This window comes from Pelodiscus sinensis, chromosome Z, assembly GCF_052426305.1.
Source record: "Pelodiscus sinensis isolate ZL-2025 chromosome Z, ASM5242630v1, whole genome shotgun sequence".
NCBI lineage: Eukaryota > Metazoa > Chordata > Testudines > Trionychidae > Pelodiscus > Pelodiscus sinensis.
Window position 1 is genome coordinate 21,604,485 of NC_143085.1, and position 72,089 is coordinate 21,676,573.

A 72,089-nucleotide genomic window follows, 5' to 3' on the forward strand; every position below is an offset into this window, starting at 1 on the left:
TTTGCAGCATTTGGGATGCTTAGAGAGGGATGAGGAGGAGCAGGGACATGGCCCTTCAGAGAGGAAGTGGGGCAGGCTCTGGTGGGGAGGGGTGGAGTGGGGATGAAAGTGTGGCAGGGATGGTGTGGGGTGGAAGTGGAGAAAAGCGGGGAAAGGGGTGGAGTTGGTGTGGGGTAGAGTCAGGGAAAAGGTAGGAAGAGGTGTAGGCTTGGGGAAAGGGGAAGAAATGGGGAGAAGTCAGAGTGGGGGCGGACAGAGTCAGAGCAGGGGTAGGAAGGGGCAGGGGCTTGGAGAAGAGTCAGTGTACGCATGCCGCAGAGGTGGTTGGAACCAACATGAGGTAGGGGTTTACTGGGAACCTGGCACGGGAGTAGCAGCAGGGAACGCCCACTCCCCACTATGGAGGTGGTTGCTGGAGCAACCTGACAGCTCACTCAACTCCTCCCCACTAACCTCTCTCTGCTCTCTATGCTGGTGGAAAGCCGAGTGCCCTGTTCCTGTGGTGCTCTGCTACCACAGAAAAGCAGAGCACAGCAGGCTGGGAGAGGATGGCAAGTTTGGGTGGAACTGAGCAGGCTACAGAGTTGCTTCGGCTCCCACTGCCACAATGAGTGTGCGGAGATGACTCCTGCTGCTGCCCTGTGCCAGGCTCCTCAAGTAATTCCAAGTAAAAACCTGAGCTCTGTCCATAAGACAGTTGAGGTGCTGCTGCAGGGCTCCTGAAAGCATGGGGCTTGAGATAACTGCTCCAAAATGTCTAATGCCTAGGACGGCTCTGCCTGTCTATGTAAATGGGAACCAAAAACCCACAGCTTTCAAATGTGTATAATCACGTTTGTGTTCATTTCTTATGTGGATTTAAAGGAGATGGGAATTTTCACAATGAATTCAGTGCTGTATCTCCCACTTGTCCCATGAGAATCATGTTGCCCTGTACAATTACAGTAAGTGCTTGCCTTCTTGCTTAGCACATCATTTATCAGTTGATAAATGTGGATAAGCATTTCACACTTTCAGCTGTTGGATTACAAAGGAGATTCTGGTATAGCAGTATGTCAGTTGTTAAATGTCTCCAGAGGCAATGCCCCTAAACCTATGAACTTTTTTTTCCCAAATAGTATCTTAGCATTTAAAGCTAGATTCCTAGAGTAAAAAAAAGGTCTTGCCTAAATGAAAACCTTTTTGCACATTATGATGTTCTTTGATTTGCTGTTATTGACCCTGATGGCACTGCAGGAACTAGATTGTATTCTGCACATGTTAACTTCTAATTGCTCCATATTCAACAGGTGCTTTGGGAAAGTGAGCTTTGGAGAAAATTGCAATAGGGCACAGACTATATCTGCAACAATGGCTTATTATTGATATTGAAATAAAATATATATTTCCCAACCAAGATTAGGTTGTTACTGAAGTAAGCTTCTTCAAATCAATGTTTTTTCCTGGTCCTTCAAAAAATGCCATCAGTGCAGAATAAACATCCTGTCCCCCTAGTTTGACCTGTCAAAGGTTGCAGAGTAAGCATTTCTTTGACATACTTTTTTGCCATTGAAAAAACACACCCAGAGTATGAGCTGGCGTCCTCCTCTTCCTCCTTGGTGTCAGGGAGTGGTCCCTCTGCCCCAGGGTCAATCACCACCCGAGGGGCAGGGACAGCATGACCCCCCAGGAGCGGTCCAGAGCCAGAAAGTGGGGGCAGGCCTCTGGGTCGGCCCCTGGCAGGCAGGCCGGGAGTAGGACTGTCGCAGGTCCTTTATCTTGCAGCGGACCTGCTCCCTGCTGCGGTGGTGGCCTCTGGCAGCCAGCCTGGCAGCCATGCGGCCGTAGACTGCTGCGTTCCTGTGGCTAGTGCAGAGATTGTGGACATTGGAGGCTTCCCCCCATACCTGGATGAGGTCCAAGATCTCCGCACTAGACCACACGGGTGCCCTCCTCTTGCGTCCCCGGGCAGGCTCCTGGAAGCCGCCAGGCTGGTCCCAGGAAGAGGAGGAGGGCTGGGGGGCATCGGGGGGACTGGATCATGGGGTGTCAGGTGCACGGTCTGCTGGCAGTGTGCTGGCAACCTTGCAACTGGCACAAACCCTGTAGCCAGCCCGTGGCCCTTTAAGGGCTCCTGGGCCGGGAGGGGGGCAGAAGAGTTTTCCTGGTGTTGGCTAGAGTGGCCAGCAGGGCAAGCTGGGAAGGGCTAGCCTCCCACTAGTTTGAATTAAGGGGTTACACACCCCTTAATTCGAACTAGTAAATTCGAACTAGGCTTAGTCCTAGTGGAATGAGGTTTACCTAGTTCAAACTAAGCGCTCCGCTAGTTCGAATTAAGTTCCAACTAACGGAGCGCTAGTGTAGCGCCTATTAAAGTTAATTTGAACTAACGTCTGTTAGTTCAAATTAACTTTGTAGTGTAGACATACCCTCCTACACAGTTGCTTCCCATTCCGTACGTGTGAAACTGATTATTCCTTCCTAAGTGGAGCACTTTGCATTTGTCTCTATTAAACTTCATCCTGTTTACCTCAGACCATTTCTCCAATTTGTCCAGATCATTTTGAATTATGACCCTATCCTCCAGAGCAGTCGCAACCACTCCCAGCTTGGTATCATCTGCAAACTTAATGGCTACGTCTATATTGGCACCCCTTTCCGGAAAAGGGATGCTAATGAGACGAGTTGGAATTGCAAATCCACGGGGGATTTAAATATACCCCATGGCATTTGCATTTACATGGCTGCCGCTTTTTTCTGGCTTGGGTGATAAGCTGGAGAAAAGCACCAGTCTAGACGCGATTCTCCCAAAAACAAGCCCTTTTCCGGAGGATTTCTTATTCCTACGTGAAAGTAGGAATAAGAAATCCTCCGGAAAAGGGCTTATTTTACGGACCCCTGCAGAACCCTACTTGTTATACCTTTCCAGCAGGATTGTGAACCATTAATAACCACTCTGGGTATGTCTACACTACAACGTTAATTCTAACTTAGTTCGAATTAGTTAATTCTAACTAAGCTAATTCGAACTAACGGATCCAGACTAAAAAACTAGTGCAAACTAGCGGGGTAATGTATGCATACCGAACGTGCAAATGAAGCCCGGGATTTGAATTTCCCGGGCTTTATTTGCATAAGCCGGCCGGCGCCATTTTTAAATGCCGGTTTGTTCGAACCCCGTGCCGCGCGGCTACACGTGGTACGGGCTAGATAGTTCGGACTAGCAAGCCATTCTGAACTATCTGTACACCTCGTTCCACGAGGCACGGGGTTCGAACAAGCCGGCATTTAAAAATGGCGCCGGCCGGCTTATACAAATAAAGCCCGGGAAATTCAAATCCCGGGCTTCATTTGCACGTTCGGTATGCATACATTACCCCGCTAGTTCGCACTAGCGGGGTAGTGTAGACATACCCTGAGAGCCCAGACCACGTCTGCCAGATGTGCTCCCAGGCACTGTATGGGGATTCATCTTGCTCCCTGTCAAACACCATTGATTAGCCCAAAGCCTTACAGTCTCCACGGTCAGGGAGTTCCACAGGTTAACACAACACAAGCGCCCTCCCACCCCCCAAAGGGCCAGGACACAGACAGGTGGTCACAATACTTGGAGGAGGTCCCTACTCCAGGGGTGGTCCTGTATGCAAATATACAACATTGGGGAAGGGGGGTAACCGAGTGGGCACAAGCCACACTACTGTGGTGTCACCTGGGCTCAGGGGTGGAGGGCATGGGATGTGGGGACAGTGGCCAGGCTGCCTGACTGACCCATCCTTTCTTCTCTTCCCTGCAGTGGGACCAAGCAGGAGCAGGGGACCCTCAGCCCTGCGGCAGTGGCAGCACCCCCAGCTGCCCAAGCACCAAGCCGGCGGGTCCAGCAATGAGACCAGCTGTTTCGGCAGCACGTGCAGGCCGTCGAACGGGTGGAGGCAGCCATCACGCGCTGGGTGGAGGTGGACCTGCAGTGGCACCAGCAGGCTTGGGGCCCCTTCCAGGCCCAGTGTGCGCGCATGGCAGATGCCATCTCCATCCTCCCTGCGCACATTGGCCATGCCATACATTATGGCATGGCATTGCCCCATGCACCTGCCATCCCTCCATAGCTGTGCCCATGCCCCCTTCTTTTCCTGCCCCTCCTGCCTACCTTCCCGTGCTGGTGCCCTTTTGCCCTCTTCAAAATGGTTCCGGGCTTCTGCTTTTGCGTAAAATCATCCCGCCAATGTAGACGTGCTTTTGCGCAAAAGCGCATCGTTCTTGCGATGAGTCCTGGACCAATATAGACGCTCTCTTGTGCAAATATTCTAACGCAAAAAATATTGCAAAATCATGCCAATGTAGATGTAGCCCTTGTGCTTTGCTCCCAACATTCCTGTTAATGCATCCCAGGATCATGTCTGGTTTTGCACAACCGTGTCACACTGTTGACTCATATTTAGCTTGAGGTCCACAATGACTCCTAGATTTCTTTCTGAAGTGCTCTTTCCTAGACAGTTACTTCCCATTCTGTATGTGTGAAACTGATTGCTCCTTCCTAAGTGGAATACTTTGCATTTGTCCTTATTAAACTTCATTCTATTTACTTCAGAACATTTCTCTAGTTTGTCCAGATCATTTTGAATTTTGGCCTTAATCTCCAAAGCTTTTGCAAACCCTCCTAGCTTGGTATCATCTGCAAACTTAGTAAACATACTCTCTGTGCTATCATATAAATCATTGACAAAGATATTGAACAGAACTGGTCCTAAAATAGACCCCTGCAAAACCTCACTTGTTTTGCAACATATTATGCCCTTCCATTCACTCTCTGAGAATGGTTATCCACCCAGTTATGCATTCACTTATAATACCCCATCTAGCTAGTTAATTTATAAGACGCTCATGCAAGACCTATCAAATGCTTTCCTAAAGCCTACATATACCACCTCCACCACTTCCCTGTTATCCACAAGACTTGTTATCCTATCAAAGAAAGCTGTCAGATTTGTTTGTTCTTTACAAATCCATGCTGACTGTTACCTATCAATTTATTATCTTCCAGATGTTTGTAGATTAATTCCTTAATGACTTCATTACTAGAAGTTAAACTGGCTGGTCTGTAGTTTCCTGTGTGGTTCCTATTTTCATTTTTATTGATGGGCACTATATTTGCCCTTTTGCAGTCTTCTGGAATCTCTCCTGACTTCCATGACTTTTCAAAGATGATTATTAATGTATCAGATGCCTCATCTATCAGTTCCATACTCGAGGATGCAAGCTCTGGAGACTTGAAGACATCTAACTTTTCTAATTAATTTTTTACTCGTTCTTTTTTATTTTAACTTCTAAACTGGCCCAATTTCTATTAGCATTCACTATGTTTGGTATCCCATCACCATCAAACTTCTTGGTGAAACAAAGAAGTTATTAAGCACCTCTCCCATTTCCAATTTTCCTGTTATTGTTTCTCCCTCTTCAGGGAGCAAGGGGACTACCCTATCTTTGGTCTTCCTCTTGCTCTTAATATACTTGTAGAACATCTTCTTGTTATCCTTTATGCCCTTAGCTAGATTTAACTCGTTGGCTTCGTCTACACTGGCCCCTTTTTCGGAAGGGGCATGCTAATTTTGAAAGTGGGAATAGGGAAATCCGCGGGGGATTTAAATATCCCCCGCGGATTTAAATAAACATGTCCGCCGCTTTTTTTCCGGCTTGGGGAAAAGCCGGAAAAAAAGCATCTAGACTGGCCCGATCCTCCGGAATAAAGCCCTATTCCGGAGGATCTCTTATTCCTATACTTTGAAGTAGGAATAAGAGATCCTCCGGAATAGGACTTTATTCTGGAGGATCGGGCCAGTCTAGACGCTTTTTTTACGGCTTTTCCCCAAGCCGGAAAAAAAGCGGCGGACATATTTATTTAAATCCGCGGGGGATATTTAAATCCCCCGCGGATTTCCCTATTCCCACTTTCAAAATTAGCATGCCCCTTCCGAAAAAGGGGCCAGTGTAGACGTAGCCATTTTGTGCTTTTGGCTTTGTAATCTTGCCCCTGCATACCTGCATTGTTTGCTTATATTCATCCTTTGTAATTTGACCTAGTCTCCACCTTTTATGACTCCTTTTTGATTTTCAGATCATGTAAGATATCCTGGTTAAGTCAAGATGGTCTCTTAACATACTTTATATCTTCCCTATGCCGTGGAATAGTTTGCTTTTGGGCCCTTAATAATGTCCCTTTGAAAAACAGAAAACTGTTTTCAGTTGTTTTTCCTCTTAGTCTTGCTTCCCATGGGACCTTACCTATCAGCTCTCTGAATTCACAGCTGGAGGTGGGCACCTAGCATGACATCACCCTTGTTTTTTACCCCTTTTAACCTAACTCAGAGACTCTCAATAAGTCTGTCTCCTATGTCCATCTCCACTTTAGTATAAGTATAGTGCCTTTTTCTTGGCCGAGAGATTTGAGTGGGCATGAGGCTGGCAGCAGGTTCCCAGATATGTTGGGGGAGGGATAGCTTAGTGATTTGAGCACTGACCTGCTTAAACCCAGGGTTGTTAGTTCAATATTTGAGGTGACCATTTAAGGGTCTGGAGCAAATCTGTCAGGGATGGTACTTGGTCCTGCCGTGAGGGCAAGGGACTGGACTCAATAACCTCTCAAGGTCCCTTCTAGCTCTATGAGATAGGTATATCTCCATATTATAATACCTGCTGGATTTAAATGCATCAGGCTTATCTTCAGCTCTTTTAAGGTTCATTTGTCTGCCATTATAATATGGCATGACTCCAAAACCCACCTCCTCAAAACAGTTGCTGCTTTTCCGATATGTAGAGTGGAGCCACCCATAGGGACAGCACTCAAAGAAGAACTTACTCACCTGGTGCAGTGACAATGGTTTTTCAAGATGGGTGTGTATCCGTATGGGTGTTCCACTACCCTTCTTCCTCCACTCTACTTTGGAATTTTTAGACCGGTTTCAAAGTAGAGAAGTAACAGAGGGAACCATGCCATATGTGCAATCAATGGACACAAATGGCACAATGAGATCACTACTGTGCATGTGTGGCATGGCCAGGCACTTCAAGGAAAAGTCTCTGGTTGCCGGTGCAAGGATGTACCAACACTTAGAGTAAAGCACCCACAGGAATACACCTTGAAGTACCATCGTTACTGCAAAAGATTAATAATTTCTTCATTCAATTTGGAGAAGTTTGTGCCATCATTTCCCCAATCCTCAATCAAAGTTACCCTAGCTATGTTCATATCCATTACAGAGCTGCATTTCAAATCCCCACACAGCTGAACAATGATGCAAAATGCAGGAGCAGACTGAAATATGGAATTTCCAAACTGCAGGATATTCTGGTATTTTGATGTTTGCCTCCTAATTATATTATCAGCAAGTTTCATTAGCATTTTTGTGATGTGGTCATTATTAAGATTGGTCTCAAGACTGATTCTCAAGAAAGTTCACTAGTAACTTCTCTCCAATCCTATGGTTTACCTTTCAGTGCAACCCAATGCCTTCTCCCTTTTAGTTGGTTCCTTACTATCCCTACAGTTTTTGTTCTAATCCTCACCTTCTCTGATTTAACTAATATTTTCTCATGTGGTACTGTGCCAAATGCTTTATGAAAGCCCCCCAAAATTTCCTTAAAATCATTAATTTTATCAGAGAAGAAAATCCACTTAATCTGGCTTGATCTACCTTTGGTAAACTATGATGCATTACATACCCTTTTCCATTTACAGCTATGAATTTACTTATTCTTTCCTTCACAATTTGTTGCAAAGATTTGCACACTATTAGGTCTGTAATTACCTGGAACATATTTTCCCTCTTTCTTAATATATGTACAACATTAGCTAGTCTCCAATCAGTGGTACGATCAGAGAACAGATATTTTTAAAGAACACTTGCTACCAAACAAGCAGTCTCATGTCTTAGTTCTTTGTGTTCTTTAAGAAATTGGGTTACCCTGATTTGAACACTTTAAATTCTTAGATTATCTTTTAACCTAATCTCCATCAATACTGTACAACAATCCCATCCAGTTTATTCTCCTATTTGTATTACCAAAAACCTTTTAATTCATCTTTATTTTTAGCAAGCCCATTGGTAGAGAATGAACTGACAGTTACAGGTGGCTAGCCCCATTCCCATATACATCTCCCCTTGTATCTTACCAAGAGCTCCCCTACTGCAATTGTCCCCCCGGTCCCAGGCCAGCATTACCCCTATTTGTATCTGAGTATGGCCACATTGGCCCCCAGGCCTGGAGCCTGAGGTGGGCAGTGTGGCTACATTGACCCCCCCCAAGCCCTGGAATGAACACTTCAGACCCCAGCCTTGGAACACTTGGCTGGTGGCATGGGACACAGTGCCCTCAACTAGTGTGCTGGGTAGCGCACCAGCTCTATCCTCTCCAAGTTCTTGTGCAGGCCATCCAACCCCAGACCAGACCAGGCCTGTCCTGTTGGGTCATGAAGAGTGAAAACTCGACTTGTGGCACTCCTAGGAGAAGATTGTGGGCAGGCAGATATCTGGTTGTTTGGGGAAGCTTAGGCTATGTCTAGATGGCAGGCTTTTTTCAGGAGGTGCTTTCTTCAGAAGAGAGCTTCCAAAAAAACTTTTTCAGAAAGAGAGAGTCCACACACAAGCTCATGGAAAAAGTGATGCGCTTTTTTAAAAGAGAGTGTCCAGATTGATTAGATGCTCTCTCGCATAAAAAGCCACCAGGAACCACTTCTGCCAGGGCTTTAGGTCACCAGTTGCTTCCCAGTGCTGGTGCCGGAGCCTTGCAGACACACGCACTTAAACAGACCCCGCCCCAGGACAGATGTTTCTCTGCTTCTGCTTCGTGCTTACCTACCTCTTTGAGGGACAGCAAAGCTCTCATAGTGCCTGCTGTGGTTGCCCACATTTTGCAGATGCCACAGCTTTTTCCCTGTGAGCCATGGAGATAGACCTGCCCCTGGTCATGCAATGGCCCCACATGGCCATGCTGCAGTTTTTGTAGCACTTTGTGCCAGCTTTCTTCCTGTTCCTGACTGAGCTCGACCCCACACTCATTCTGGGGAATCTTTTCCCTGTGTGTGGGAGCTACACTCTGGCAACTGCACCCCACAGTGGAGAGGGGTTTTTGGAAGCGTGACAGTAATACAGTCCGGTGGCACTGGCTGGTCATGGAGCAGTGGGATGACCAGCAGTGGCTCCAAAACTTCCACATGCAGAAGGCCACCTTTTTGGATCTATGTGCCTGGCTCACCATTGTGCTCCGGAGGCACAACACCCACCTGCAGCCTGCCATCAACCTGCAGAAGCGGGTTGCAATAGCACTCTGGAAGCTCACCACCTCCAACAGCTACTGGTCGGTGGGCACCCAGTTTGGTATGGGGAAGTCCACTGTTGTGGCCCTTGTTCTAGAGGTAAGGCACTCTGGGGCTGCAGTCCCTGCCTGGGGGGGGGGGTGGTGGTCCTGGAAAAGGGGGACTCACGGGAAAAGGGAGTTGGGAGCTGTGGGGGGTGAAGTGGAGGTGGGGGGGAAGCTTCATCTCTGGGCGGTTGTGCCATCCCGCCCTAACACAGCCCTGCTGCTGAAGGGGTGGCCTCATAGGGGGTGGCTCCTGGGGTTTTTGAGGGGGTAGAGAATGGGAGGGGGACAGGAACCTCCTAAGGGGTCAGGCACCCCCTCTCTTATTCTCTGTTTGGTGTGTTTGTTTGTCTTCTTCTGCAGGTGGTGAGGGCCATCAACTCGATCCTGCTGCAGAGGGTCATCTGGCTGGGAACCTTGACCTAATCACAGCTGGATTTGCTGCCCAGGACTTTCCAAATTGTTGCAGAGATATTGATGGGACCCACATACCAATCTGCGCACCGGAGCATCCAGCGGCTCAGTACATTAATAGGAAGGGCTGCTTTTCTATGGTGCTGCAGGCCCTGGTTGACCATCATGAACATTTCATGGACATTTTTGTTGGGCAGTCAGGCAGGACACACAATGCTTGCGTGTTTCATAATTCCAGCCTGTGCAGGAAGCTCAAGGCAGGCACATTCTTCCCCCGCCATGAATTTGCAGCTGGGGACATGCAGATGCCACTGTGCATTATGGGGAATGCAGCCTACCACCTCATGCCATGGCTTATAAAACCCTATACCAGCCACATGGATCCCAGCAGGGACCAATTTAATCCCCACCTGAACCGGGCCCGGATTCAGGTGGAGTGCACCTTCGGCCACCTCAAGGTGTGTTTCAGGTGCCTGCTGACCCACTTCGATATGGGGAGCACAACATCCCTGAAGTAGTTGAGACATGTTGTGTCCTCCACAACATTGTTGAGAGGAAGGGGGAGGCCTTACTCCCAGGGTGGGGGGCAGATACTGGCCGCAAGAGGTGAGCATTCAAGCAACCGAGAACAGCTGCCATCCACCAGGCCAATCAGGTTGGGGTGCACATCTGCGAGACCCTGAGGGAGAGGCTCTCCCAAAGACCCCAGTAACTCTCTCCAAGGCCTCCCCAACAAGGGCCACTGGCTTGCCGCCCTATTCCTTCCCCACCCCACCCCTTTTGCCCCCTCTCTGACCTCTCAATAAAAACACCTGTTTGGTTTTCAACAAAACGAACTCTACTTATCTTTCATTACAAACAGGTGGGTGGGAGAAGGAGGTAGAGGGGGCTCAAAGTGGTGTCGGGGCCACCTATATGTGCCATCTCAAGAGTGGGGACCTTGTTGGGGTTGTGTAGGTCCAGGGACCACAAGAGGGTGAGGGTTGGAACAGGGTCAAGGATGGTGGGAGGGGGCAGAAAGAGCGGGCATGAGCATTACCTGGGGAGGGAGCAGATGTGGGGGGGTAGGAGGGTGGAAGCCAGGAACAGTGACAGCAGGCGGTTGTGCCATCATGCATGACATGATGGCACACATGTTATCACAATGCTGCATCAGCTGGTCCAATGCGCTTTTCCACCACTCAGAGTCTTGCAGACCATCTGTGCCACAGTCTGCTGCATGTCATGCAGGACACTGACATGCTGGAGAATGAGGTCTTTCTGGACCCTTGCATGCTTTCAGGTCCCCTCGGTTCTGGCGGCTGGCTCGGGTGGTGTGGTTTGCACCTCAGTCCTGGCTGAGGAGAATACAAAGAGGGAGAGATGGTGAGTCATCCCTGCAGACACTGTTCCTGAGGCTATGACCTCCTCTGTGAGCAGTGACCAACAGTCCTCAGGGCAGAGGAGGGGGATGTCCTGGGAGCAAGGCCATGTGTGGCCTGCATAGCAGGCCATGCCTCACAAGGACCCCGAGATGCCCTGGGGACCATGCTGCCTGCTTCCCAACACACACCCCTTCCCGGCCTATGGACAAGCAGTCAAGGGAAGCGTCCAGCCACAATGGGATCTCCTCATGGGTGGCAGAGAAGCCAGGAACAGCCTGGCCCTCCCTGATGTCTGCACCCACACCTGTGGCTTGCTGGCAGACCCCAGGAGGGCAGGCCCTCCCACCCCATAGCAGGATGTGTATGGCCTCCCTTGAGCCTGGCAGCTAGATCCCACCTATGCTCAGGGGTTGCCTGCTGTGTCCACATGCAGCACACTAACGCTGTATGTGGTTCCACTTGCATGGACCACAGCACGATGTCCAGCCTGAGCTGCCCAAGCGACTTCTGCACCCTGCTCCCTGTACGCCAGCTCCCCCCACTCGGTGTGTGTGACAAAGTAAGACCACTCACCTGCAGATCCCTTCCCGGTGTCCAACTAGGCCTAGGAGATGTCCTGGGTGGCAAACACTGGCTCCAGGGACTGGGTGATAGTCTCCGCTTCCTGCTCCTCCTCTTCTGGCTGGCTGTGGTCCTGCTCCTCTTGGGCCGTGACCTCCAGCCAGGTGACAATGGGGGACTTGAGGCCAGAGTCCACCACAATGGATGGGGAAGACATTTCCCCACTCCCCAGGATTTGGTGCAGCTCCTGGTAATGGGCCAATGTGGGGGTCCTGCCCCGGAGCACGAGCTGAACTCTCTGGCCCAGATGTATCCCTGACGGAGCTCTTTCACCTTATTCCAGTCTTGTTCTAAAGTCCGGGATGGGTGTCCACACTCCACCAGGGACTCAGCCATGCACCCAAAAATGTCAGTGTTATGCCACTTAGAACTAGGGTTGCCAGGTGTCCGGTATTCTACCGGACAGTCCGTATCTGTGCTCTTTGGTAAAAAAAAAAATCAGAGAATACTGGACATGTGCAATGTCTGGTATTCTCTGATTTTTTCGGCTGCGCACCGGATGGAAGCCTGGCATGGGCGGGGGAAGTGGCTGGAAGGTGGGGCCATGATCGGCACTAGGGGCCTGTGATTACGCAGAAGCCTGGCGGGGGTGGGAGGAGTGGGTGACTGGGACTCCCAATCCTGCACAATCACAGGCTCCCAGTGCCAATGGCGGCCCCGCCTCCCAGCCTGGAAGTCCCAGCTGGGAGGCGGGGCTGCAATCGCCGCTCTGGACACTTCAGAAGCCTAGTATCAGCCACTTCCCTCACCCCTGTAAGGCTTCTGACGTGCCCAAAGCGCTACCAGGTGGGGAGTCCCAGCTGGTAGGTGGGGCTGCGATCACCGCTCTGGGCACTTCAGAAGCCTTGTGATCACCGTTTATCCCGTGTTCCTTTTTTTTGTTGTTGTTCTTTTTTGGGAGACCATCTGGCAGTGTGTCCTCCTCATCCCACAATTTGAGGAGAGACAGGATCTCCATAGCCCAGGAGGGTCCCCCTGGGTGGGTCCTGGGACCCTGTGGGTGGCTCCCTGTGAGGGCCAAGGAGGTTTTGGAGGGCTTGAGGCTCTGCCATGGCTGGCAAGGCCTGTGGCAGGGACAGCCATGTGTTGAAGTGCTGCTCTCAAGCCAGCTTCCTGCCACAAAGCTTGTCCAGGATGCCTGAAGCTTTAAGAAGGGCCAGGAGACAGGAACTATAGAGTCCTGATTATTTTGGATGGAGTATCCACCAGGGCACCTGTGCTATCTCCTGGAGGCCTCTTCTTTTGAAAAAAAAAAAAAAAAACCCCGCCTCCCCATCCGCGCACACCTTTTTCCAAAAGAGCTCTTTCGAAAAAAGTCTTCTTCCTCATAGAAAAGGGATTACCAATGCCAGAAAAAATGCGTGCTCTTTCAATTTACTTGTAGAAGAATACATTTGCAGTGTGGACATAACAAGATTTTGTTGGAAAAATGGCCGTTTTTCTGACAAAAATCTGTAGTGTAGAAATACTCTTAGTCTCCTGTTGCCTACAATAGCCACCACTTAGGAGCAAGTTTCACTTTGCTCTTCATTTTCTGTCCTCTAAAACAGTGGTCCCCAACCTTTCGGGGCTGCCGGGCATCCGGGGGTGGGGCCACTCATGCTCCAGGCAACCGGGGGTGGGACCACCCATACGCTGCGTGCCCAGTGCCAGCGCCACCCATGCGCCACACTCCCGGTGCCGGTCCTGTGCCGCACACCAAGGGGTGAGCTGCCTATACGCCATGCGTCCAGTGCCGGTGCCGCTCCTGTGCCGCACACCCAGGGGTGAGCTGCCCATACGCCATGCGTCCGGTGCCGGTGCCGCTCCTGTGCTGCACACCAAGGGGTGAGCTGCCCATACGCCATGAGTCTGGTGCCGGTGCCGCTCCTGTGCCGCACACCAAGGGGTGAGCTGCCCATACGCCATGCGTCCGGTGCCGCTCCTGTGCCGCACACCCAGGGGCGGGGCCACCCATACGCTACGTGCCCGGGGCAGGAACAGCCCATGCGCTGCATGCCTGGGGCCGGCGCCATTCCTGTGCTGCACGTCCAGGAGCCAGCAGCGCTCATGCATTGCACGCCCAGTGGCGGGGGCGGGGCCAGCCCGATCACTCGGCGGGCACACAGAAATGGCCCGGCGGGCGCCATGGCGCCTGTGGGCACCACGTTGGGGACCACTGCTCTAAAATGTTTGCTGATTAATTCATTTCCCCATTCCCTACAGGTTCTCTGCTTGCTCCTAATAACTTTTTTGGGATGGATTTTCATCCAGATGTGTCTGAGCCTTTCCCTAGAAGATCCCCCCCCCCACACACACACCCCTTGCTTGGTAAAGATAGTTTTGTATAATTGATTTAAAGGAATTCTAAACTTCCTCCCATTGAGGTCCTTGAATTTTACAGTCTAGTTGATTTCTTTACCTAATTCCCTTAAATCCCCCAAGTCTACTCTTTTTTAAAATAAATAACCACAGTTTACAATCTGTCATTGATTATCCTTCCATTATCCTCTATTTAATTTAAGCTGAATCACTTGTAATCACTCAATCCAAGATTATTTCCAACCAGCTCTTCAATGATGTACTAGTTACTTACCAAATCCAAATCTAAAATTGTACCACCTCTTGTCAGCTCAATGAGTACACAATGAAGAAAATTGTTATATATCACCTTGAGGACTAAATGGGCCCTACCATTATTAGTAGCACTTATTTTCCAATCGATATATGGGAAGCTAGTCTGCTATTATGACACAATTCCCAGTAGTATTTATCTATTTTATTATATTAAAAAGCAATCTCTCCACATCCATGTCAGACCCTCAGGGTTTATAGCAGACCTCTAACACTATCCTAAAACAGCTTATTTTACCAGTGATTTTGACCACCATAGATTAATTTGTCCATGCTATAACTTATTTCTTTAGATTTTACCATATCATTAATGTAAAATGCTACCTCAATGTCTTTACCTTTTTATTATTTTTCTCCTAAAGACCACACATCCTTCAATACCAGTGTTTCAGTCCCGAGTGTTATACTGCCATGTTTCTGCAATCCCTAAAATATCTGGTTTAGCCTCTGCACTACTATATCTAGTTCTTCCATTTTATTGTCCAGGTTCCTTGCACTTGTGTATAAGCATTTCAGTTGTTTCTCCTGGACCTCACCCAGTTTTTGAAATAATTAGGTATAGTTCTTTTGCTAACAGTAACACCTGTCAGTCTACTATTTTAATCAATATTTGTACTTTTTTATATTTGCTGTCCAGATTATGGTGCTCCATTATTCTTTACTATAGTTTCATAGAGCAGATTTTTTCCTCCTTTACCAAAGCCAAGCATAGAGATTTCACAAGTCTCTTACAACCTACTCTCCTCTTCTCCTAGTTTAAAGCCTTTCTTATCAGTTGTGCTACATTTGGAACCAGAAGATTAACATCTCAGGTACTCAAGGGAAGTCTATCAGTTGAGAAGTCTTCTTTCTGTGAATGCTTCCCAATGGTTGATCATCTTCAAACCTTCCTCATAGCACCAATCTTGAGACACCTGTTAATCTTTATCTCATCACACCTTCTCCCTTCTTGTATACTGGAAGTGGTCCACTGAAAATCACCTGAATTTCCACTTAGTATCCAGCCTAGCATAGTTATCCTTGATCCACTCCAGTGGAAATCTAACAGAGGCATTTGTCTCAACATGCAACACAATCTGTGGATTTTCCCTGTTTCCATCACATTTTTCAAATTCACATTTGTATTCTCTTCTGTTCTCTGGCTCTGCTCCAGTCTGGTGAACGGTCTGTCAATTCTTTTCTGTATGGAGTTCTTGATTATATTCATAGAGCTGTGTTTTTCCAATGTTACTATGAGTCTGTGTCTTGTTGCACTCGCAGTCTCCTATACATAGTTTTTATTTTTCTTTGGGCTCAAGTCCCTGCCTATCCCTACCATCTCTTCCTGTCTTTTGGGCCACCTCATCTTTTCACTGCTTGGTTCTGCAAATTGTTCCTTATGCAACACTCTCTCATCTCCTTTCCTTAACTGACCATCATGTTCAGAAAAATTATCCTATGCATAATACACTGAACTAATTCATTTCTGTTTCTTCATCCATTCCCATCTTTGTGGAAAGAGAGATTTGAGTATTTTCTTCCAGCTCATTCTTAACTGGAAGCCCAATAAAATGACTAATGCTTGTCATGCGTGGCAGACATATTTTATTCACTCTTCTAATAGTAGAAAGCTCAAGTTAACCTGATCTAATTTTTTTGAGGGGGGGGGGAGGATGAAGAAATTAGTACTATTTAACTATGAATGAGTCAAACAGAAAACAATATTGGAATAATATTGTCAAAGATGTGGGCAGGGAGGAAACATCTGTATGAAAGTGTCTGCTTTTTTTATCTTGTGGTCCAGGCAATCTAGATACAGTGCAAAACATAATTTAGACCTTGATGAATTGTCATTTAGCTGACACTGAGAATCAAAGGCTAAGAAATTCACCCATATTTCTTGGAGCTGAAATTATTTTCCTGCAGGATGTGACTAGAAAGATATTGAGAAATATTGCTTTGCTAGTATATAACTCATGACCTGACATGATTTCTGTTTTGAAAAATTTAGTAAGCAAAAAATCTTTCCACAAATTACTGTTCCTGGTGACTCTTTTTTTTGGCATAGTTTATTAACCAAGGATGGATTGTGGCAGAAATAGGAAGCTAAATGCTTACAAATATTGACAATTGATGTAACTATCTTTAAAAAAAAAAAAAACTTTCCTTGGGAGGACATGTGGGGGGCACTTTTATTTACTCATGCCAATCATTAATTCTCTATTGTAACAAGGAGTATTGAGGGGGGCATTACTGAGAGTACCAATTAAGAGCAAATTGCTTGTAGACTGGGCTGCTACAGGTCAAGACTGCTGTTTCTTCATTGTAAGGCACAGAAAACCAATCAAAAAGAGAAACATCTGTTTCACCATGATGATTAACAAGGAGTCATACAAGCAATTCCTACAAACTCCTCATTTCCCCTGTACCATCACCAGTAGCATTTATTGTATAGATAAGGTGTTTATGAAAACAAATCTCATAAAATAAAAGATGAGCTTTCGTGGGCCAGACCCACTTCCTCAGATCAAATAATGGAAGAAAATAGTCACAACCATATATACGAAAGGATACAATTAAAAAAAATGAACACACATGAAAAGGACAAATCACATTTCAGAACAGAAGGGGAATGTGGAGGGGGGGAGGGGGAGGAAGGTGAATGCCAGTGAGTTAATGATATTTGATCTGAGGAAGTGGGTCTGGCCCACGAAAGCTCATCATCTAATAAACCATCTTGTTAGTCTTTAAAGTGCTACATAGTCCTGTATTTTGTTTCAGCTACACCAGACTAACACGGCTACATCTCTATCACTATAAAATAAAAGGTTCTTCCAAAAGACCATCCACAGTCCTATATCAATTTATAATTTAGATCTTACATAAAATACATACTTATAGTCAATTCTTACCTACTCAGCTAAAACTTACTAAAAAAGGGGAGAGTCTTTGTTAAAAGATCAATATACATATAGTTCAATTCTTGAGTTCAAATATATAATAGAGATGATGATGTTGTAGTTGCAAAAAGTTCTTTTAGAAATTAGTCCATAGTTATAGTCCAAAATATAATTTAGGATTGGGATCTCAATCCTTATGGTTTAGGCCTTGGCTTCCCCTGAATGAAATTTTAAGTAGGTCTGAATCAATATCCATTATAGGGGCATCAGAATATTCTAGGATCTAATTTTTATGCCTTGCAGCTTTCCCCAAGAAGACCCAAACAGATATAAGATGAAATAGGATCAGGACCCAAGAGACTTTTATATAATCCTGGATAAAAAGCCTTTTGATATAACCTTTTGTTTTACAAACATCATGGTAATTAGCATAAGGTAATTTATCCATTAAGCAGTTTATCACAAATTTTAAAGAAACTTTTTCACAGTGACATTATTTCACCCAAGATTCATCTAAATGTTAATATTCTCTTTTGATCACTAAATCAACAGTAACGGTGATAGACAAGGAACTGTCTGTTTACATGATTAGCATCTATATGATGTAACCCCCTTTTTCCTCTCCAGGTTACTTGGGAGCAGGTCACATTCACAGGTGTGCCTGGGCACCTGATTGTTTTAACATAAAAGGAGATCCTGAGTACCCCAGTGGTGATGTTGTTTAGTTGGGGAAAAACCCTATCCATCCTCTTGCTGCTGTCCCTTGCTCATACAGAACATACAATGGCAGTGCCTCCACCTGGCTGGCCCTGTTCACACTTAATGGTATGCCTTGAGAGCCTCCAAGAATAAAATTATTCCAGCAATAATCTGGATCTAACTCCAGAACAACAAATACAAATCATATGCATCGAATAGATTATATTAGAATGAACAAACTTTACTCAACAACTTAAAGAAACAGGGTTTAACAGATTACCAGTGAATAACATTAACAAAGTACACCGAAATAATAGAAACTTATCTATCTGGCATTTGCACCGCCACCATTTATTACACTCTAGAGTATGAACTCCTACCACTCACAGTAACATACACTTGCTTGCGTGGGCACGCTTGAAGATCTTGCAGCGGGAGTGGATGATTATAGTTTCCTTCTGTGTGTTAGATGCAGAGTAGCTTCTAGCCACAGGTACAGCTAAAGGGCAATCAGCAGCAGCCTGCTAGATTCCAGTCCCAAAGGCTCTTAGTCCAAGTCTGTAACTGCAGCCTAACAGCTCCTGGATTGGATCAAACTCCACCACAGCAGCCTGGCTCCTTTCTTCCAAAATACAAAGGGGAGAGTGCCCAGACTGCAGGGCCTCTCTTCAATCCACATGGAGAGACTCAGCTCTCCAAAACAAAAGTCACTTCCTTCCTGGTTTCCTCCAGGGCTCATGGGAATTGTAGTCTCTGGGGCTAGACTGCAGCACACAGGATCTTCCCAGAAAATAAGCAGAGGCACCTTTAGTAAGGGGACTACAAAGACATAAGTAAACACATAAGTAACATTACCTCTAATTTCTAACAATACAGGTTTGCACTGCAAAATTCAATCCTAACATTGAATGGCCTTGATTACCATTTACACACTTTTCTCGCATGCCTCTACAGGCTGACTCTGGGTCATTTGGCCTGGGATTGTTTAACCCTTTCTGGCCGTGCATCCTACTTGACACAAGATTTGTTTTCCACTATGTAAAAGTGGTATGAACAATAGTTTTATGGTCCTATTATAATCAGATAACATCATATCCATCAGACATTGATGAGAAGTAAAAAATGTTGAAACCACTTCCCAGTCCTTCAGATAGTCATGCTATCCTCAGCTAAAACTATACAAACATTTCGTGAGACAGGCTGTCATTAGTAGTTCTATCATATCTTTATGGTGCAAAGGGTTTTTGTCCCTATAGAACCAGCTTATTTTGGTTAAAAGTGCTTATAAAGAAGTTTGAAAAAAACTGGTGGTTTAATAGAGTAGGAATAAATTCTGCTGATGATATTGACACAAGTTATTTACTTATTCATCAGACAACACTTCAGTGAATTTGGCAGTAACTATATGGTAATTATGTGGACTCTCCACTGAAAACAAGAGCAGATGTATGCTAGAAGTTGTGGTGTTGCTGCTTCATTAGCTGCTGATTAATTATGTCAATAACTTTCATGGTTGAGCTTTGTTAAGGGAAAACTGCCAAACAATGAAAAGGTTTCAGAGGTTGCTATGTTAGTCTGTTTTTAACAGAAACAAGAGTCCAGTGCATCCCCTATCCTGCCTTCCAAATGCCAGGACTTGTTCCATCTCTTGAGAAATTGGTGTTCACCCCCCCCCCACTGGCTGCCTAGGTGAGCAGAGGTGGGGGACAGGATGTGAGCTCACCGCCCTGTGCTCCCCAGGGAAATGTCCTATTCCATAGCCACTACAGAACCCATCTCCCCACCCTACCTTCAGGATACCCCTTATCCTGCCTTCCTAATACCTTTACCGCTTGCTCCATCCCTGGGGAAACTGAAGTTGGCCCTCCAGTGGCTGTACGGGTGGACAGAAGTGGGGGAAAGGACTACAACCCACCACTCTGCGCTCTCCAGGCAATTGCCTGGGACCCAGCGCCTATATTAGGAAGGCAGAACAAGGGGCCTGCTGAAGATAAGGCAATAGTGTGGGTTCTGGACTGGCTTAGAGGTTAGGGTAATTGCATGGGGTATGCTGGGTGATGAGTTCAGTTACAGGAAATCAGGGCTGAGGATATAAAAAGAGGAGTTCTAAGTTCAGAGCTCAGCTGCTAAACAGAGCAGAGGCTCTTCCCCAGCAAAAGACAGTCCTGCCACACTACCCTTAGAGGAAGGATTAGGTTAGGCTCCCTGAGAATTGGCCTAGACCACTACTACCAGATCTGGATAGCTGCCAAAGCCATTGACAGATTTACCCAGACCTCCAACACACTTGTGAGGCCCAGCTAACTGGGTTGGACTGCCTGAACCTGTAGCTGCACAGGACCCCAAGCCAATGGACACACTGCTGGCCCCTCCATTGCCTAAATAATGCCAATGAACAGCAGCAGAGCCAGGTAGGTAGGGAACAGGGAAGTGGCGCTGTGGCAGCTGAAGAAATGAAGGTCAGCTGAGCAGCATGCTGTGGCTTGGCCCCTTGCTGACCCATCAACCTGAACAGCATGTTACAGCTTGGAGCCCTGCTGACCCAGTGGCAACAGCACCAGCACTGCTGGGGCTGTGGGCTGGGACGCAGATGGGCCTGCATCCCCCTGCCACTGCTTCCCTTGGGTGGCAGATTCCCCTTGTGGGACAAAACTCCAGCACTTGTCAGCTCTCTGCCAGCAAGGAGACCCAACCCCTGGCTTGGCCTGCATCTTTAAGCCTTTTGGACTATTACTTGTTTAACTGTTTGTTGCCCTGCCTTGAGTGCAGGCCTGGGCTCATATGCTCATACATGCAGCCTATCAGACTACTGTTTAATAGTTTGTTTGTTGCTCTGCCCTGACCCAGCTTATTCAAAACTGTTTGTTTATTTACTGTCCTGCCCCAAATGGGGGCATGGCCTCTAGACTGCTGCCTGGGTTACCAGAGACAGCTTGACTGTTTGCTGCCCTGCCCCGCACAAGGGCAAGGCCTCTAGAACACCAATGACTTAATGGGACAGTTTGGTGTATATGTGCATACGTATTATTACTTCTATATTGCATTTCTCTTAGAATTAATCACTATATCTTTACTTCTGCAACCTTTACATGAATAAAGTTTGTCCCATAAAATCTGTATGACAGAATTCTTATGTTTATATATTGCATGCTATTTACTACTATTCAGTTTTCTCTATGGCTATGTGTGCCTCATGCTGGTATCCAGAAAGGAAAAGTGTCATTGCTGGTGTTAATCCACATGGAAGCTGCTCTTTAACTCAGCAAGCACAGGTTTAGTGCATATTGATTACAGGTTCTCAGAAAGCAATGATTAAACACATTCAGCCAGACCATTCCATTGAAGTCAATTTTGCAGCTAAAGGTCAGTCACTGTGTCGTACAGAAGAGATTATTAAAGCTACAGGTTTCCTTCTGCAATCTATCTCCCCAGCAGGGCAAATTCAAGTGCTGCCTGCTAGCATGGCTCCTTTGGCTGAGGCTTGGAGTGTGCCATGTGAATCTGGAAATTTAGCCTCCTCAGCTTAAAGTGCATGTTTCTCTGACAAAGAGAGGATGTCCTTTGTGCATAGAAAAATGTGAGAATGGCAAGATCCCATCTTTCTATTCATTCCAAACTTGAAAACTTAAAATATGCACGGGTAAAAATCAGACTTCCTAAAATAACAATAGTTATCCCACTTAGTAATTATGAACAGATCTGCTGATTCTTTCTTAAATCAAAAAATAATTCATATTCCATGGTGAGTCTGGGCACTGAAATTGATACTTCATGTCTTAAATATCTTATTATTAATTAGGCTTAAATTAAACATGATTTATTAAGTAATAATTTGTCTGTTCAAATTATACTGGGGGTTGTTCCTAAATACCTGGCCTGTTGTGTGCCCAGTCAGGGAAGCATAAGATCACCAAAGTTTCTTTTTTTACTTGAAAAAGGACAAAACATTTATGAAAATGAATGAAAAGAAGAATCCACCAAGAGTTATTTGCTAATAATTCTAGCTTAATTCAAGATTGTGCAAGTGTGTACATGGGATGCTTGTTCATTTTATTGGCTTTACAATATTTCTAAGGAAACCTTGGAGAAGCAGATTAAATTCAGAGGGAAACAACACATTTATTACAAAGTGAAGCTGAACCAGAGTGCTACATGAGATAATGTTTGTCCTAATTTTTTTGGGATCACATCTAAGGGTGTGTCTAGACTACAGAGTTTTTTTGAAAAAAGGGGCCTTTTTTCGAAAAAACTTCCCCTGCATCTAGACTGCTGCTGCGTTCTTTCGAAAGTAAATTGAAAGAAAGTGACAGTTTTTTTGACTGCGGAAAACTTTGTTTTATGAGGAAGAATGTCTTTTTTCAAAAGTGCTCTTTCAAAAAAAGGCGCTATGTAATGCAAACTGTGCTTTTTTGAAAGACAGCCTCCAGACTGCCTGGGTGCTCTCTTTCGAAAAAGCGGCTTGCTTTTTCTAAAATACTGGTTGTAGTCTAGACACTCTTTTTCGAAAGAGGCTTTTTTGAAAGTATCTTTCGAAAAAGCCTCTTTTGGAAGAGGCTTGCAGTCTAGACGTAGCCTAAGACACCTTTTTAAATGGACACCATTTTAATGCTCCAACTGAAGGCATTTTGGGGTTTAGATAACACCCTATATAATTTTCACACTCCTAGTCTCCTTTCATACAGTCTGTGCAAGGATACTGCTAAAAAGCCTCCCCTTAGAGCTTTTCCAAGCATGACCATCAGCAGAAGTACAAGAAATGCTCAAAGGAAACCTTTTCTTTTGGGATTCCCAGACCTAATATGTTCAGGTGGGTTAGATACTTTTTAATTAAATATCTGAAATGAACTCTAGCATGCCCACTGTTAGCATTCATGGGAACTGCCATGTCAAATAAGAGGTCTGAGTCCATCTAAAGCAAGAGCCTTTGCCTGACTGTTGTCAGAACTGGATGCATCAGAGGAAAATCCTTGTTGTCTGCAATTCAGTGATCTAGAAAGTTAGATGTGTGAATGTCTCTCATCTTCCACTAATATACCCCATATCAGTTTTAGGCACAAAAACAACAACAAAGAAACAAGCTCCTATGAAACAGTGAGGTTTGCTTGTCCTCATCCCTTGAACTTTCTTAAAGTGCTTTGTCCTGCTTTCAGGAAATCATTGGTGTGCCAGCTTAGGCTATGCCAGCCTTGTAGGCTGGCTTGCTTAGAGCTTCACCACACTTTAATTCTTTCATGCAAGCATAAGCTCCTACATTTAGGATTTTAGTTTGGTTGCTTTCCACTGATGACTTCCCATTTCCCCTACCTGTTTATCTCATTTCACGCATACTCTCATTTCATAAAATAAAAATGAACAATATCTGATTACACATGCATCACTAAACTGAAGTGCTTTCACAACAAGCCTCTAACTTGATGAATAAATAAATAAAGCCAAATATGAAAAAGGTAGGATAAATGCCTCTATATGCTCTGTTTATTTGGTCAGAAATCCTGTGTCATTATGTATCTATTAAAATTAGTCCTTTGCACAGTCACTTAGGCTACATCTAGACTGCAAGCCTCTTTCGAAAGATGCTTTTTCGAAAGATACTTTCGAAAAAGCCTCTTTCAAAAAAGAGAGTCTAGACTACAACCAGTATTTTCAAAAAAGCAAGCCACTTTTTCGAAAGAGAGCACCCAGGCAGTCTGGAGGCTCTCATTCAAAAAGCACAGTTTGCATTACATCCTCGTAAAATGAGGTTTTCCGCAGTTGAAAAAACTGCCACGTTCTTTCGATCTGCTTTTGAAAGAATGTGACAGCAGTCTAGATGCAGGGGGAAGTTTTTTCGAAAAAAGGCCACTTTTTTTGAAAAAACCCTGTAGTCTAGACACACCCTTTATGTTGGAGAGCATGTCAAGAAGATCCTTACATTAAAAGAATTGTTTAACCAACATAGGAAGCCTCATTCTTTCATCCTTCTCTTGGACACATATGTCCTTTTATACCCCTCTTCCTTCCCAAATCCCCACAACTTTGTCCTGTTGCATGGTAACACATTTTTAGCATCCTGGGAGCCATAACTGCCCATCATATTCCACTCATATTGTGAGTATATGAAGGAATTTTATAGGATCTGCCATTCTCCTCTCGTCACTTTAATTTCTTCCTTGTGAAGTGCTCTGTCAGACTGGGAGGTGGGGAAAATATACCTGACAGGAGAATGTTTGTTTGTTTGTTTGTTTGTTTTGTTTTGTTTAAAATGGACCCAGGAAAGTAAATGCTACAGTGAAATGTTGTGTGTAATATGGAGTATGGCTTGTTTAGTAATTGACAAATCAAAGGACTGAGAACTTGTAAGCTGGCAAGAATCCACTTTCTTTCTTGCATTCTGAGATAGAGGCTGACATTTGCTGAACAAGAAACTATTTGCTTTAAATTTCAAATGAAAAATAAGTTTAAATAATGTGAAACATGTTAGTGAAACTAGCCTCTAGACAAAATCACCAGAGAATAGTTATCCATAGAGAAGAATAGGGCTGTCACTTTCAAATTATATTCACACCAGAATAGTTTGCCTTTTTAAATACTTGGGCAGCTTATCATGGTTACATGGCACAGAACAATGGTAATAGTGATGCATCTGAGCAGAAAATTACATTTTTTCCATCCCCACTCCCTGAAAATTGATCAGCAGAACTCCATTCGGATCAGGGTTTTTTAAAATAAAAACAAATTGTTTGACATGCAAAGACTTAAAGGAATCCTGTCCAATTGAATTTTATTCAAGAATTAAATATGAGTTAAAAGTAATGTTAAGTATTGTCATGATATATAGAATTGCAGCCTGCCTCAAACAGAAGGTATTTATTAAAGACAGTTAATACAAAATAGACACACACATAGGTTTGCTTTCCAGTTGTGTCTCCTTTGTTCACAGACACAATGTCCCTTCTGTAAATCTATACAACATACACAGAGACATATATTGGCACTGTAATTTTATCACAGAATATGCTCTGAGTAGGAAGTCCAACGTACACACTTTAACATACTTAAAACCAGCTTCCCCATACAAGGGCACCAGAGGAGCTGACAGCCATGCTGGGCCCTGGACCAAGGAAGAGGGAGGGCCTTGCTCCAGCTAGAAGGGAAGAGTATAAGGTGGAAGGGGTGGAGCTAAGAGCAGTCAGCCCTCAGTGTCACTTAGACTGCAGGCTCATCCCCCTCCCCCCCCCCCCGCCCGCCCATGCTGCCTGGAGTGCATGGCACAGTGCCCCCACTTCCCCAGGCAGCCCTAAGGGCCATGCAGGCACCAGGGCAATTGCCTCCTTTACCATTCCTTCCCAACTGTCAGCAGACGTGAGCAAGCCTCACCAAGTTTCACATCAGATGTATCAGATCCATGGACTAGGATTTACCCACTCCAAGTGGCATCAGACCCTGCCACAACATATTCAGAACAGCTCCTCTGCTATAGTTACCTCTAAACCCCCACCTCCCACCCAACAACAGCTCTTTCAAAACTTGTGTGTGGACTATCTGTTCTAGGATAACAATTATTTTACTCCATAATAATTATTCTGCTTTGGAAGTGCATTAATTATTCTGGGGCAAAATATTTTGATTGTAGAAGCATGTGTCCACTCAAAGGGTATGTCTACACTACCCCGCTAGTTCGAACTAGCGGGGTAATGTAGGCATACTGCACTTGCAAATGAAGCCCGGGATTTGAATTTCCCGGGCTTCATTTGCATAAACTGGGCACCGCCATTTTTAAAATCCCGCTGGTTCGAACCCCGTGCAGCTCAGCTACACGGGGCATGAACTAGGTAGTTCGAACTAGGCTTCCTAGCTCGAACTACCGTTACTCCTCGTGAAATGAGGAGTAACGGTAGTCCGAACTAGGAAGCCTAGTTTGAACTACCTAGTTCGTGCCCCGTATAGCTGCGCTGCACGGGGTTCGAACCAGCGGGGTTTTAAAAATGGCGGCTCCCCCTTTATGCAAATGAAGCCCGGGAAATTCAAATCCCGGGCTTCATTTGCAAGTGCGGTATGCCTACATTACCCTCCTAGTTCGAACTAGGAGGGTAGTGTAGACATACCCAAGGAGCTTATATCTCAGAGACAATTCCAGTGTTTATTCAATGTGTACTCAAGCCTGTAGACCCTTTCTAAGGTCATGTCAACCCTACAGAAAGATCAGCCCTTCAGAGGTTGATCTTCTAGCATTTGATTTAGTGGGTCTAATGTAGACCTCTAAATTGAACACTGAAGGCAGCCCCTGCTATCATCCAGTACTCCTTGTTTTGTGAGGAGTAAAAGAAGCTGGTGAGACCATGTGCTCCCATCAGCCTCCTACAATGTAGACTCCACATTAGCTCAGCTCCAGGTAAGCTGAATCCAGCTACACATAAGGTAACTGGATGGTGTACCTTAACCCAACCTGTTTATTAGACCAGACCTAACTGAAAAGTAAAAGAGAAACTAGATCACTTGTCGTATGAATGTGTATGTGCACATGCATGCAAACTGAAATTATAATCTTTAAACCACAGTCCTCAGCATGAATGCTAACTCAGAATCTTACTTCTCAGCTCTGTCTCATTAGTAGGAATAACACTGCTTTTTAGTTCCCAAATGTATCTGCCTCCCACAGAAACCTGCCATTACCCACTGTTTTTACCACTAAATTATGAACATCAGAAATGTACATTACAGAAACCAAATTTTACAGAAGTCTTAGTCACCATTAAAATAACGAGTCTGTCACAGATGCAAGTTTCCTCCCGTTGTTTTTGTATTAATGTACCTCTCTTTGTAGTTTTTGTCAGACACATTAAAAAAGTCAGTGTCTCATATTTGGGATTTGGAAACTCATGTTATATTCTTTGTCTTTAAAGCTATATACTTTTTTAAAAATTTGAAGTCATAGCTCTGTATTAGATTCTATCATTTGATCACATTCAATTCAATTTCCCTCCAACTGATTTTGTGACATATTTGATAAAAATGCACCTTTAGAACTGCTTTTCCCCCTCCCCTGCAAAAAGTATGTTAATTAATAATATAAAAGTACATATCAAAGTGTAAAGTACATTATTTAAAGACAACTCTGCTTCCTACTTAGATCCTCCTCTAGGGAAAAATATAATTCTGAAAAGTCAAGGCAATTTCTTTCTATTCTACAATAGATTTGAAAGAAAGGACAGGAACAGGATTTTTGAGCAGGGCAAGCTGAATGTGGGACATGATTGGACAAGTCATATAGGACTTAAAGGCAGACAGATGCCTTTACAAAACTACCTCAGTGGGTTAGATGACTCCCATGGATCTGAGGGAGGTGTTAATAACCCATTATCATCATTGCATCAGTGATCCCCCAAGGTCAAGGATGATCACATTCATAGGTTTATTTTTCAAATATCCTGTGGTGACTGAGGAATCCAATCCTTGAGTCACATGTTCACTGGCAGATGTTGCAGGTGGCATTGGCAGAGAAGGCTGGGCCAGAATTGCGGTGTAACAATTGACTTTCCTTTCTTTTTCAGAGTTTCTCTGCAGCCAGGGCAAGGTAGTTTTCCTCAAAAGTAGACATTCCCTCTCTGGAAAGTTTTTGCCACTTACCCTTATCCTAGGCTGCTCTCTTCCAGTATGTGGTGTCAATGCCACATCTCTTGATGTTTATCATAAAGGTGTCTTTAAAATGTATCTTTTGGCCTCATGTGTCCTTTCTCCTTTGGTGAATTGGGTGTACAGCAATTGTGGTAAGCCTGCATCCAGCCTGTATACATCATGCTTGCTCCACCTCACCTGGTGCAGAATAATCAGGCCTCAGCACTGAAGATGTTGGTCCTTGTGAGGACACGGACATTAGCGTGATGATCGTCCCACTTTATGTTGAGAATTTTCCAAAAAAAGTGTTGGTGCTGGCATTCCAGGCATTTCAGGTGGCAAAGAGCCCATTTCACCCATTGAAATGAACAAGCCTGGAATGTACTTGGTACCTCTAGGGAAATCAGACCCTTAAAACCTGCACCCCAAGAAATCTAATTGGGCGATTCTCAGTCTTTTCATTATGGCTCCATCATACAACAGAAATTACTTTTGTGACTCCAACTCTAATGTCCCAAATAGATGAGACAGGATGATCTCATGACCCCTTGGTTGAAAACCTGTGTTCAATATTCAGAGGGTTGTGAATTGGTGTGTTTTGAGAACAGGTTCAGAGAACAGGTTAAGAACAATTTAGAAAAGCTAGACAAACACAAATTCATGGGTCCAAATTGAATGTATCTGAGGATACTAAGGGAGTTGGAAGATGTTATTGCAGAGCCTTTGGCCATTATCTTTGAAAACTTGTGGAGATTAGGAGAGGTCCCAGATGTTTGGAAAAAGGCAGATGTAGTGCCAAACTTTAAAAAAGGGAAGAAGGACAATCCAGTGAACTACAGACCAGTCAGCCTTATCTTACTCCCTGGAAAAATCATGGAGGAATCCTCAAAGGTCTAGGGAATTTAAATATATGTCCTAGGAAGAAGCAAAAATTCAGAAGGAGCCCTGTTTTATAATCAATATTTCTAGCATTTATGAATATTTGCATTAATGCAAACAATTCCTATGTTTAACATTTTTTTTATTACTACTTGTATAATTGTAGTGGATAAAACTTCACAGAGATCAGACTTTGACTGTTACATGCTGTGAGACATCCAGTAAGAGACATTTCCTGTCCCAAAGAGCTTACTGTTTATACAGACAAAATAGCAGGTCTGTTACGTTTTGGTAAGGAACACAGCTTTCCACAGTCCCAGTCCAGAACCAGATAGCTCTTTGCATTCTTTTAGAGTTCTGTTTTCAATACTGTACGTTCTGAAACTTCATTCATTTTTAAGTCATACAGGTATCATAGTTTTATCCCTGGTATAGTGGGCATTTAATCAAAGAGGATATGTTTTTTTTCCCTCTCTCTGAGGTTTCTTCAAATTTTTGAAATAGTTTTGACATTGAGACACTGCCATTTTGTAGGTATCTTGATCTCTTAACTACTGAATTTAATGTCCTATCTATCTTTGCAATTAGGATGTTCCAGTTTTATAGGAACAGTCCCACTATTTGGAGCTTTTTCTTAAATATGCTCCTATTATTCTCACTCCCAACCCAATTTTTCCACACTTGCTATCTGGTTACCCTATCTGAAATAAATTTTCTTATCCTTCCCAAGGAATTCGAGCCAGTCAACTTGAGTAATGGAGATAGTAGCCACTTTATAGTGAGATAAGATGTGGTAGTCTCTTGAGATGCATGTGAAACTTCTATTAATATTAACGGGAGTAGAATAAAAAGGAAGCAATTCCCAAATGTTGATTGAAAAGATAAGAATTTGAAGAGAACATACCTGTTGTACATTTTAGAAGGTGCATCTCTGTGATGCATAAAGCAGGTGCGACACACTCTCTCCAGAGGTAATTTCTATTCAGGATTTGTAAACTAGGATAGAGGAAAAATCAACTGAAATGAATTTCCAAGTTTCTATAACTATGTAGCTGATAATTATCTTGAATTTTTCCTTGCTTTTAGCAACTCTGCTTGTCCAGGGCATTGGGAAATCCTTTTGGATTTATTAAAATTTTCATTCTTACTTGGTATAAAGAGTTTGTTCCTTGTCCATTATTTTCTCTGACAGAATATACAACAATAGGACAAGTTCCAAGAATACAAATATAAGGCAGTATCATCAGCATCTATTTTCAGAGAGGTTAGAGTTTTTGGTGGCTTAGCAGCTAACACCTGCACTATTTATTACTGAGGTCTATATTAAACATGTTATGACTGATGTAATAAAATAATAAAGTACAGATGTTCTGGGCAGAGGCCAGTCTACAGACAAGAATATAAATCTTTTGTAGTAGAAGCTTGGCCTCGGACATATTTTTCTGAGTTTAAATGTGCACCCAGGTTCTCTTTTCATCTCTTGAAACAAAAAGATGTAGTGGGAGTAAACAAAGTGAGAAAACATTCACATCAGCCTCTCTCCCTCCCTGATATTTGTTAATTGTAAGTAGGTGGTTCATAAACTAGCTGTTCAGTCTTGAAAACTAGGGAATTAAAATTCTGAGCATTCAGTAAGTTTGAAGTAATAAGTTTTTTCAAAGGTAGATCTTGGGGACATTCAGTAAATTACAAAGCCAATACTGGAAAATAACTTATCAATAGTAAGGCTTAGACAACTAGTTACATGGTTGGTAATTTCAAAATAATAAGATACTCAATTTTTAGAAACTACAGACATTTCTCTGAATTATTTTTAAAATACAGCAAAGCATTAAAACTGGATATAATTGGGAACTGTGATCAATCTGTATGCGCATGTATGTTTCAGTGCCTAAATATACTGTAGCCTTGAAAACAGCATATTTCAGTAAGAACATTCAGATAATACCTTGCATTTATCTTGTGTATTTCATCTCAAAGGATCTTAAAGCCTTCTTCAAATGGTAATATACAGCATGTTCTGGGACAAAGCTTGCCTGATTCTTTTCTGTGAGCAAGGTGAAGATTATTGAGTCTATATGAAGTAATTATTTTGTCTATTATGGGAATATGCATTGGCACTTTTGTAATGGAAATTGGCTAGGGAATACAGCTAGTAATTTGCATTCAAAACATTGTATATGTCTGTAAAGTTTGCCACCCAGTGTTTTTATTTATCTGTCCTAACTATCAACCAGTCTGTGAATCCTGAAGTTCGACCCGGGCCGTGTCTGTCCAGCACTAGTCTTTCTCTGTCGTGATTTGGGCTAATTCAAATCAGGATGGGACATAGTCTAGTAATGCCGCTTTAGACAGCAGGGAGAGGGGGATCCGGGCCTGCCCTCACGCATGGACCCCAGCCCTGGGCCCTAAGGACTCAGACCTGATATGGTCCTGTCCAGCTGGTGGGGCTTCCGCTGAAACATGCCAGCCCACAGGCCATATACGAATGCCCTGGCTTGGCCTGCTTCCTTTCCCTTACCTACCTCTTTTGTTTCTTTTCTCCCATCCAATACGAAAGGTGCCTGCTGGTGGAATCCCTCAGGCAGTGGATGGGAGAGCTACAGGAGGAGGTGGCTAGGTTGAGGAGCATCCGAATCCATGAGTAATTCCTGGACATTGTTTATGAGGAGACAGCTGAGGTAGCTATCCCAGTACACAGGACTGCAGACACACCACTGGTGGAGGAAGAGATGGCTTAGGGTGGACACTGGCAGCTGGTTACTTCTGGCAGCAAACACTGCTCCACCCCTGCTCTGAACCCTCCCGCCATGGTAGCAGGAAATTGTTATGCTCTTCTTAATACAGGAGATAAGGAATCACCCCCTACAATGGAGGAGGAGAAGCCAACTGAAGAGAGTTGGCAGTTTTTCAAAGGGACATTATTAAGGGCCCAAAAGCAAGCTACTCCGCTGCATTAGAAAGATAGAAAATATGACAAAGAACTGCCTTGGCTTAACCACGAGATTTTGCATGATCTAAAAATAAAAAAGGAGTCATATAAAAATGGAAAGTAGGACAAATTACAAAGAATGAATATAGGAAAAACAACACAGGAATGCACAGGCAAGATTAGAAAGGCAAAGGCACAAAATGAGCCCAAACTAGCTACAGGAATAAAGGGAAACAAGAAGACTTTTTATAAATACATTAGAAGCAAGAGGAAGTCCAAGGACAGGGTAGGCCAACTGCTCAGCGGGGAGGATGAAACAGTAACAGGAAAGTTGGAAATGGCAGAGATGCTTAATGACTTCTTTGTTTCAGTCTTCACCGAGAAGACTGAAGGAATGCCTAACATAATGAATTCTAGTGGGAAGAGTGGAGGTTTAGAAGATAAAATAAAAAAAGAACAAGCTAAAAATCACCTAGAAAAGTTAGATGCCTGCAAGTCACCAGGGGCCTGATGAAATGTATCCTAGAATACTCAAGGAGCTGATAGAGGAGGTATCTGAGCATCTAGTTATCATATTTGGAAAAACATGGGAGACAGGAGAGATTCCAGAATACTGGAAAGGGGCAAATATAGTGCCCATCTATAAAAAAAGGAAACAAGAACAACCCAGGAAACTACAGACCAGTTAGTTTAACTTCTGTGCCAGGGAAGATAATGGAGCAAGTAATTAAGGAAATAATCTGTAAATACTTGGAAGGTAGTAAGGTGATAGGGAACAGCCAGCATGGATTTGTAAAGAACAGATCGTGTCAAATCAATCTGATAGCTTTCTTTGAAAGGATAACAAGTCTTGTGGATAAGGGAGAAGCGGTGGATGTCATATACCTAGACTTTAGGAAGGCATTTGATACGGTCTTGCACGATATACTTATCAATAAACTAGGCAAATACAACTTAGATGGGCCTACTATAAGATAGCTGCATAACTGACTGGATTACCATACTCAGAGAGTAGTTATTAATGGTTCTCAATCCTGCTAGAAAGGTATAACAAGTGTGTTCCACAGGGGCTTGTTTTGGGACTGGCTCTGTTCAATATCTTCATCAACGATTTAGATATTGGCATAGAAAGTATTCTTATTAAGTTTGCAGTTGATATTAAGCTGAGAGGGGTTGCGACTGTTTTGGGGGATAGGGTTATAGTTCAAAATGATCTGGACAAATTGGAGAAATAGTCTGAGGTAAACAGGATGAAGTTTAATAAAGACAAATGCAAAGTGCTCCACTTAGGAAGGAACAATCAGTTTCACACATACAGAATGGGAAGCGACTGTGTAGGAAGGAATACGGCAGAAAGGGATCTAAGGGTTATAGTGGACCACAAGCTAAATATGAGTCAACAGTGTGATCCTGTTGCAAAAAAAGTAAACATGATTCTGTGAGGCATTAACAGATGTGTTGTGAGCAAGACACAAGAAGTCATTCTTCCGCTCTACTCTATGCTGATTAGGCCTCTGTTGGAGTATTGTGTCCAGTTCTGCGCACCACATTTCAACTAGGAAGCCTAGTTCGAACTACCTAGTTCGTGCCCCGTGTAGCCATGCTGCACGGGGTTCAAACCAGCGGGGTTTTAAAAATGGCGGCTCCCCGCTTATGCAAATGAAGCCCGGGAAATTCAAATCCTGGGCTTCATTTGCAAGTGCAGTATGCCTACATTACCCCGCTAGTTCGAACTAGCGGGGTAGTGTAGACATACCCCCAATTATTTCAGCCTTCCTTCATAGGCTTCCTAGTTCGAACTACCTAGTTCGTGCCCCGTGTAGCCGCGCTGCACGGGGTTCGAACCAGCGGGGTTTTAAAAATGGCGGCTCCCCGCTTATGCAAATGAAGCCCGGGAAATTCAAATCCTGGGCTTCATTTGCAAGTGTGGTATGCCTACATTACCCTCCTAGTTAGAACTAGGAGGGTAGTGTAGACATACCCTGGGTTAGTTTAGAAAAGAGAAGATTGAGGAGGGACATGATAGCAGTTTTTAGGTATCTAAAAAGGTGTCATGAGGAGGAGGGAGAAAATTTGTTCATCTTGGCCTCTGAGGATAGAACAAGAAGCAATGAGCTTAAACTGCAGCAAGGGAGGTTTCGATTGGACATTAGGAAAAAGTTTCTAACTGTAAGGGTGGTCAAACACTGGAATAAATTGCCCAGGGAGGTTGTGGAATCTCCATCTGTGGAGTTATTTAAGAGTAGGTTAGATAAATGTCTATCAGGGATGGTCTAGTCAGTACTTGGTCCTGCCATGAGGGCAGGGTACAGGACTTGATGATCTCTCGAGGTCCCTTCCAGTTCTAGTATTCTATAATTCTATGATTCTATGATGGGGTCTCTTAGGACAACTTGTTTCCGGAGGTACTCCAAGGTCAGACCCTTGAAAGAGTTCATTAAATTTGGGCCAATCCTGGCCCAGGATAATGGGGTAATCTAACTTGGTCTTCCCATTCCTGCGGATGCACTTTAACTGTAACTTCCCTTCTGACCCTGGGGAGGCATGAATGAGAGCATAAGAACATAAGAACAGCTATACTGGGTCAGACCAAAAGTTTGTCTAGCCCGGTATCCTGTCTTCAAACAATGGCCAATGCCAGATGCCCCAGAGGGAGTGAACAGAAAAGGTAATCATCACGTGATCCCTTTCCTACCATCCATTTCTAGCCTCTGACAAACAGGGACACCATTCTTACCTATCCTGGCTAATAGCCATTCATGGATCTAACCTCCATGAATTTATCTAGTTCTTTTTAGAACCCTGTTAGAGTCCTGATCTTCACAACATCTTCTGGGAAGGAGTTCCACAAGTTGACTCTGTGCTGTGTGAAGAATAACTTCCTTTTGTTTGTTTTAATGAGCACCTTGCACACAAGGGTCTGTCCACACCCTTCCAGTGCAGCCATCGTCCACAGAGATTCTTTATCTTGTGAGCCACCACCTGGGATTGGACTCCAATGGTGTAGCTTACAATTTGGAGCCCCAGCGAAAGGTCTCAGGTGAGACATCCAGAGCATTCAATATGGCTGCCTTCACCTGCTTGTAGTCTTGGGCTGCCTCTGTTTGGAAGCCCTCAGTATGCAGCTTGAGCACCTAATATGCACCTACTAGATGAGGGGCCAGGAAGCTGGACCATTGCTCCCAGGACCACCACATGATCATAGTCACTCATTCAAATGTCTCCAGGAAAGTTTGTAGATCATCATCCAGCCCCATCTTGTGGACAGGTGCAGGGGTCTCCAGGAGGTCCTGGTGGCTGCCCATTAGGACAAATGTAGAGGGCCATAAGTTGCTGGAAACACTGCCACTGGAGCTGTTGGTTCTGAGTCACCATCTTATGCAAGAATCGTTGTTGCTGGGTGCCCATCTGGGGCACCAACTACTGCTGCTGCGGTTGTTGGGCTGAGAGGTACCACACCAATTGCTGCTGCTGCTGTTGCTGGCTTCGAACAAGGAACTTAAAAACTTTATCTGCATCCATGGTGTCTCTTCTTTCTTTACTTTTTTAAATCCCTTTCTTTTTTTTTCTTGTAGGGTATTTTTTTTTCTAAAAAGGCACTTCCTAAGCCCCTTACCTCAGGGGTAAGGTTGTGCCCACATTCTCCACCACGTGTTGTCCTCCACAGGGCTCATGGAGGGGCTCTTGCTCCTCTGGATCAGTGGGCAGCCACTCTGCCTAAGTCTACCCACCGAGTCCCCATAGTCCTAGATTGTAGGCCTGTGATCAGAGCAGTTCAGTAGCTAATAATCCAATGCCTTTTTTAGGGCTGGAAATCGCTATTCCTGAATCTTGGACCAGCACTTTGTCCAAGCCAATGGCCCACACTTTATAGGGCCCCAGCCTGGAGTCAGGGCAGGGCAGCAAACAAACAATCAGTGGCCCAGACTCTGCTGCAGGGCAGGGCAACAAACAAATGTCTCAGGCTCTGGTTCAGTGTGAGGCAGTAAACATATAGTCAGGTAGGGTGGTTCAGGATGGGGCAGCTAAAGAAACAGTTCAGTGGCCCAAGCCCTGGTTTAGGGCAGGGCAGCAAATATACAGTCAATGGCTCAGGTCCTGGTTCAGAGAAAAGCTGCAAAACAAACTATTCAGTCACTTAGTTTATACAGTCAGTAGTTCACAGTGAAGTAAACTATAGGGTCTCCTTGTTCTTGTGGATAACAGCAAGTACAGGGGGTTGGTGGAAGGGGAAGACTGCCAGCCCAGGGCCTTATCAGCAGCAGAACTGCCTACAGCTGGGTCAGTGGGGATCTGTACCACAACATGCTGACTGGTGATCTGGAACGGTCTGATTACTGTTGGCCACCCCTGGGCTTCTTCCATTCCCCCCTCTGCACCTGTACCTGGGCTTCTGGCAGGTCCGTTGGGATGTTGGGGCTTGACAGATCTGACAGGGGTTGACCTTTCTCCCAGTCATTGTCTATCAGGGAATCCAGGGGTCCAGACCAGTCCTCAGCCTCTCAGCTCAGGAGCATAGGGCAGGCATCTGGTTCTTCTGGTAGCTGGGACCTGACTGAGCTCCTGGACTGGTTTTTTATAGTACTAGCCACATGTTCTGACCTCTGGTCAAGTGAGAGGGTGGGGCCAGGCTCTACCCAAGGGGCTCATGGATGGGCTCTTTCCCCTCCAGGTCAGGGGGTGGCCACTTGGTTTCACTACACTGGATTACAGGGTACATGATGACATTAAGACCATTTCAGTTACATAGTTGACTAGTGTGATTGTAGATGATCCATGAGGCATCTATAGAGACCTCTAGTGAGTCCTGAGGAGAAGACCATGGTAATGGTGTGAAATGATACTAATAGGTTGATGCTACACTGGCTGCGAGGATTTGCACAAGAACACTGACGTTCTACTGTCCGAAATCAGTGCTTCTTGTGCACTCTGACACTCCTGCTCAGGAATAAGCCTTCTTGTGCAAATGTTTTTGTGCAAGAGGGCTAGTGTAGACAGGCAGCTAAGAAGTTTAGCGCAAAAGCAGGCTAAATGGAAAAAAGCCCTAGCGGCAGCTCCTGGACTTCCTGGTAACCCAAGACCCCTTAAAGGCAGACGCAGCTTGCAGAGGCCATAAGGCAGAAGCAGCTTTGCCACGCTCTGCAGAGAGCTCTGCCACGTGGCTCCTGCCGTCCCCAACGCCACCCAGAGCAGGATGGCAGCTCCAGAGGGGTATCAACCACCCGCACCCCCATCACAGGAGGCCCCAAGGAGCTGAAAAAGAAGGGCCCTTTCCTGGTCCCCGGGGGAGCTGGAGGCACTGCTGGACCTCTGGCAGAAGGAGGAGGCCCTGCACAGCACCCACTCCCGGCGCCGCAACACGAAAATTTTTCACCACATGGCCCAGGCGCTCGCCCAGCAGAGGCATCCAGCCCAGGTCCTGGAGCATGTCTGGGCTAAAGTAAAAGAGCTGTGCCTTGGCTATGTCCAGGCCAGTGAGGGCCAGGGAGCAGGAGCCAACACCTGCCCCCACTACCAGCGGCTCCACCACATCCTGGGCCAGCCAGCACCACAGGAACCGGCCGTCCCTGTGGACACCAGCGTGAGTTTCCCCCCGCCCCCTCCCTGTCACCAGGACCAGCGAGGCGGGGGAAGGAGACAGCAGCAGTGCGTCGAAAGACGAGGCCAGCCCTGTCACCGTGCAGGCCCCCTCCAGTAGCCACGACATCTCCAGTGTGTCTTTGGAGGCCGGGGAAGAATCCATTGATGAATGTTGCAGTTTGCATTCACAAGGGCGGAGGGGAGCCAGGGGCCCAGAGGAGGGAGGGGGAGAGCATGTCACTCAGGCCACGTGAGCTGCACGGGCTGTGTAGCAGTAGGCAGTATGGAGTACGTGCAACCACATGCAGCCTGGTGACCAAGCGGCATGTGGCCACAGCAGGAAGCTCCAGGGAACGCCTGGGACCGTGCTGCTCACACACATTCAGCGGGTCCAGGGGGGACGGGTGGATGCTGGCTGGAACAAGCCAGGGCCCCAGGGACTCAGGCCAGAGCCCGCACCTCTGCCAGGGTGCAGCACACAGAACGGCAACACTGTCCCATGCCTGGCTGTGAGGCACAGCCAGCTGCTCCTGGGAAAACTGCAGCATCACAGCCCTTTGAGCATGGCCCCCACTGAGCCCCTCACCTGCTCCCTGTGCCTTGGCTGGCCCCCTGAGGGAAGTCCCCACTGTGGCCACACATGTCCCTGGGCTACGTGTGTGAGGGCTGGGAGAAGGGGGAGGAGGGGAAGTGCTCGGGCCGGCCCTAGGGCCGCCTGAGTTTTGCTGCAAGGATGGGACACTCCCCAGTCACTCTCCTGGTTCTGTCTGGGAGACATCCCACGCGATGGGGATCTGTGAGCCCAGACCACGTCTGCCAGATGTACTCCCAGGCACTGTGTGGGGATTCATCTTGCTCCCTATCAAACACCATTGATTAGCCCAAAGCCTACAGCCTCCACTGGCAGGGAGTTCCACAGGTGAACACAACACAAGCGCCCTCCCACCCCCCAAGGGGCCAGGACACAGACCGGTGGTTACAATACATGGAGGAGGACCCTACTCCAGGGGCGGTCCAGTATGCAAACATACAACACGAGGGGGAGGGGGATAATTGAGTGGGCACAAGCCACACTACTGGTGTCACCTGGGCTCAGGGGTGGAGGGCATGAGGTGTGGGGACAGTGACTAGGCTGCCTGACTGACCCATCCTTTTTTCTCTTCCCTGCAGTGGGACCAAGCACAAGCCCTGCGGCAGTGGCAGCAGCACCCCCAGTCACTGAACCACCAAGGCAGCAGCTCCGCCACGGGGACCAGCTCCTTCGGCGCCACGTGCAGGCTGTCGAACGGGTGGAGGCAGCCATCACGCGCCAGGTGGAGGTGGACCTGCAGTGGCACCAGGAGGCCTGGGGCTCCTTCTAGGCTCAGCGTGTGCGCATGGCTCACCGCCCACATTGGCCATTCCATCCATTATGGCATGGCCTTGCCCCATGCCCCATGCCCCCACCATCCCTTCCTCAGCACTGCCCCTGCCCCCTCCTGCATTGGCCCCTCCTGATCCTGTCCCTCCTGTCCCTGCCCCTGCCCCTCCTGCAATGGCTCCTCCTGCTCCTGTCCCTCCTGCCCATCTCCCCATGCTGCCTGCCCCAATGCGGCTTGCCCCCAATGTGCAGGTCTGCCCCTGCAGAAGCAGTCACAGGGTCCACCCCTCCCAGGAGTAGCTCCTCCCCCTCCCAGTTCAAAGTCTCCTCCCCCTACCAGCTCAATGTCTCTTTTCCCTCCCATCCTAGATCTCCCCTCTTCCCATTGTAAATAAAAAGTTACAAGTTTGTGTTAAAAAAAACCCCGTGTTTGTTGTTTATTGGGAGGTAAGGGGAGGGGAGGGAAAAGGGTGGGGGATGGGAAGAAGTTGTAAAGGGAGACCAAAGTGATCCTACTATAGGTCCTGGGAGAACATGTCCGTCAGGGCCTCCCGGATGCGCACCCCATGGATGACCTGCAGAAGGGTGCAGAGAAACACAGGGGAACACATCACATAAAGCAGGGTGAGTGTGAGCTCCCTGGGCCCCCCCCATGATGCCCTCTGTGCTCACTCACACACACACACCAGGGCCCCTCTGCCCCTCCCCTCCCACCAGCAGGCCTGTGCAAGGGTGGGACGGCCCAAACCTCTAGGTGACCCAGCCTGGAGTCTTGGCTGCCCCTTGGCATGGGGTGCAGCACCCTCCCCCCACCCCACTCCCCTTGGGACTTACCTCCATCACGATGACACCAACGGTGGATCTGCCCACCCCTAACTGGTGAGCCACCAATCGGTAGCTGTCCAGAGTGCCCAGCTTCCAGACTGCGATGTCGACCCTCTTGTTGACAGGGATGGGTGCTCACAGCTGGGTGGTGGGTCTCTATAGTGCAGGAGCGAACCAGGGACACAGCTCCAGGAACGTCTGCTTTTGCATGCGAAAGTTCTGGAGACATTGCTGGTCATCCCATTGCCCCAGGACCAGCCGGTCCCACCAGTCTGTACTGGTGTCTAGTCTCCACAGTGGCCTCTCCATGCTGGGGTGGGGATGCCACAAGGATTCCCTGGTGAGGGAGTCCAAAGCGATCTGCGCCTCCAGGTCCTGGAAGAGCAGGGCAGCAGCCTGGAGCACCAGCTGCAGACACTCCAAAATGGCCAGCAGGGGCCCGAGCAGGCACATGGCCACCCATGGTTCCATGGCACAAAAACCAAGGTAGATGAAAAAAAAAAAACCCAGGCAAAGGCACTAAAAGGCAGAAGGCAGTGATGTCCAAAAAGGCAGAGGTCAACCACAAAAACTGCTACAGCTGTCAGACCCTGCAAGAAGTCCTATAGCACACAGCAGGAGACAAAAGGCTGTCCAGGCAGATCCCTTTAAGCATCTCAAAGGAGCTCCAGCCCCCACCACTGGAAAGAGCTGGTGCCCTTTTGCCCTTCTTCAAAATGGTTTTGGGCTTCTGCTTTTGCACAAAAGTGTCCTGCCAATGTAGACGCGCCTTTGCGCAAAGGGGCATCGTTCTAACGATAACTGTGGGACCAATCTAGAAGCTCTTTTGCGCAAATACTTTTAACAGAATAGCTTTTCCGTTAAAAGTATTTGCGCTAAATCATGCCAGTCTAGATGCAGCCATAATGTATAAAAAGTGCAAAAAAGAGGGCCTCATATAGAAATATATACTCCTAGGAAGGATTAAATCCAGAGCCTCTACATCAGCCCTTTCTAAATAGTTGAATTTTTCATATGCAAGGTAAACTGGACAAGATGCATTTTTATCCAGGGATGAGGAAGTAACAGAGGGTATGTCTACTGATGGACGTTAGTTCGAACTAACTTTCATAGGCGCTACACTAGCGCTCCGTTAGTTCGAATTTAAATCGAACTAACGGAGCGCTTAGTTCGAATGAGGTAATCCTCATTTTACGAGGATTAAGCCTAGTTCGAACTAGCTAGTTCGAACTAAGGGCTGTGTAGACCCTTAATTTGAACTAGTGGGAGGCTAGCCCTTCCCAGCTTGCCCTGGTGGCCACTCTGGCCAACACCAGGGAAACTCTACTGCCCCCCTCCCGGCCCTGGAGCCCTTAAAGGGCCACGGGCTGGCTACAGAGTTTGTGCCAGTTGCAAGGCTGCCAGCACCCGTGCCAGCACACCCAGCAGCTGACACCCATGAGCCAGCCACCCGATGATACCCAGCCCTCCCCCTCTTCCCGGGACCAGCCTGGCGGCTCCCAGGACCCTGCCCAGGGCCACAAGAGGCGGGCGCTCTCGTGGTCTAGTGCGGAGATCGTGGACCTCATCGAGGTTTGGGGGGAAGCCTCCAATGTCCACGATCTCCACACTAGCCACAGGAATGCGGCCGTCTACGTCCGCATGGCTGCCAGCCTAGCCGCCAGGAGCCACCAGTGCAGCCGGGAGCAGGTGCGCAGGAAAATAAAGGACCTGCGGCAGTCCTACTCCCGGGCCTGCCTGCCAGGGGCCGACCCGAAGGCCTGCCCCCACTTCCAGGCTCTGGACCGCCGCCTGGGGGCTCATGCCATCCCTGCCCCCCGGGACGTGATAGGCCCCAGGGCAGAGGGACCGCTCCAGGAGATGGAGGAGGAGGAGGAGGAGGAGGAGGAAGGCTCCGAGAGCCAGGAGCCTGCCGGCAGCCTGCCCAGGACCCGGGACCCCCGAAGCATCCCACAGAGCCGCTCGCCTGTGTCGTCTGAGGCCGGGGAGGCATCCACCTGTGAGTACCATCATGCTCCCCTTATGTGTACGGGGGGCTGGGGCGAGAGGGAGCCCCAGGACCGTGCGCCTGGGCCTTGCCCACCACGGAGCAGCAGCTGGGGATCCTGCAGGGGCCCTGGCCTTGCAGAGGGGAGCTGGGTTTCACACACCTGGGCCCCTAGGGTAATTGACCGCTGTTCTTGTTTCACCACAGCTGCAGCATCTGGGCCTGCAGGGCGCACCACCCCGCCTGCAGCAGCTGCCTGTGCCCGGGCAAGCAGGAGAGCCAGGAACCAGGAGGAGTACCAAAGGCGGCACCTCCAGTTCCTGGAGCAACAGCTCCGTCTCCAGGACCACTTGGTCCAGGAGGACCTGAGGCTGTGCTGGAGGAGCTTGGAGGCCCTGGAGGAGCAGGGCCGTGCCCTGCGAGGCCACCTCCAGAGCCTGCTCGACCGCTTCCCAGTTCCTCCTGCTCCCCCTGCTCCCTCTACTGCTCCCCCTGCTCCCCCTGCTCCTCCCTCTGCTCCCCCTCCTGCTCCCGCTCCTGCTTCCTCCACACCCCCCGTCCCTCCTGCCCCACCCTCCACAACCATTCCCCACCTATGCCCCCGGACCCGCAACGAGACAGGAGAGGCAGCCGGACCCCTACCCCTGAGCTTTCCTTTCCCTTCCTCCCTTCCCTTCCCTTCCAGCTCCCTCATCCCAGGTTTCCCCCTCCCCTGTCCCACCCTCCTTCCTCCCTCATCCCACCCCAGTTATGTAAAATAAAAAGAAGTTTTTGTTTGAAAAACAGGTGTCTTTATTTGACAGTAGGTAGGGAGGGGAAAGGGGAAGGAGGTAGGGTGGAAGAAGGCCCCAGTGGGGCATGCAGGGAGAGGTCAGTCCTCCTCCTCCACCTGGAAGCTCTCCCGCAGGGCTTCCCAGATCCGGACGGCCCCCCGCTGGGCTTCCCGGACGGCGGCGGTGCAGGGCTGACCGTAGTGTCCAGCCATGCGGTCAGCCTCAGCCATCCAGGCTGGCAGGAAAGCCTCCCCCTTTCGTTCACATAAATTGTGGAGCACACAACATGCTGCCACCATGGGAGGGATGTTGTGCTCGGCCAGGTGAGGAGGCATCGAAAGCAGGCTTTCAGTCTCCCGAAGGCCCCCTCCACCACGATGCGAGCCATGGTCAGCCTGGCATTGAAGGCCTGGCGGGAGGGATTGAGGTGCCCCGTGTAGGGCTTCATCAGCCACGGTTGCAGTGGGTAGGCGGCATCCCCCACCAGGCACACGGGCATGTCCACGTCCCCGACCCTGATGTGGCGGTCGGGGAAGAAGGTCCCGGCCTGCAGCCGCTGGCACACGGAGGAGTTGCGGTACACCCGGGCGTCGTGTGCTTTGCCGGACCAGCCCACATTAATGTCCATGAACTGGCCCCGGTGGTCACACACGGCCTGCAGGAGGATGGAGAGGTACCCCTTGTGGTTGATGTACCAGGACGCCTGGTGTTCCGGGGCACGGATGGGGATGTGCGTCCCGTCGATGGCCCCCCTGCACTTGGGGAAGCCCAGGGCGCCGTAGGCCCGGAAGACGGCGTCCGGGTCGGCGAGGCGGACCACCCTGCGGAGCAGCACCCGGTTGATGGCCTTGACCACCTGTGGAGAGAGACACAGCAAAGCGCCAATCAGTGGGGCGCCCGGATGGCTGGGAGCATTCGTGCCATGGCAGTGCCCCACGCCCCACTCTTGGAAGCAACCCCCCTGGCGGCGTGTAGTACGGCCGGGACAGACCGACCCCTCTGGTGTGGGGCGCTTTTGCCTTCTCCTGGCCCCCCTTTGTCCCTGGGGCAGCCCATCCCCTCTTTGCAGCTCCCCTCCCCCCCCGGCTCAGTGGCCGACAAGTGCCATACCTGCATGAGCACCGCACCGACGGTGGATCTCCCCACGCCGAACTGGTTCCCGACGGATCAGTTGCTGTCTGGCATGGAGAGCTTCCATAGGGCGATGGCCACCCGCTTCTGGAGGGGGGTGGCGGGTCTCATGCGAGTGTCCCTTCTGTGCAGGGCAAGGGCGAGCCACTCGCAGAGCTCCAGGAAGGTGTCCCTCCTCATTCTGAGGTTCTGGTCCACTATCGGTCCTCCCAGCACTCCAGGACGATGCGGTCCCACCAGTCGCTGCTGGTGTCCAGATGCCAGATGCGGCGGGGCACGCCCGTGTCGGGGCGCCGCCGCGGCTCCTCCACGGCCCCCATGGCGGCCAGGCGGAGAGGCAAGGGGCTGACGTGCACCAGGTGGTGCCAGGCAGCCTCCAGCCATTGCTGGCAGGCTTGCAGCAGCAAGTCTGGAAAGTGCACCAGAAGGTGCAGGGCGAGCTCTGGCTCCATGTTGCCACCTGCGGCGAAGGGAAGCACTGACACAGATGGGCACAGAGACCAACGCTTTGCTGTCCCTCGGCGAGGTTGGCAAGCAAGCAGGAAAAGCTGAGAACCGGCTGTCCGGGGGGGGGGTCCCTTTAAGCACGAGCCTCAGATAGCCTCAGACAGCAGCCACACAAAGCAACTACTGACCTGATGCCCTGCCAGAACCGGTTTCAGCCGCCCTTAAATGTGCCCCTACGTCCAATCAGTGTGGACGCACTAGTTCGAATTAGCAAACGCTAATTCAAACTAGTTTTTGTTCTAGATGCGTTAGTTCGAATTAGCTTAGTTCAAATTAACTAATTAGAACTAAGTTAGTTCAAATTAGCGCTGTAGTGTAGACGTACCCAGAGAGAAGAAATTAAATCTGTTTGGTACAATGTAATTCTTTGTCTATTCAGAAGAGAGTGAGCCTGATTGCACATCAATGATATTTGGGAGCATGAAACTAGGATGAGGGGGCTGACTGCAGAGCCTAAGAAGTACTGTACTGGAGTCAGTTGAAGCCATCTGTTAAGGATATCCATAACAAAAAGCTATCTCTCTCTTCAGAATTAGGATACAGATGAAATGAAGATGACAGGGTTAGACTCAAAACCAATTATGGAAAATTAACTGTGTCTGACTAAGGAGTCAAATCAAGTAAGCAAATGGCCAAAAATGTGAAAATCTTATCCAAAGCCCAATGAAGTCAATGGGAATCTTGACTATATTGACAAGATTTGCAATTGCTTAAAGCCATTTTTTATCAACTAAATACAGAACTTCCACTGATTCAATCTACTTTTAAAACTCCATCCCCTCCTTCCCCTCTCTTATTGCTAATTTGGCTATTTTGGATCTCCCTTCAAAATCAGACTTTGGCCTTTCTACCTACTGGGAAAAGTGTTGCACTGTTTTCTTTTGTGTGTGGCTGCCAGTCATGCCACATCACAGACTGGACAACAAAGAGCATGCAGTACAGTATGCCTAAACACTGCCGGTATTCTCTTTACTGGGAATTAAAACTCTTATCTGAAACTCATTCAACTGCTGCCAAAGCACACAGCAGAATCCCACTGAGGAAGCAACTATTTTTTAAAAAGGAAAAATTGTACTTGTTATCTCAGACATCATTTATTGAGTTTGTCTCCCTTGTGGAAAAGTACTGTATAATGTAATGGGATCAAACCAATAGCATTGCCTAGAAATGTATTTACTTTCAATAGAAAGTACCCTTTGAGTCATTTTTGTAAACATGTTTTAGAATTTAATATCCAGAATATAATTTTTGATTAAATTTGATAAGCTGATTCCAAAAACTTCATTATTGTACACAGCATATAATAGAAAGTAATTCATATTCTCTCTATATAAATGTAACATACATTATTTTTATTCATATTATACCCATACACCTTGGTGTATGTATGCTAGAATTTACAATTGCTCAGCTCACAAATGAGAACTCATCATATTTAAGAACTCAGCATATTGGGTATCAATTTCTTTCTAAAGTCCATCACCTTCTGTAGGTACCTAACTGAGTTCTTGAAATCTGGTTTTTACAATCTCATCTGAATTCAGTATGTTTCTTACAATATCTGTGTGAAAAAAGTCAATAGAATTTAATAGAAAATATTATTTCTAAGTGTAAAGGAACCATGCTGTAGAATTTAAGGAAACTGTATCCCTGCTATAGAATTCTGTAGGATGGTTTAAATATGGAAATTATTCTCTATTACAAATAATATGTGTAGAATCTATTTTTCTTCATTTATACATGTTTGCACATGCACACATTCATACACACATAAACAGATCTATCTATGCTCTATCCATTGGTTTCTTAGGTTGTTGGGGGATGCTTATACTTTTCTCTGTGGCTACGTCTACACTGGCCCCTTTTCCGGAAGGGGCATGTAAATTTCATGAGTCGTCGTAGGGAAATCCGCGGGGGATTTAAATATCCCCCGCGGCATTTAAATAAAAATGTCCGCCGCTTTTTTCCGGCTTTTAAAAAAGCCGGAAAAGAGCGTCTAGACTGGCCCCGATCCTCCGGAAAAAGTGCCCTTTTCCGGAGGGTCTTATTCCTACTTCAAAGTAGGGCACTTCAAAGTAGGAATAAGACCCTCCGGAAAAGGGCACTTTTTCCGGAGGATCGGGGCCAGTGTAGACGCTCTTTTCCGGCTTTTTTAAAAGCCGGAAAAAAGCGGCGGACATTTTTATTTAAATGCCGCGGGGGATATTTAAATCCCCCGCGGATTTCCCTACGACGACTGGTGAAATTTACATGCCCCTTCCGGAAAAGGGGCCAGTGTAGACGTAGCCTGTGTGTGTGTGTGTTTATAAACAATATTAATTATACAAACTCTTTAGATATTCTTATGCAACATTATATAAATGACATACATAAGATATTTAAAATCTTGATTATGACTGTAAGTGTTGAAGAACTTGATTTCAGACACGATAAAAAGACACTGTACTTGCAAAATACTGTAAAAAAGACTTGATTAACGCCGAGAAGCCTTAAAACTCTCTCCTAATCAGTTTAGCAAACACTTCAGCCCAAACACTAGTCAAAGTATAGGGCCCTGGGAATGTTTCAGCTGGGAGTAGAAACTGGTGATAGTATTTCTTTGCAGTTATGTTTAGTAACAAGGGATGTACGAAAATGTCTGTGCTTGGTTTTCTTCCTCCTCTGAGTTTCTCTGTTTCCAAGCCTGTCTGTTTAATGAAACACTCAGAAAAGCCCCACTGTCCATTTAGTCCAAACTCCTGGGTAGATTCATAGTCCTTTTTTGTCTTTGGTGGTAGAGGTGTTTTTGATTAAGTCATTCTGGGCTAATCTAGATTACATCCCTCTTTTGAAAGAGGAATGTAAATGAGCCCAATCAAATGTGCAAATGAAGTGGGGATTTAAAAAGGATATTTTGAAAGTGAAACGGGAGTCTAGACATGGTTTCTTAAAAAAAACACCCTTTTTCAAAAGATACTCCTCATTTTTTCAGGAGTACAGGATCTTTTGAAAAAGCATTTTTCCCCCAAAAAGAACCATGTCTAGACTGTGGTTTCACTTTTTAAATGTCCTTTTTCAAAACAGCAATCTGACGCGAATATGCAAATGAAGCATGGGATATTTAAATCCCCACTTCATTTGCATTTTCGATTAGGCAAAAGATTATCCCTCTTTCGAAAGAGGGATGTAGTCCAGATGAGCCTGGTTAGCAGCAACATTAACTAAAGGGTGCATTTACTTCCAGTCTGAAAGAAGTTTGTGACAATCACCAGTTGCTCTCAGCATACCTCTGCTTCTATATTAGCTGCACCTATGATCCCAATGGCACTCAAAGTGGTAATAAATATTCAGCTACATGTGTGTGTTCTTCCTGTGTTCTGTTGCAGTGTTGCAGAGAGAGTTGGCACAGCAGACCTTGAGCAAACTGCCCAATGACTACATAGGCACCAAGACCACGTTTATTGTTGGCAAAACATGATACTAGCATCTTCTTAGGCATGTGTAATTTTTGCAAAATTAGCCATGTCTTTGTCAGTCTGTGAATCTCCAAACAGGCAGAGCCTGATGCTTGCTAACAGCCTGATTTTTGCTTACTTTGCTTTATATCAGAAAAGATTGCCCACAATTTTATCTCAGGCCTCATACCAGGCCCTTGATACAAAACCTTATAATTTAGATTCTGTTCTCGCTACACTCTGTTTAGTATACTAAAAATGAAATAATATTAACTAGCTACACATTTACAGGTTGAAACTCTCTAGTCCAGTACTCTCTGGTCCAGCAATATCAGTGGTCCAGTGTGATTTTAATTAGCCAGACATCCACTTACCATGCATGTGGCCAAGTTTCCTGCGGTCCCATAAAGTTTGTTTGCAGCCATCAGTCCTGTCTCTCGGTGTTCTGTGCTGTTATTTAGCTCTAGTTTACTCCAAAATGTCTTCTAAGAGCCCCCAAAATAGTGGAAGTGTTGCTAATGCTGCTAGAAAATACTCAGCTCCCATGATTTGGCAAGTACTCTGGTTTGGCACTGGTCTGGTCTAGAGGGTGCCAGACTAGAAAAGTTCAACCTGTACTATATCCTTAAGACAAGATGTTTTCATATGAAGAACCCAAACTAAATTTTATATCTATCCAAATTCCTGTGAGAATTTATTCTCCCTAACAGATTTTTTCAACCACCAAAGTAGTGTCCCTTTTCCACCGCGTGTGCATGGGGTATCCCTTTCTGTAGCAACTTTTCTAGCCTCAACTTCACACCTTTAGTCTCAGATTCTGGAGGGGAGGGGGGGAAAGGGGCAGACAAAATGAATTGTTGTTCCCAGAAGTACAAATACTAGCATCTATCTCCAACATGAAAGTGGTATTGAAACATAAATAGGCTAAGACAAAAGCAGTCACAAGAGCCTTTATCAGCTGCTGATACTGAAATGATTTCCCTTTCTCACTCTTTGCTGCTTATCAGAAACTTTTAGCAAATGAACAGGGATCGATTCTTGTTTGGAATCTACAAAAGTGTTAGCAGCTAAAATTCCCCAGAGGCCTTGGGTCTCAGAACAGGTTTCAAACACTGCTCATCTCTCCCTTTCTTGACAGCTGCCACAGTATGTAGCTGTTATAATGGTTTCTTCGCTCTGTACTTTTCCTTCCTGGGGCAGGACAATTAACTCACAGCAAATTAACTATGAACCATGATCCCACCTGAGCCATATCTCAAAAGGGAATTTCCATAGACTGAATTTTTGAGGTGTCTTTCCTGGAAATCCAGTTCTATTATCATCTCATCCACTGGTTCAGACACCCAAAACTTCTTGCACTAATTCCAGATGTCTACTCTTCAAATTAAGTTTTTAGATGGATGCCCTTTTCCGAGACACTGTCTCTGTTTGAGACCAGTTGTGTGATTCAGCTTTGGATCCCTGATTCCTCAGTCTATTAGCACGGCTGGTTTAACAAAGGTTATGGTTAAGTCAATATCACTCACCACTGTGTATTTTACAGATCATATTATACATTCAATAGCCAAATTCCCATTATTGTTGTTGAACTGCCTACATCCAAACAAAAGCTGTGGTGCTGACCCTTGTGCCTCCAAATATTGCTCCTTCAGCTTGGTGCTTTCCATTTCCCAAACTGGAAGAAATAGTGTCACTAATGATTTGTGATGTCTTTCCGTGTCTTTAAATTAATAGCCATTGCTTTTGTGGCCAATTTTGTCACAGTATCAGGATTTAACTTAATGCTTCCTTTAGTTTTTGCATTATTGCCAAACCAAATTCTCTATAAATTAGATTCATCATCTGTTCTAATTGTTCAATACAGTCATGAGCCAGATTAGAATCCTTTCTTTAATCATGCACATTAGAGACACAGGTCTACTTACAGGACTTCTCTTTCAGTGAACTCACAGAAGAAAAAAATAAAAATTTGGAGTCAAAATCCACAGTTTCAGAGAGTTTTGGTCCACCTTTTGCAGATCTGATCCTACAATCCCCAGTCCAGATAAGAATCTATACAATGACCCATTGCCAATGTATCCTGGAAGTCCTCAGTAGTTACTGGATATGTAGGTGCTCTTCCAGTTCAGGTTGGGTTTCTGCTTTCTCTCTCCCCTACATCTTGCTGTTCCCTTACAAGCTGAGATTGCTGTCAAACTTCCTGTCAAACGCTTGTATCAGGGCCAGATAACTCCATCTTTTTGGGGGGAGGGTAGGTTGTGTAAGTTCTGCAGCATTATCAGTCCAGAGACATTCAAGTTGGCTGTTAGAAATTCTCTATTCCTCTTTCTAGACATTTATTTGTTCTATAAAGTTGAATTGAGCCAAATAAGCCTCCAAGAGTTTTTACGTCATTTGAGCTGTGACAGTCATCTGGGTCTCTATGAATTACAAATGACATAGAAAAGTACTCTGACTGGCCCAATTCCTCATCCATGTGGCCACCATCCATTGTGGTCTTTTGACCCTTCAGCTGAAATTTTAGCTCCCAAAGCTGCAACCCATCTCGGTCTGGAAGTTTCAAACTAGTCAAAGATCTTCTAGTCTACAATAGTCAGATTGTTAATTACCTCACCAATTCATTTTAACATTCCAAATTGGTATGTGGTAGTTGGGTTTTCCAATATGCCTTGGAACTTCATAGTTGCTGCTCCAATAGAGATCTCACCTCAGCTGAAAATCCTTTCTGAGCTTTTTCAGGGAAATTTAAGTTATCTCTTAATGTCTTCTGTGAAATCTCCAGCTCAGAAGACTGGCCATTTCTGATTTCTGTAAATATCTCATTATTTACTCCATCTTGTTCAACAGAAACACCAGGGTTACAATCTTTCTTCTTGGAAACTAGATCCCATTATTGACAAAGTTGCCCCTTTTATCCTGAACAGACAATCAAAGATTGGGGTCCTAGATGTTTTCTAGTAGGGAGCAGGAATTTGTGATAATTGGGTATTTCTCTGCAGTTTTGTTTATTCACAAAGACTGTTCAAAGTCTTGTGTCTTTAATGCAGAAGAATCAAATAGCACATCATCAGGAACACTCTTCAGCCAACACCAAACCAAAAAGTTTTTTTTTAGCTTTTACTAGTGTCACACTGTGTACACAGGCTACTGATTCACTTTCTTCCTACTACAAGAGTATCTTTGGGTATGTCTACACTAGCCCCTAGTTCGAACTAGGGAGGCTAATGTAGGCATTCGAAGTTGCAAATGAAGCCCGGGATTTAAATATCCCGGGCTTTACTTGCATCTTCCCGTCTGGGCGCCATTTTTAAATCCCCTTAGTCTGAACTAACTGCCCGCGGCTACACGCAGCAGTGAAACATTAACTCAAACTAAGTCCTTAGTTCGAGTTCACTGTTACACCTCTCTAAACATTCTCTCCTCTGTGGTGCTTGGCTGTTCCAACTCCTTACTTTCCCCTTCCCCATGAGCTCAAGATTGCTCTCTTCCTTTGTTTTTCTGCCCAGCTAACAAGATGGCAAATGTATATAGGTATATAGGTTCTGTGGTTTTGGATCTCTGGAGATAGTATTTTTAATATTAAAATAATCAGTAGCGTTTAAAGAAAGATAAACATCTGCTAATATTAACCTGTGTCCTATTAATATAAAATTACAAGGCACTTAATCAAATGAAAATTCATTAAATTTAAAATGGATACAAAGAAATGTTCTCATGAAATGCTTGATCTGTGGAATTCACTACTGCGGGATAGTACTGTGTTAACGTAACTTGATACATTTAAACAATTGACTAAACTTTACCCCAAAAGTCAGAATCATACCTTTACTGATACCCATGAGAGTTTTACATCTCACTTCATGCAAACAGTATCTAGTCTTTACTAGATATGGAAAATAATATTGTGTTCTACAGTACTAGCTAGTGCTGTTGTTATAAGACTTGTTAATCCCCATGCTTCAAAGTGTGGTTGGTGTTGCTACGGACCTCCAGATCAGATGGATGAGGTAAACAGGGCTTTCTTCAGACAACTGAAAGAAGCTTCCAGATCACAGGCCCTGGTTCTCATGGGGAACTTCGATCACCCTGACATCTGCTCAGAGACCAATAAAGCAGTATGCAGACAATCCAGGAGGTGTTTGGAAAATGTTGAGGATAATTTCCTGGTTCTAGTGTAGAGGGAATCAACCACGGGCCATGTGAAGTTTGACCTGTTGCTCACAAACAGGGAGGAATTAGTAGGGGAAATAGATGTGGGTGGCAACCTGGGAAGCAGTGATCATGAATTGGTAGATTTCAGGATCCTGACCAAAGGAAGAAAGGAGAGCCACAAAATACACACCCTGGACTTCACAAAAGCAGACTTTGACTCCCTCAGAGAACTGATGGACAGGATCCCCTGGTATGCTAACATGAGGGGGAAAGGAGTCCAGGAGAGCTGGTTGTATTTTAAAGATGCCTTATTGAAGGCACAGGAACAAACCATCCCAATGTGCAGCAAGAAAAGCAAATGTGGTAGATGACCAGCTTGACTTAGCAGTGAAATCCTTGTCAAGCTTAAACACAAAAGGGAAGCTTACACAAAGAAGAAACTTGAACAGATGACCAGAGAAAAGTATAAATATATTGCTTGAGAATGCAGGGGAGATATTAGCAAGGCGAAAGCGCAATTGGAATTGCAGCTAGCAAGGGATGTGAAGGGTAGCAAGAAAGATTTATATAGGCATGTTAGCAATAAGAGGGTGATCAGGGAGGGTGTGGGGCCCTTACTGAATGAGAGAGGTAACTTAGTGACAGATGATGTGGGAAAAGCTAAAGCACTCAATGCTTTTTTGCCTCCGTCTTCACAGACAAGTTCAGCTTCCAGACTACTGCTTTAGGCAACACAATATGTGAAGCAGGTGGGCAGCCCTCAGTGCAGAAAGAACAGGTTAAGAACTATTTAGAAAAGCTAGAAATGTAGCCATGTTAGTCTGGGGTAGCTGAAGCAAAATGCAGGACAATGTAGCACTTTAAAGCCTAACAAGATGGTTTATTAGATGATGAGCTATCGTGGGCCAGACCCACTTCCTCAGATCAAATAGTGGAAGAAAATAGTCACAACCATATATACCGAAGGATACAATTAAAAAAAATGAACACATATGAAAAGGACAAATCACATTTCAGAACAGGAGGGGGATGCGGGGGGGGGGGGGGGAAGGAAGGAAGGTAAGTGTCTGTGAATTGATGATATTAGAGGTGGGGAGAGTGGGATGTCTGTGAGCTAATGGTATTAGAGGTGATAATTGGGGAAGCTATTATCACCTCTAATACCATTAGCTCAAAGACATCCCACTCTCCCCACCTCTAATATCATCAATTCACAGACACTTATCTTCCTTCCTTCCCCTCCCTCCCCCGCATCTCCCTCCTGTTCTGAAATGTGATTTGTCCTTTTCATATGTGTTCATTTTTTTTAATTGTATCCTTTGGTATATATGGTTGTGACTATTTTCTTCCACTATTTGATCTGAGGAAGTGGGTCTGGCCCACGAAAGCTCATCATCTAATAAACCATCTTGTTAGTCTTTAAAGTGCTACATTGTCCTGCATTTTGCTTTAGAAAAGCTAGACATACACAAATCCGTGGGTCCAGAGTCAATGCAGCTGAGGGTACTGAGGGATTTGGCAGGTGTCATTGCAGAGCCTTTGGCCATTATCTTTGAAAACTGGAGACTGGGAGAGGTCCCAGATGACTAGAAAAAGGCAATTTTAGTGCCCATCTTTAAAAAAGGGAAGAAGGACAATCCAAGGAACTATAGACCGGTTAGCCTCACCTCTGTTCCTGGAAAAATCATGGAGGGGATCCTCAAAGAATCCATTTTGAAGCACTTAGAAGAGGGGAAACTGATCAGGAATAGTCAACATGTATTCCCCAACAGCAGGTCGTGCTTGACCAACCTGATTGCCTACTGTGATGAGGTAACAGGTTCTGTGATAATGGGGAAGTCGGTGGATGTGATATAACTTGACTTAAGCAAAGTTTTTCATACCGTCTCCCACAATATTTTTGCCAGCAAGTTAAGGAAGTGTGAATTGGATACATGGACTGTAAGGTGGCTGGAACGCTGACTAGATTGTTGGGCTCAGTGAATAGTGATCAATGGCTTGATGTCATGCTGGCAGTTGGTTTCATCTGGAGTGACCCAAGGATTAGTAGTAGGGCCAGTTTTGTTCAACATCTTTATTAATAATATGGATGAGGGGATGGATTGCACCCTCAGCAAGTTTGCAGATGACACTAAACTATGAAGAGAGGTGGATACATTGGAGGGCAGGGATAAAGTCCAGAGTGACTTAGACAAATTGGAGGATTGGGCCAAAAGAAATCTGATGAGGTTCAACAAGGACAAGTGAAGAGTCCTACACTTGGGACAGAAGAATCGCAAGCATTGTTACAGGTTGGGGACCAATTGGCTAAGTAGCAGTTCAGCAAAAAAGGACTTGGGGATTACAGTGGATGAGAAGCTGAATGAATCAACAGTGTGCCCTTGTAGCCAAGAAGGCTAATGGCATATTAGGGTGCCTTAGGGGAAGCATTGCCAGCAGATCTGGAGAAGTGATTATTCCCCTTTATTCAGCATTGGTTAGGCCATATCTGGAGTATTGTGTCTAGTTCTAGACTCTCCCACTATAGAAAGGATGTGGATGCATTGGAGAGGATCCAGCAGAGGGCAACAAAAATGATTAGGGTGCTGGAGCACATGATATTCTAGGAGAAGCTGAGGGATTTGGGCTCCTTTAGTCTTCAGAAGAGAAGAATGAGAGGGGATTGGATAGCAGCCTTCAACTTCCTGAAGGCGGATTCCAAAGTAGATAGAGAGAGGCTGTTCTCAAGTAGTGACAGATGACAGAACTAGCACCAATGGTCTCAAGTTACATGTGGGAGGTCTAGATTGGGTATTAGGAACAACTATTTCACTAGGAGGGTGGTGAAGCACTGGAATGGTTATCTAGGCAGGTGGTGGAATCTCCATCCACGAAGGATTTTAAATCTCGGCTTGACAAAGCCCTGGTTGAGTTGATTTAGTTGGGATTGGTCCTGCTTTGGGCAGGAGGCTGGACTTGATGACCCCCTGAGGTCTCTTCAAGCCCTAGGGTTCTATGATTCTAAAGCTTAATTCTTAACTTGATCAATTTAAGCATGGTCCACAAAATTAGTAGAAAGCCGCCAGTTTAAAGAGACTCAGACTGAACCTCAAAACAGGTTTCAAACACTGCTCATATTTCCCTTTCTTGAAAGCTACCATGATATGTAGCTGTTAAAATGGTTTCTTCCCTTTGTACTTTTCTATCCCTGGGCAGGACAATTAACTCACAGCAAATTAACTATGAACCATTTGTCCCACCTGGGTCATATCTTGGGGAAGATGAAGGGAAATAGCCTAGTATTTTTAGCTGTCCCAAAGCTGATACTGAAAACATTTACAGACAGCTGCTTTTATAGAGCCCTGAGCTAGAACCTAGAATAGAAGGTGCCCCCCCCCCCCCCCACCTCCACCCACTCACTCCCCATCTCCACACAAGGAAAAGTCTGGCTGAGGAATGAAAGTTGGTTTATTCCGTCTGGTATCATTTGGAAAGTTCAATAGCACTGTGGAGTTTGGTTTCCCTCTCTGCCTCATGCTGGCCAGTGAAGGGAGTAGCTTAACAAATAGCAAGCTGATGCCTTAGGTGTACTGCCTAAATTGAGAGCTGCTGTGAGCCTCTGAGACAAACAAGCCACAAAAAATCGCAGGACCCCGCAATGCTGAGTAAGGGTATGCCTACACTACAGCGCTAGTTCGAACTAACTTAGTTCAAATTTGTTAATTCGAACTAAGCTAATTCGAACTAACGCATCTAGAACTAAAAACTAGTTCAAATTAGCGTTTTGCTAATTCGAACTAGCGCGTCCACACTGATTGGACGCAGGGGGGCATTTAAGGGCAGCTGAAACCGGTTCTGGCAGGGCATCAGGTCAGTAGTTGCTTTGTGTGGCTGCTGTCTGAGGCTATCTGAGTCTCGAGCTTAAAGGGACCCCCCTGGACAGCCGGTTCTCAGCTTTTCCTGCTTGCTTGCCAACCTCGCCGAGGGACAGCAAAGCGTCGGTCTCTGTGCCCGTCTGTGTCGGTGCTTCCCTTCGGGGGGGCCGCCGCAGGTGGCAGCATGGAGCCACGGCTCGCCCTGTACCTTTTGGTGCACGTTCTGGACTTGCTGCTGCAAACCTGCCAGCAATGGCTCGAGGCTGCCTGGCACCACCTAGTGAACGTCAGCCCCCTGCCTCTCCAGCTGGCCGCCCTAGGGGCTGTGGAGGAGCCGTGGCGGCGCCCCGGCACCGGCGTGCCCTGCCGCGTCTGGCGTCTGGACACCAGCACCGACTGGTGGGACCGCATCGTCCTGGAGTGCTGGGAGGACCGACAGTGGACCCAGAACTTCAGGATGAGGAGGAACACCTTCCTGGAGCTCTGCGAGTGGCTCGCCCCTGCCCTGCGCAGAAGGGACACTCACATTAGACCCTCCATCCCCCTCCAGAAGCGGGTGGCCATCGCCCTCTGGAAGCTCTCCACGCTGGACAGCTACCGATCCGTCGGGAACCAGTTCGGCGTGGGGAGATCCACCGTCGGAGCGGTGCTCATGCAGGTACGGCACTCGTCGGCCACTGAGCTGGGGGGGAGCGGGGCTGCGAGGAGGGGATGGGCCGCCCCAGGGACAAAGGGGGGGCGGGAGGAGGCGAAAGCGCCCCGCACCGGAGGGGTCGGGCTTTCCCGGCCGTACTACACGCTACCAGGGGGGTTGCTTCCGGGAGTGGGGCACGGAGCACTGCCAGGGCATGCACGCTCCCAGCCACCCGGGCGCCCCACTGATTGGCGCTTTGCTGTGTCTCTCTCCGCAGGTGGTCAAGGCCATCAACCGGGTGCTGCTCTGCAGGGTGGTCCGCCTCGCCGACCCAGACGCCGTCATCCGGGGCTTCGGCGCCCTCGGCTTCCCCAACTGCGGGGGGGACCATCAACGGGACGCACATCCCCATCCGTGCCCCGGAACACCAGGCGTCCTGGTACGTCAACAGAAAGGGGTACTTCTCCGTGATCCTGCAGGCCGTGTGTGACCACCGGGGAGAGTTCACGGACATTAATGTGGGCTGGTCCGGCAAAGCACACGACGCCCGGGTGTACCGCAATATCTCCGTGTGCTGGCGGCTGCAGGACGGGACCTTCTTCCCCGACCGCCACATCAGGGTCGGGGACATGGACATGCCCGTGTGCCTGGTGGGGGATGCCGCCTACCCACTGCAGCCGTGGCTGATGAAGCCCTACACGGGGCACCTCAATCCCTCCCGCCAGGCCTTCAATGCCAGGCTGACCAGGGCCCGCATCGTGGTGGAGGGGGCCTTCGGGCGACTGAAAGCCTGCTTTCGATGCCTCCTCACCCGTCTGGACCTGGCCGAGCACAACATCCCTCTCGTGGTGGCGGCATGTTGTGTGCTCCACAATTTGTGTGAGCGAAAGGGGGAGGCTTTCCTGCCAGCCTGGATGGCTGAGTCCGACCGCATGGCTGGACACTACGGTCAGCCCCGCACCGCCGCCATCTGGGAAGCCCAGCGGGGGGCCGTCCGGATCCGGGAAGCCCTGCGGGAGAGCTTCCTGGTGGAGGAGGAGGACTGACATCTCCCTGCATGCCCCATTGGGGCCTTCTTCCACCCTACCTCCTTCTCCTTTCCCCTCCCTACCTACTGTCAAATAAAGACACCTGTTTTTTAAACAAAAATGTCTGTGCCTCGGGGGTCCTGGGTCCTGGGCAGGCTGGCGGCAGGCTCCTGGCTCTCAGAGCCCTCCTCCTCCTCCTCCGTCTCCAGGAGCGGTCCCTCTGCCCCAGGGTCAATCACGTCCTAGGGGGGCAGGGATGGCATGAGCCCCCGGAGACGGTCCAGGGCATGGAAGTGGGTGCAGGCCTTCGGGTCGGCCCCTGGCTGGCAGGCCCGGGAGTAGGACTGCCGCAAGCCCTTAATTTTGCAGCGGACCTGCTCCCGGCTGAGCTGGTGGCCCCTGGCGGCCAGGCTAGCAGCCATGCAGCCGTAGACGGCCGCGTTCCAGTGGCTAGTGCGGAGATCGTGGACATTGGAGGCTTCCCCCCAAACCTCGATGAGGTCCACGCTCTCCGCACTTGACCAGGCGGGCGCCCGCCTTTTGCGCACCCGGGCAGGCTCCTGGGAGCCGCCAGGCTGGTCCTGGGGAGCAGTGGAGGGCTGGGAGCCCTCGGATGGCTGTCTCATCCTGTGGCAGGTGCAGGCTGTGCTGGCACGGGTGCTGGCAGCCTTGCAACTGGCACAAACTGTGTAGCCAGCCCGTGGCCCTTTAAGGGCTCCGGGGCCGGGAGGGGGGCAATAGAGTTTCCCTGGTGTTGGCCAGAGTGGCCACCAGGGAAACCTGGGGAGGGCTAGCCTCCCACTAGTTCGAATTAAGGGTCTACACAGCCCTTAATTCGAACTAGCTAGTTCGAACTAGGTTTAATCCTCGTAAAATGAGGTTTACTTAGTTCGAACTAAGCGCTCCGTTAGTTCAAATTAAGTTCGAACTAACAGAGCGCTAGTGTAGCACCTAGGAAAGTTAGTTCGAAGTAACGTCCGTTAGTTTGAACTAACTTTGTAATGTAGACATACCCTAAGAGATTTGTCACAGTATATATTAACAGCAATAAGTATAGCTACCTACTTATTGTTTGCTACAAGAAGCAGGCTTGTGAAAGATACTCTACAAATCCACTGTGAACTGCGAATTAAATAATTATGAGCAATCTGTGGGCTTTAATGCATAACTCTGGCCTATGGCTATATCATTATAATGTTAGTTAACTTTTAATGCATAGTGATGCTTAATGTGGTGAGCCACCTTATTTACAACTTCCTTCTGGTAGGATAGCACAATTTAGGTGAAATAAAATGGACAGGTGCAGATTTCACTGCCAGTTAACATGGTTCCCAAAGGGCATCACACAACTTCAATTCAAAGGTCACCACTCCTGCTTTGAACTTCTTTAGGGCCTGAACCAAAGGCTATTGAAGTCACTGGAAAGGCTTTCATGGGCTTCAGTAATCTTTGACTCAGTCTCTTAGTAACGCATAATAGATACATAAAGACCTCAGAATGATAAATACAAAAATCCATACTTTTGCAGCTTTTCTCTGACCCAGCAGCTGCTCCATTAACATCTGTGTGAACCTACAAGACCTCCTACCAGTTAATAGCTTTTAATATGTATATACAGTTTGGAAGGGGCTTTTTTTTCCTGCAGTCCTCGTGTCTTATATTATGCAAATTAATATCAGATTCCATTAAATGTGGTTACATTTATTTTCATGCATCAGAGGAATACAATTCAGCTTCTACAGAGACGGTTTCAGTTTCTTCACTTTGAGATGTGATGCATTGCAAACGGTTCTGTTCAGTGTTAAATCTCCTGGCTGCTGAAACACACATTTAAAAATCATGCTAAAACATATTCCAGATCATACCTTTGAATCCTCATTATGTGCAAGATTTGTTACCTTGGCTTAATTTATGCTATTACACTGTGGTCAAAGTTCTCTTCTCATTTACACTGGTGTGATTTTATGTTGATAAAGTGTCATTGTTAGATGAGAAAGGAACACAGCACTTTGTGATGAGGCTAAGAAAAGGACTCTAAAGGAAATTGTGAAACTAATGGCTTGTCTTCAAGGTGGAGCTGAGACCACATGACCAATGATAACAATGACACAGACAGAGGCCACAGCATCGTTAATCATTATCAACCTCTCTGCCTCAGTCCCCACCCTCAGATAAGCAGATCTGAAGTTTTGGTCAAGGGTCTAAAAGATCTCTTTTTCTCTTTCATTCTGTTTCTCTGGCATACTTAACCCACCAACTGCCTTCACCCCTTCTATCAAGAATGGCCAGCAATTACCACTGACATATGAGTATTAGAGGTAATTATATCTGGCTACACCATCCCCCTTCCCTGTCCCTTTTCAGGGACCTCTCTCAAGAACAATTGTTGCATTAGGAAGTAGACTATCTCCTTGATTAAGAGGCTATAGAACTTATTCCCCAGCAATATGGAAGGACAGGATTTTATTTCCTCTACTTTTTAATACCCAACAAGAACAGAGGATGGAGACCGATTCCTGACCTCAGAAGCTTTAAAGAAGTTCATAAAGAAACAAAGGTTCAAAATGCTCACCCTCTTCACTATAACCTCAGTGCTAGAGAAGTCTGTCCCATCCTGAGGGACACTGCTACTGAGTCACCTAGGGTGTGTCTAGACTACATGCCTCCTTCGACGGAGGCATGTAGATTAGCGAGATCGGAAGAGGGAAATGAAGCCGCGATTAAAATAATCGCGGCTTCATTTAAATTTAAATGGCTGCCCCGATCTGCCGATCAGCTGTTTGTCGGCAGATCGGGGGAGTCTAGACGCGATGCCCCGACAAAGAAGCCTTTCTTCATCGACACAGGTAAACCTGGTTTCACGAGGCTTACCTGTGTCGATGAAGAAAGGCTTCTTTGTCGGGGCATCGCGTCCAGACTCCCCCGATCTGCCGACAAACAGCTGATCGGCAGATCGGGGCAGCCATTTAAATTTAAATGAAGCCGCGATTATTTTAATCGCGGCTTCATTTCCCTCTTCCGATCTCGCTAATCTACATGCCTCCGTCGAAGGAGGCATGTAGTCTAGACACACCCCTAGAGTACAGCACCCACAGGAACATCTCTCAAGAAAGAAGTGAAAGTTACTCACCCATGCAGTAACTGAGTTTCTTCAAGATAAATGTTTCCGGGGGTGCTCCACTACCTGCCCTCCCCCTCCCCCACTGCTTCAAAGTTCAGTGGCTCCATAGTAGAAAGGGACTTGAGGGCTCAGGGTCCCATGTGTGACTCTTTAAATGGGGGGTGGGATTCACGAGACAAGCCCTGTGTTTACATGTAACCTGTAGGAACACTGCCGCAAAAATCTCTGTGTGAATGTGCAATATGTGGAGTGGGGGACACTCACATCAAAGAACCCCAGTTACTGTACAGGTGAGTAAACTTCACTACCCTGCTGCACTTTAACACAGGCTTTAGTGCACTAGTGAACATTTAAAATATTCACCAATTAATGCACAACACATTCCTTCACTTCAAAAACCATACCCCCGTGTGTAAATTGCTTCACCATATAGCTAAGCCCTCTGAATAGCATAAACCAAAAATGTTAATTAGAAATATTGATTTGGCAAATGATCACACAAAGTAAAGGCAAACCTGAAACATAATTTTATAATAGATTGTAAAAGAGATGAGTGTTGAAATGAAATTTCAGTTTGCTGCTGATTAAATAATATTTAAATGTTAGAGCTTAATTTGTGGTTGCCTTTTAGTATTTAAAACACAGTTACTTTTGATTCCTCTCCTCTATCTTCCTGTTCAAAAGAAGGAACAAGCGTTTAGAAATTCTTGCAGCAGAGCTTTATGAACTGACCCGCCTTCTCTGAGGAGTGTCCCTGTGAGTGCTCATGTCAGAATGAACAGCAGCACCTATATCCTCTTTTCATCATTTAGGTTGGGGTCTCAAACTCCTGAACCTGCAGACCATCCTTGACTGGAACAATTGCACAATATGGCCTGGGAATTCTCATGGATCAGAGGATGGGGGCTGTCTGTTACTATTCCCCCAAGTTCTGCCCCTTCCTGCCATCTCCCTGTCTTCTTCCCTACATAGCACCCTGTCCCCCATGGATGTAATTTTGGTGCAGAGCAGCAGCAGTGATCATGTCCCTGCCCCCAACCCTCCCATAGCTTCTGCTGCCATGGGGTGTGCAGGGAAGCCCAGCCACTGCTGCCACACTCTACCAGAGCATTATCCATATCTCTTGAATGTCACAATAATGCCCCAATTGCAGATATTTGCCAGGCAGATACCTGGGCTTTGGCACACATGTTTATCAAACACTGCCCTAAAACAACATGCCTCTATGGATACACAATTTGGACAATTAGTACTCTTCTTTCAGCCAGCAAGCTCCAAAGTCCATCCTGACACCAAGGGGTACTGCTTTATAGTCATCTCAAGTAGAGCACGGGAGCACTCTTTATACTGTCACAGGTTCTTCCTGATGGTTGTCTTTATGGGTGCTTTACTACCTCCCCTCCCCTCTGTTTTGGTGTTACATTCTCTTTTTCTAGGGTAGAAAAAGTACTGAAGGATGGTTGGGGCACACACTGAATAACCATTCAGAGCGGTGCAAGATGGATGCTGTGTGTGCACCCCCGCTGGGGCACCGCTACTACAAATCTCTGACTATAAACGGAAGGTAACAAGACACCTAAAGTAAAGGACCCACAGGGTCAACTCTCTCAAAAAATCTTGTGCAGTGACTTGAAGTGAGGGATCTCACCTCAGACACTGGAAAAAATAACCATCCTCAAGAAAACTGGAGAGCAGATGAATAACTGTTCAGTTTCCTACTGCCTTCATCTACTCTGTTTCTGAATCTTCTCCCACTGTATCTTGAACTTATGTATTTCAGTGAACATTCTTGATCAGGAGTGACTTCAGAAATCATAGTTGTATGCAAAGGAATCCAGTCTGTTTAAGTGTTAATATGTAAAACATGGGACTGTCCTGATGGCTCTTGTGGCAATGACCGGATTACATGTATATGTATTAGCTAGGTTCTAGTCACTGTCATTTCTCCTGGGAAGATAAAGTGTAGGGATTTGAATGGTGAGAAAAGTTCAGATGGTTGCCTGAATTTCCATGCAGTTCAGCCTATGAGATGTGAATATCAGTCTGCACCAAAGTGCTGAACTATAACTCCCCTATGTCGATGTTGTAGACATGAACTAAAAGGTTCCTAGTCTGCATTTGTGTAGTTCTCTTCACTCAGGAACAAACCTCACAAAATACCCCAAGCAGAATTTTGACCCTGACAAAGGAAACAATCTCTGAATTGCTTTGAAATCTCAGAGTTCTTTGAAATTACTCAAGTTTAAGAGAAACTATGTTGATTTGAGAAAATAGCACACTGTCAGGATGTGTCTAGACTGCAGGGTTTTTTTCTGGAAAATGGCCATTTTTCTGAAAAAACTTCACATACGTCCACACTGCTATTGCATTCTTTCAAAAGAAAATTGAAAGAACGCAGGGGTATTTCCGACATTGGTAAACCTCATTCTATGAGGAGGAATGCCTTTTCCGAAAGACCTCTTTCAGAAAAAGGCATGTATGGACACGGAAGAGGGAATTTTTTTAAAAAAAGAGACCTGCAGGAAAAAGCACAGGTGCCCTGGTGGACACTCTATCCAAACTAATCACAGCTTTGTAGTTTCTGTCTTCTGCCACCCTGGACTAACCTTGTGGCAGGAAGCCAGCCTTGAAGCAGCACCCTGATTCCGCGTCTCTGACTGCTAAAGGCCTGCTGACCCATGGCACAGCCACAAGCCCCCCAAAACCCTTCTGGCCTGCACAGGGAGCAGCACCAGGGCTCCGAGGACCCTCCCAGGGGCACCAAACACCAGGCATCCTCCTGGTCTAGGGCAGAGATCCTGGGCCTCCTCGAGTTGTGGGGTAAGGAGTGAACAATGCAGGATCTCTGCTCCCAGAGGCATTTATGGTAGCATGGCCAAAGCTCCACCCCTGCACATTGGACCAAATATGGAGCAAGGTGAAGGAGCTCCAACAAGGGTACTCCCAGGCCAGGGAGCACAGTTCTCTCTCCGGGGCAGGACCCCACTCCTGCCCCTACTACAAAGATCTACACCAGATCCTGAGGGACTTGGGCCTGGACACACCCGTGCTTGCCCGCCCGGAGCTCCTTGAGGAGGAGAGCAATGACAACGATGACCAACTATTGAAGGAGGAGGAGGACATTGGCAGCGTTGTCACCCTCAGCCTAGAGTGGGTACCCCAGGCTCTGAAGATCTGCTAGGCATCATCTGATGCCAGAGGGGGATCATCATGTGAGTGCTTTCATTATGTCACACACACAGAGTGGGGGAGGTAGACTCAGAGAGGATGGGGTGCGGTCATCCCTCAGCATACTTGGCCTAGACAGTGTGCTACTATCCATGCATGTGCAAGCACATGCAGTGGTAGCATGCACCATGTGATCTCAGGAGCCAGTCCCAGAGCACACATAGGCAGCTGCTCACAGGCTGGGGGGAGGCCCCACAAACGTCCAACCCCTGAGAGGTAAGTCCTCCCTGCTTTAGCTACTGCTGGAGGCAGGCTGGGCACAAGTGCACACTCATGACCCCAAACAGACCGAGGAGTGCTGCACATAACACATGGCCATGCTTGAACTCATGAGGCACCACTTGCTCGTGCACACAGTGCTGCCGGGTGTGTGTGCGGACCTTAAGGAGGGCCAGGCTGCTCCAGCCCCCTCTCCCACACATGGGATCCCATTGTGGCCAGACACTTCCCTGACCTGCTTGTCCCTGGGCCCCTGTGAGGCAGGGCCTGTTGTGCAGGCCGCACATGGCCTTGCTCTTGGGACATTACCATCCCCTGCTCCAAGGACAGTTGCTGGATGCTCACAGAGAAGGGAACAGCCTAAGGGAAAATATCTGCATGGCTGACTGACCTCCTCTCCTTCTTTTCCTCTATAGCCAGACCAGCCATTGCTGAGGGCGATCCATGCCATCACAGGCAGCTGCCTGAACCCAGGTGAGCCACAAGCACTGGAGGATTCACAAGGACCTCATGAGGGAGCATGTGGCAATCCTGCATGACATGCAGCAAACCATGGCCCAAAAGGTCAGTGATGATGCCAAGTAGTGCAACTGCATGTGGGACCAGTTCGTGTAGCAGGCCGAAAACATGTGTGCCACCATTTGGGAAGTGATGGCACACCCAGCTCCTGTCCCTTCTCTAGCTCTCCCCTTTTCCACTGCCCCCACTCCCTCCCTTCCCACTCCAGGTCTCCCTGCCATGCCCATGCCCTCTCCCCCGCCTCCCTGCCAGACCTGATCCCGCTCCAGTTCCCACCCCTGCCTGTCCCCTTGTTGTCCCAGGCCCCACCCAACCCTGAATTCGTCAAGGTCCCTGGACTCAAGGGGGTACTTGTAGCTGCACCACATGCCATTTGCTGCCCTGATCCCCCCCTTGCTCCCCCATCCAGATTTTCAGCCCCCCATCTCACTCCCCCATCCAGGTTCTCAGTCCCCCTCCTCCCCAGTTACTTTTTGATAAAAAAAATGCAAAGTTTTCATTGTTCAACTCACAACTGTTATTTTTATTGATTGTACGGGGAAGAGGGGCAGGGAGGAGTTGTGGTGGGAAAGGTATAGGGGGCAAAGCACAGGCCCCCATTGGGGAGGTCCTGGGGAGAGTTACTCTCCCTTAAGGCCTGATGGATGTGCACCCTCAACTGATGGGCCTGGGGGATGGCAGCTGTCCTCATCTGTTCAAAGGTCCTTCCCTCCCAGCCAGCCTCTGCCCCCCACCCCAGGAGGAAGGCCTTCCCTTTGTCCTCCACTATGTTGTGGAGAACAAAACATACCTCGACCACTATGGAGATGTTGCGCTCCCCATTCTGAGGCAGTCAGAAGGCACCTGAACCTGGCCTTGAGGCACCAGAAGGTGCATTCAACATGCATGCTGGCCTGATTGAAGTGAGTGTTGAATTGTTCTCTGGTGGGGTCCAGGTGGCCAGTGTAGGGCTTCATGAGCCACAGCATTAGTGGATAGGCCACATCACAGATGCTGCACAGTGGCATCTGTACTTCCCCTATGCAAAAGTCCCACTATGGGAAGAATGTGCCAGCCTCCAGCTTGTGGTACAGGCAAGATTTCCTGAATATGTGGGCATGATGTGCCCATTCTGATCACCTGACAAAAATGTTCAGAAACTGTCCTGCACAACCCTTCAACCAGGGCCTGCAGCACAATGGAGAAATAGCCCTTCCTGTTAACGAAGTGGGTGACTCAATGCTGTAGTGCACAAATCGTAATGTGGGTCCCACCGATTGCTCATCCACAGTTCAGAAAGCCTAGGGCAGCAAATCTGGGTCCAGGTCTACCAGGCAGATGACCCTGCACAGCAGGATGGAGTTGATGGCCCTCACAACCTGCAGAAAAAGACAAAGAAACACACAAAACAGAGAATGAGAGGGAGTGCCTGAGCCCTTGGGAAGTACCTGTTCCCCTCCTCTCCCGCTCAAGCACCCCCTCCCCAGGAGTCACCCCTATGAGGCCACCCATGTAGCAGCAGGGCTGTCTGAGGGCAGGATGGCACAACTCCCCCAGGGACAGGGCTTTCCCCCACACCTAACTCCACTCCCACACCCCACATCCCTTTCCCTGTGATCCCTCTTTTCCAGGACCCTCCCCCCCACACACATACACAGAGCCTGAAGCCCAAGAGTGCCTTAACTCCATGAGGAGGACCCCAACAGTGGACTTCCCCACACCAAACTGGTGGTCCACTGACCAGTAGATATGTGAGCTTTCAGATGGCAACAGTGACCCACTTCTCCAGGAGGACGGCAGGCTGCAGATGGGTGTTGCATCTCCAGGGGGAAGGGACAAGCCAGGCACATAGCTCCAAAATGGTGGCCTTCGGCATGTGGAAGTTGTTTAGCCACTGCTGGTTGTCCCACTGCTCCATCACCAACTGATCCCACCAGTTGGAACTGGTGTCCATCCTCTAGAATCGTTTCTCAACTGTGGGGTGTGAGTGCAAGGGTATTGCCCCCACATCCAGGCAAAGGGACTAGGGGTGTGTCTAGACTACATGCCTCCTTCGACGGAGGCATGTAGATTAGCCAGATCGGAAGAGGGAAATGAAGCCGCGATTAAAATAATCGCGGCTTCATTTAAATTTAAATGGCTGCCCCGATCTGCCGATCAGCTGTTTGTCGGCAGATCGGGGGAGTCTGGACGCGACGCCCCGACAAAGAAGCCTTTCTTCATCGACACAGGTAAGCCTCGTGAAACCAGCGCCCTTTTCCGGAGGATCTTATTCCTACTTTGAAGTAGGAGTTTTGTAAGCATACAATCATAGAATCATAGAGCTGGAAAAGACCTCAGAAGGTCATCAAGTGCAGCCCCCTGCTCTAGGCAGGACCAATCCCAACTAAATCAACCCAGCCAGGGCTTTGTCAAGCCGAGACTCAAACACCACTAGGGATGGAGACTCCACTACTTCCCTAGGTAACCCATTCCAGTGCTTCACCACTGTCCTATTGAAACAGTTTTTCCTAATATCCAACCTGGACCTCTCCCACCACAACTTGAGACCATTGCTCCTTGTTCTGCCATCTGTCACTACTGAGAACAGCCTCTCTCCATCCTCTTTGGAACCTCCCTTCAGGAAGTTGAAGACTGCTATCAAATCCCCCCTCACTCTTCGTATTGCAAACTAAACAGACCCAACTCCCTCGGCCTCTCCTCATAGGTCATGTGCTCCAGCCCCCTAATCATTCTGGTTGCCCTCTGCTGGACCCTCTCCAATGCATCCACATCCTTTTTGTAGTGGGGGGTCCAGAATTGGACACAATACTCCAGATGTGGCCTCACCGGAGCCAAATAAAGGGGAATAATGACATCTCTGGATCTGCTGGCAATGCTCCTCTTAATGCAACCTAATATGCCATTAGACTTCTTGGCTACAAGGGCGCACTGTTGACTCATATCCAGCTTCTCAACCCCCAGGTCCTTTTCTGCAGAACTACTACTTAGCTGGTTGGTCCCCATTCTGTAACTATGCTTGGGATTCTTCCATCCCAAGTGCAGGACGCTGCACTTGTCCTTGTTGAACTTAATCAGATTTCTTTTGGCTCAGTCTTCTAATTTGTTTAGATCACTGTGAACCCTATCTCTGCCCTCATGCATACCTAACTCTCCCCCTAGCTTAGTGTCATCTGCAAACTTGCTGAGAGTGCAATTCATCCCCTCATCCAGATCATTAAGAAAGATATTGAACAAAACCGGTCCTAGAACCAAACCTTGGAGCACTCCGCTAGAAATCAACTGCCATCCTGACATCAAGCCATTGATCACCACCTGCTGGGCCTGGCCTTCTAGCCAGCTTTCTATCCATTTTACCGTCCATTGATCCAATCCACAATCCCTTAACTTGCTGGCAATAATATTGTGGGAGACTGCATCAAAAGACTTGCTAAAGTCAAGGTGTATCACATCCATGTCCACAGAGCCAGTTACCTCATCATAGAAGCTAATCAGATTGGTCAGGCACGACTTGCCCTTCATGAATCCATGCTGACTATTCCTAATCACTTTCCTGTCTTCCAAGTGCCTAAAAATCCATTCTTCAAGGATCCCTTCCATGATTTTTCCAGGAACCGAGGTAATACTGACTGGCCTATAGTTCCCTGGATCATCCGTCCCTTTTTTGAAGATGGGCACTATATTTGCCTTTTTCCAATCATCCAGGATCTCTCCCGATCTCCACAACTTTCAAAGATAATGGCCAAAGGCTCCTCAATGACATTTGCCAACTCCCTCACTACCCTTGGATGCATGAAGTCCGGACCCATGGATTTGTGTATGTCTAGCTTTTCTAAATAGTTCCTAACCTGTTCTTTACCCATCTAGGGCTGTCCATCTTCATCCCTTCTTGTGTCACTTAGCTCAGAAGTCCAGGAGCCAACCTTGTCCGTGAATACAGAGGCAAAGAAAGCATCGAGTACTTCAGCCTTCCCCACATCATCTGTCACGAGGTTACCTCCTTCTTCCAGTAGGGGCCGCACACCCTCTCTGATCACCTTCTTCTTGCAAACATTCCTGTAGAAACTTTTCTTGTTAGCCTTCCCATTCTTTGCCAGTTACAATTCCAATTGCCCTTTCGCCTTCTTGATTACGCCCCGGCATTCTCGAGCTATACATTTAAACCCTCCCCAGTCATTTATCCAAGTTTCCACTTTTTGTAAGCTTCCTTTTTGTGCTTAAGTTCACCAAGGATTTCCCTCGTAAGACAATCCGGTCTCCTACCATGTTTGCCTCTCTTGCTACACATCGGTATGGTTTCTTTCTGTGCCTTCAATAAGGCTTCTTTAAAATACTGCCAGCTGTCCTGGACTTCTTTCCCTTTCATGTTAGCATCCCAGGGGATTCTGCCCATCAGGTGTCTGAGAGAGTCAAAATCTGCTTTTCTGAAGTCCAAGATGTGTATTTTACTACTCTCTTTTCTTCCTTTCATCAGGATCCTGAAATCTACCATCTCATAATCACTGCTTCCCAGGCTGTCACCTACCTCTGCTTCCCCTATTAGTTCTTCCCTGTTTGTGAGCTGAAGGTCAAGCTGCTCATGGCCCCTGGACGGATTCTTCAGCACTTGTGTCAAGAAGTTATCCCCAACATTCTCCAAAAACTTCCTGGATTGCCTATGTTTTGCTGTATTGGTTTCCCATCAGATGGCAGGGTGATTAAAGTCCCCCATGAGAACCAGGGCCTGCGATCTGGAAGCTTCTCTCAGTTGTCCAAAGAAACCTCATCTACCTCATCCAACTGATTTGGTGGACTGTAGTACACACCAACCACAACATCACTGCTGTTGTTTGCACCTCTAAACTTAACATAGCCTCTCAAATGGTTTTTCTCCCTCTATATTCTGGAGCTGAAAGCAATCATAGTGCTCCTTTTCTCCCCTGCCTGTTCTTTCTTAACAGTCTATACCCTTCCATGACAGTGCTCCAGTCATGCGAGTCATCTCACCAAGTCTCTGTTATCCCAATTTAATCATATTTCTTGGACTGGGCCAGGGCCTCCAGTTCTCCCCGTTTGTTGCCCAAGCTTCTAACATTACTGTACAAACATCTCAGATAGCCGGTTGATTGCCCTTTCTTCTCCATTCAAATCAGGGGTCCTCTTTCCTTGCTCGTTCCGCTTTGCATTTCTTCCCGGTATCCAACTTTCCAACTCCCCTCAGGGTTTTGGTCACCATCCCCCAACAAACCTAGTTTAAAGCCCTCCTCACTAGGTTTGCAAGCCTGACCGTGAAGATGCTCCTTCCTCTCTTGGTTAGGTGGATCCCATCTCTTCCTAACAATCTTTGTGCCCGGAACAGAGTCCATGGTCAATGAAACCAAAGCCTTCTCTGCAACACCACCTGTGCAACCACGCATTTAGTTCCTCAATTCGACGATCCCAGTCCTTTCCCTTCAACAGGGAGGATGGACGAGAACACCACTTGCACTCCGAATTCTTGGATCCTTCTTCCCAGCACTACATAATCCGCAGTAACCCGCTCAAGGTCATTCTTGGCCATATCGTTAGTTCCCAGGTGGAGAAGCAGGAAGGGGTAGCGATATGAAGGTTTGATCAGTTATGGTAAGCCTCTCAGTCACATCCTGAATTTGAGCTCCCGGAAAGCAGCACACCTCTCGAGATTCCAGATCCGGATGTCAGATGGATGGCTCAGATTCTCTTAGGAGGGAGTCCCTGACCACACCACCCGTCGTCTTCTTTTGGGGGTGGTGGTCGTGGAACACCCATCCCTAGCACTACGCATCCCATGCCTTCTAGTAGATGGTGTTCCCTTGCGGTTTCTTCCTTGAGGGGTCTCTTCCAAAGCATACACTACTGCAGAGCCTGCAGAGAGAGCCTGAAAGTGATTACTCACCTCTATAGCATTGGGGGATTCCCGTGGTGGCCTTTTTCCCCTTCTAGAAGTTACATGCTGCCAGTTCTCTTCTGGTCCCATACTGCCCTCTCTGGCTCTTCTACCTGCGTGTTTGCAGGATAAAATGCTGCCTTATATCGAGGAAGTCTTCATCCTCTCTGATGGAGTGTAGGGTCGACACTTGGATTTAGTTGCATATATGGTGCTTTAAATTCTTCAGGAGTTAGTTATCTGGAATACAATGGTGTCTGAGTCATAAAACCTCTTCTTAATTAAATGGGAAAAGCTATCCCCCCTTCCTCCTCTGCATTTGTCTAGTGAGCCACAAATCTTGATAATTTCATTTATTTCTATGTGACTACAGTAAATATAAAAAGCTTTTAAGAAGCAGCAGTTTATCTTGTTTTACTTTAAAGATCATAAAATTAAAAAAGTAATTTAATTCATATAGTAGCTAGGCTTGATATGCCATTTTCATGAGTGTTATTGATAGTCATAATGTGAAATGCATGAGAGGGAGAAAGATCGTGTTTTTGTTGTTGCCAAACCTGATCTGAGAAGAAAAAGGCTGAGTATCTTTTATCATTTGTTAAAAGATAAGCCTTAATAAAATTCCCAGTTCCGAACAGTTTTATGCTTTGGGTGTCCAAAGATTTGATGCGAAATCTCCAGAAAAATCAAGATCCGAGTGTTAGGGCTAAAGACCATTTCCAAATTAATTCTCTTCTTGATAAAATCAGTAAAAAACCCAACAAATCTAAAAGCATCCAGAGTTTTTAAAGTTATCACTTTTGCTTTTGAGACTATTTCTTTGATCAGTGTATTATTTCCAGATACATTACGCTGTTATTACAGCAGATCTCACAGCATGAGAGGGGGTCCAATAAAAGCTTAAATGGTGCTTCAATGGGAGACCTTTTGTGGCAATACCAAGGTGCTACAGGAAGAGGTTTCATAGGGGAGCATGTCAATAGGTGACATTCTTTTCTTTTGAGGCTACATTGATGTAGTGTTCCAGCCAGGTGTTTAGGGGATGGTGTATTGCTCGAGGCTTTTTTTTTTTTCTTTTTTGGAAGATAACATATCCTTGCTGAGTTCCTGACAACTTGATCAAAAAAGACACATGTGCTCCTTTTTGTGATGGGAATAAAAAGTGCTGTTTTCTCTATTGCATTTTTTCCATGTGGTTTTTCATAGCATTTCATATCCTGCTCACATTTTGCAGCTTGCAAGGAGGAATGAAGGTACCCATTTCTGTTGTGTTTTTTCCAAAATAATTTATTGTTAACACTAAAAGTAGACTCTGCACAGTTTATAAGACCAATTTTAATTTTCATTGAGGGCTTCAGCATTTGTTGAGGGCTTCTGGAACTGGTTCTCCTGAGATGTCTGTATTCAGACCCAGCTATAGTTAAAGGGCATGGTCTTGTAAAGCCCTAAGCACTCTGACTTCAATCCTGGCAGGCACATGATCATATAATTAATACATATGAATACTTGATTCCATTGAAGACCATTTCTTGTGCTTTAAAGCTTTCCTGGACTGAGGCCAGAGAGATCAGCATCTTGCAAAATCAAGCCTCAAAGAACCTATTATAAGGGGGTTGAAACAAAAACTACCAACCTGCTTGCAATGTTTCTACTTCAGGTACCTTCCTGGTTCATTCTCAGTGTTTTATGAAGAGTATATTTAAGGTGGAATTAATTTATCTGAATTAGGCAAAGGATTGATCTTCTTGTTTGCTTTTCCATGCTACTGATCCTGAAGTCTATTAATGGACCCCAAAGAGCCCGATTGGCATCATGTCTGTTAGTGATAGTTAGGATGCCTACTGACTATTGATCAAGTCATCTTCATTTCTAATTACAAGGTTTGATTAGTAGAAGCAGATGTTTTGAGTGTTCAGGATACAATTGGATTGACCATGTTTATTGAATTTCATTACTTGTGTAATGTATATTCTGGAAAAAATGGCCACATTGATGATGTTAATGTCATTTTCAGTTAGGAGCAGATTGCCATAATGTACAAGGTAACTAACAGACCTTTTTAAGAACAGACTTACAGGAGACCATAATTGAGGCTTCAATGATCATAGGGACAATACTAACCATATTAACTATGTCATTTGATCTCCTAAAAGAAAGGGCCAGAAAGCCACTGGCAGGAGAACAGATTAAGTCTTCTGATTTCAGCTAGAGAAAGTTGAATGCTTGTGTAGAAGGGTAATTTATCATAGGATCACTGACTCATAAGGCAGCATCTGTCATTTCTACCATAGAAGCTCAGCATTAAATCGTCATCGCTTAGACTTTGCTTTCTAATAACCAACACCATTTTCTTACTCTTGAAGCATGCATCCTAGAGAAATGCCTAATGCCTAAAATGCTAATGGTTGAGTTATTTGAATAACTTATTAATATAACCATCTAACATACTCTTGAAAGTCTGAAAATAAGGTCCAGACGTCTTCTTTTTAACTAAAGGAGTTAATTAAAACTAGAACATTTTAATAATTTCATTTTAATTAACTAAGAAT